Here is a 72089-nt window from a genome sequence, read left to right as displayed (position 1 = left end):
GATGGTCATCCAGGACAGACAGCAGAGGAGTCCGAGAGAAGATGAGCCAGGCCTGAAGTGTCAAATCTATTAAAAAACAGATTCAATTCATTTGCCTTGTCACTGCTGCCTTCAACTCCTGTGCTTAACTTACAGATTCAAATGTAAAACGGCAGTTTTCTTCAAGACCTGGACACCCTTCTTTTAATACGCTGGTAAAAGACTCGCAAGTATTGTTTTAAAGGGAATGGTCGACCGCAGCACTAACAATTGACAAAATGACATCTTTGGGCCGTGAGGCTAGATTTCTACTACTTGGTTATCAATTGTTATTTATTTATTACTCATATTTTGTCTTGTGAAATTTTGAAAGATTTCAAATCTTTCAATCTATGAAAATTTGTATCCTTTTTCCATTTATTTCTCTTGAAAAGGTTAGTTATTACATCACTGTCAATTGTAATGGACTGAGCGCTCCTGTGTGCACATATCTACTCAGGTGCTATGACACCTCCCACAATACATCTATATAATTGTATGCAATCATTCCCAGGAAGGTTGTGGGCTATGCATACCAGGGATTTCTATAAGATGTGTGATTTCTGTGGTCACTGTTTGTTTGTTTGCTTGTTTGTAATGTGTTCATTTTGTATGTTTATGGAAAAACCATAATAAAAATATTACTCAAAAATAAAATAAAATAAAATTGAGTTTAGCTTATTAGCCTCCACAACAGTCCCAATTTCTCATGTGGCCCCTCAAGAAAATGAATTGCCCACCACTGCTCTATTGAAGGTGCAGAGGCTGAGATATTTTGTGTCCAATATGGGTCAAGCTCAAAGAATGCTATAGCCTACATCTCCCATTCTGCCTACTTCAAACCAGTGAGCAGAGCACAGGCAAAACAAAACATACTTTAACCTTTCATGCAAAATAACCAAATTCTACTATCTTGTGTTGATATTGCGCTCATGTTGGACCCATAGGTGGCACGGTGGAACAGTGGTAACTCTGTCGCTTCACAGTGAGAAGGTCCCAGGTTAGATTCCCGCATGCGGAGCTGTGGGCGCTGGGGGGCGTGTCCTCCACCATGCCCTCGGTGCCTGCTGCCCTTTAGGAAAAGGGGCCTTTCTGTGTGGAGTTTGCATGTTGTCCCCGTGTTCACCTGGGGTATCCTCCACAAAAAAAACACTAAAAACATGCAAGAAGATGACCACCTGACCAATGGTGACAAGAAGGAACTGGGTCCCCAGGCGCCGCTGTCGGCTGGAAGCCCACCGTTCCTGGTCTGCTGCAGAGGAAGGACTTACCAGGATGGGTCAAATGTGGAGGAACAATTTTACCAAAAAGCATGACGTGCATGTTGTGTGTTGCTGTGTGTTCACTGAAGCATGTGCATGTTGTGTGGTGATAAATAAAACACATCTTCTTCTTCTCTTCTTCTTCTTCATTGCTTGGAGTGAGCTCCAGCTTTCATGACAACAACTTCCACATTCCCCTAGCGGGAGCCATGTTGATAGCAAGGAAGGAGGGGCACTAGGGTCTCTGCTGTCGGCTGGCAGTTGCCAGGGTGTGCCGCTGAGCTCCAGAGCTCACAGCTGGTGATTTATGCAGGCACAGATCACCACTGGACACCACTGAGCAGCCGCCTTGGTCAAGGACTGAAACCACAATTTCAGTTGTCCACCAGCAGAGAGAGAGAGAGAGAGAGACATGGGCGTCATCCGGAGCATCTGAGCTCCTTTGTGTCCTCTGAAGGTGTGTTTGCCTGAGGGCACAAATCACCAGCCGTGAGCTCTGGAGCTCAGCGGCACTCCCTGGCAACTGCCAGCTAAAAGCAGAGACCCTGGCGCCCCTCCTTCCTCACCATCAACAGGGCTCCTGCCTCCTCTAGGGAAGTGTGGAAGACACTGTGGCGGGGGTGGCCAGAGGATGGGCAAGCCTGTATTGGGGGTCCATCTACTATAGGCCTAAAAAAGGAAAATACAGTGATATTATAACCTATTGCCCAAGTAACATGCCTACTTGATAATTTTCATGAGGCCAGCCTTAAAATTATTTTTGTTTGCCATAACTCGACCTTTTTGTCCTTGCCTACATACAACTATCTACGCAGGCTCTCAAGTCAAATGCATTGAGCGTGAGAGACACACAATCAATTGACAGATTCCCCCTGCTCACACCTGCATGCATTTCATCACACTTTTTTTTTCTCCTCACTTTCTCCAATGTAGAATATGCTGTGATTGTTAATGAGAGTTTGGCATATAACGCTGGTGTCCATAACTTACGTAGACTATAGATGATCCAAAGATTATATTTGTACTTCAGTCTTTGTACGGTGTGACAAAGTGGATTAACGATTCCATTTGCCACTTAAGTACATGTTTATTTTGTTAACTACTTCTTTGTTCACAGTGTTTGTTTGGGTTCATTACTTTATGTTAACTGGAAAGTCCATGTGACTCTCTTTCTCTTGAGAAAGCAGTTGCCAATCAGCTGTGCGACTTTCTAAACAATAATAGTTTATTCGAGGATTTCCAGTCAGGATTTAGAGTGCATCATAGCACAAAGATAGCACTGGTTAAAGTTACAAATGACCTTCTAATTGCATCTGATAAAGGATTTGTCTCTGTACTAGTCTTATTGGATCTTAGTGCTGCATTTGACACCATTGACCATGGCATCCTATTGCAGACACTGGAACATTTCATTGGCATTAAGGGAACTGCGCTAAGCTGGTTTACATCCTACTTGTCAGATCGCTCTCAGTTTGTACGTGTTAATGATGACTCCTCTGTGCTCACTAAAGTCAGCTATGGAGTTCCGCAGGGTTCTGTGCTTGGACCAATTCTATTCACCTTATATATGCTTCCTTTAGGTAAGATTATCAGGAAGCACTCAATAAATTTTCATTACTATGCAGATGATACCCAGCTATATTTATCAATGAAGCTGGAAGAAACCAGTCAGTTAACTAGACTACAAGCATGTCTTCATGACATAAAGACCTGGATGACCTGCAATTTTCTGATGCTAAACTCGGACAAAACTGAAGTTATAGTAGTAGGCCCTAAACATCTTAGAAAGTCACTTTCTGATGACATAGCAGCTATGGATGGCATTGCGCTGGCCTCCAGCACCACTGTAAAGAATCTGGGAGTCATCTTTGACCAAGACATGTCCTTTCACTCCCATGTAAAACAAATTTCAAGGACTGCCTTTTTTCACCTACGTAATATCGCAAAAATCAGGCATATTTTGTCTCAAAATGATGCAGAAAAACTAGTCCATGCATTCGTAACTTCCAGGCTGGATTATTGCAATTCCTTACTATCAGGCTGCCCAAATTCGTTGCTGAATATTCTCCAGTTGCTCCAGAACGCTGCAGCACGTGTTCTGACAAAAACCAGGAAGCGAGATCATATTTCTCCAATACTCGCCACTTTGCACTTGCTCCCTGTAAAGTTTAGAATAGAGTTTAAAATTCTCCTCCTTACTTACAAAGCCATAAATGGCCAGGCACCTTCTTATCTTAAAGAGCTCATAGTACCTTATTGCCCTACTCGAACACTGTGTTCCCAGAATGCAGGTCTACTTATGGTTCCTAAAGTCTCAAAAAGCAGAACAGGAGTCAGAGCATTTAGCTATCAAGCTCCTCTCCTGTGGAACCATCTTCCAGTCTTTGTCCGGGAGGCAGACACTGTCTCTACATTTAAGAGTAGGCTTAAAACTTTCCTTTTTGATAAAGCTTATAGTTAGGGCTGGCTCAGGCTTGTCCTGGACCAGCCCCTAGTTATGCTGCTATAGGATTAGACTGTCGGGGGACCTCCAAAGATACACCGAGCTCCTCTGTCCTTCTGTCCTTATGTCCTACCACGGTGTGTTACTAACTTAGCTCCTTCCCCGGAGTCTCTGTGCTTTGTCGTCTTGCAGGTTCCCATGGACAGTGGCTGAATCTGGATTGTGGATTGCAGCTGCATCTCCTGCCTTGGCCCTGCCTGACATCCTCTGCAACTGCTACTGCTATTATTACATCCACTGTCACTGTTACTGTGATTGCATGTCTGTCTCTCTGTCTCTCTCTCTCTCTCTCTCTGACTGCATTTCTGTCTGTCTGTCTGTCTGTCTGTCTGTCTGTCTCACTCTCCCTCTCTTGCTCTTCCTCTCTCACCCAACCAGTCGAGGCAGATGGCCGCCCACCCAGAGTCTGGTTCTGCTCAAGGTTTCTGCCTGTTAAAAGGAAGTTTTTCCTCGCCACTGTCGCAAAGTGCTTGCTCATGGGGGAATTGTTGGTTTCTTTGTAAATAAAAGAGCTTGGTCTGTACCAGCTCTATATGGAAAGTGTCCTGAGACAACTTCTGTTGTGATTTGGCGCTATACAAATAAAATTGAAATTGAATTGAATAACGCTAGTACACAGTACTATCCCGGGTCTGTTTTGTGTTTAGCGTTATTTTTCCATCATCTTTACAACTGAGTTAGCATAGTAAGGACAGACACAAGTTATGGGTATTTCATTTACTTTTATTATTTTCTGTAAATAGCATTTGTTAGACTATTCAGTTAAGCACATGTCTTTTGTTTAAGCCTTACCAGGTGCAGCAAGCCAGGGGGAAAAAGGGAGCCACCCAGCAATTCCCGGCCTTTTATAGAGTTGGTGACATCATCAGTGAGGCCAGGATGCTACCATGTCAGAGGGGGGGAAGCTGCTGATATTATTGAGCTCATTAAAGATTTTAGCTGGGTATAGCTGAGAATGGTGCCTTGGGTCACGTATTTGAGTCTCATGGGAAATGAGAGTTTCAGGGAGAAATTGTCCAATGTGTCTGTTATGTACTGCGTTTAGGATGGTTTGTTTGCCCACCCTGAAGAGAGGATGGTAGGGGTCTGTTACCTGTAATGGAGGGAAAAGGGAAGGATAAAGGGAGTTGTCTGGAGAGGCCAGGTTGAGAAGGGTATGCACAGCAGCTACCAGGGCTTGTGCTGTTAATTTGTGAGTAAATGAGTTAATTTCTTCTCAGTTCCTTATGTTTATAGTTTTTGCTTGGTGTTGTTTTTTTTGTTGCACTATTCTGGAAGTACATGAAAATAAAATGTCCAGCCATGGGGACTTTCAGCTGAGCCTTCTGTGTCTGCCTCCTACTTCAGAGTAGACCCTCTGGTCGCATTATCCCACATACAGGATTTGGTTTCCTTTATGTAACTTTCACATACAAATACAGTATGTATAGAGAACAAATGGGCTATTCATTTATGCCTCAACAGTTACCTCCATCCGAGTGTGGCCGTGTTTTTTGGCCCCTGTAAACAGGTGGTCGTTTTGACCACGGAATTTAATAAACTCCTCCGTCTGCTCTTTGCTCACAAAATGACATGTAAAGCATATTTTCTGTTATGTCAACAGACAAAATTATTGTTCGATATAATAACGACACTAACAATAATAATGGTGCTGCTGGTGCTGTTGGTCGCTATTATTAAAAAAAAAAAAAAATCGGTGCACAACGCATCTTGGGATATGGCAGGCCGCAAAGGATAGTAGCGATCCACCTGAGGTGGCCAATCAGGTTCCAGAGGTAGCCAGTGCTACCCTGGCCACCCCTCTAGCTCGGCCCCTGTTTGTTGCTAGTTGTGGGTGTGATAGTCAGTCTTCAAGCAGGAGTCAAGGTGAGATGCAGGTGATGCAGATACAGATACATTGACAGATTTTGTTATTTTGTCATTGGCTACTGCCAGTAACCTGCTGCTCACTAATAATTTGCAAGTGAAACCAAAAGTGTCTCAGAGTCTTTCTACACAGGGACTGCACAGCATCTAAATACATTGCAAGAGACAGGATAATATGTGGCATAACTAATGATCAAGTGAGAGGCAGACTTTTAAGAGAAGCAGATGTGACCCTGAAAAAAGCGACTGATATCTGCCGTGCAAGTGCGATCACAACCAGTCAAGTCAAAGCACTGGCTTAGGAAGTAGAAGTGAACAGAAGTAGTCAGGCCAAAAGACAATAAAGTTAAAGCCAACACAGGAAATCGTGAACAAAATGAGTGAAGTTGCAGTAGATGTTGCTTTCAGCAGTGAACAAAAAGATGTTCTGCCATCAGCCAAACATGTAAAACATGCCACAAGAAAAATCATTTTGCCAAGATGTGTAAGTCACAGGGTCAACAGCACCAACATGGGAAGAAGGTGCACCTAATTAAGCAAAGTGAGACTGAAAATGACAAGTTCATTGGCACAGTCATGCAGCAGGGAAAATACATCAGAGTGATGGAGTTTGCAGAGACAGAATCTGAAGAAGAACAATACTAACAGATCAATAATAATAATATCTCAAGGCTGTGCACCTTTAACACTCCTTTTGGAAGATACAGATTCCTACGTTTGCCGTTTGGGTTTTTATTGGTGTCAGAGGTGTTTCAGAGGGGTATAGCACAGATGATTGAAGGTTTAGATGGTGTTGTGAACATCACTGATGACTTGTTTGTTTGGGGTGACTCCATGGAAGAGCATGACCACCGGTTGAACAAGTTGTTGGAGAGATCACAGGAGTATAAGATTAAGATTAAGATATACTTTATTTATCACTCAACGCAACACAACATGCATATGTTGTACTTCAGTGAACACTACAACACTACATTCACATGCCATGCTTTTGGTGAAATTGTTTCTTCCGCATTTAACCCATCCTGGAAGTCTTTCCTCCACGGCAGACCAGGAGCGGTGGGCTGCCAGTCGACAGCAGCCCTCTTGTCACCATTGGTCAGGTGGTGATCTTCTTGCATGTTTTTAGTGGGGTTTTTTTTATGGAGGATACCCCAGGTGAGCACGGGGAGAACATGCAAACTCCACACAGAGTGTGGCACCAAGGGCATGGTGGAGGACGCGCCACCGGTGCCCACAGCACCCCAGGCGGGAATGGAACCCAGGACCTTCTAGCTGTGGGGTGACAGCGTTACCACTGTTCCACTGTTCTACCAAACCTGAAATATAACCTGAAATTTAACAGACACAAGTGCTTTTGTAGGACAACTGAAATCAAATACATCGGACACACACTCCATTGGACTGAAAAAAAGTGAGAGCAGTGATACAGCTACCCCCGCCACAGAACAAACAGGAATTGCTGAGGTTCATGGGGATGATCCAATAGCTCGCCAAATTCATACCTAATTTGTCAGACATCAGTGTTCAATTGAGGAAGCTGCTTGAAAGTTACACCGGGTTGCACTGGGAAGAATCGCAAAAGAGGAGTTTTGAACATCTGAAACAGCTGGTCACTAACGCTCCAACCCTGGCGTATTATGACGTCAACAAACCAGTCACACTGTCAGTAGATGCCAGCTCATAAGGCATAGGAGCAGTCATACTGCAGGATGGACAACCTGTAGTTTATGGGTCAAGGGCACTCATTGACTCACTGAGCAAAGAGCTACTTGCTATTGTTTACGGATGTGAAAAACTCCATCCATCCACTCCATGTTTATGGACAAGACATTCAGAGTGACCACAAACCGTTGGAAAGCATCTTTAAGAAGCCCTTACATCAAGCTCCTATGAGGCTGCAGTGGATCCTGCTTAGACTGCAAAGATACAGCCTTAAAGTCACTTATCGGCCAGGCAAGGAACTATATATAGCAGATGCTGCAGCAGATGAGAAGCAGATGAGTTGATCATTCCTCAAAGAGAAGAAAGAAGATCTGTTGAAGAAAGACTTGGACGTGAACATGATTACATCTCAGCTACCCATTTCAGAGGATAAGCTGCACAAGTTCAGGAAAGCAGCAGAAGAGGACCCTGAAATGCAGCTACTGAAAGACATCACATTAAGGGGATGGCCGAAAGAAAGAGGTGCAGTACCAAAAGAAACTCAGCCCTACTGGACATTTGGGGATGAAATCACGCACACATCTGGGCTGATGTTCAAAGCAGCAAAGCTCATTGTTCCACATCAGCTAAGACAATAGATGCTTAACAAGATCCATGAGTCACACTTCGGAATTGTTAAGTGCAAAGAGAGAGCCAGAGACATTCTGTATTGGCCACACTTGTCTTTACACATTGAGGAGATGGTATCTCAGTGTGCCTTTCGTAATGAGAACAGGAACAGTAATCCAAGGGAGCCATTACTCTCACACCCAATACCAGACAGACTGGGAGAAAGTTGGGACTGATCTCTTTCATTACAGAGGATCGGATTTTCTGTTATGTGTGGACTATTTCTCAAAGTTTCCTGAAATCAGTAAGTTAAGAGACACCACCAGTAGTGGTGTCATAGTAGCAATGAAATCAATGTTTACAAGGCATGGCATTCCTGAGGTTCTAGTGTCAGATAATGGTCCCAGTATGCCACTGCTGAGTTCAAGGACTTTGTAGAAAGCTCGGAATTCAGGCATACTACATCAAGTGCTGATCATGCCCAGTTGAATGGTGAAGCAGAAAGAGCAGTACACACCATTAAAAATCTGCTGAAACAATCAGAGTGTAATAATGGCGACCCCTACATTCCATTGTTAGAATATTGCAACACACCTCTGGAAAGAGTAGGATTATCAGTACAGCTTCTGATGGGACGTCGGCTGAAAGGAATGGGTCAACCCCAGCCTCACTCCAGATGGAACTGTCCAGGTATGCAAGCAGGTGACTGAAAACAACTGTCTGACCTTCAATCAGGAGAAAAGGTCAGGGTGCAAAGAGGAGAGACGTAGCAGCCAGCCGTAGTCCTGCACAAGCATGAGCAGCCGCAATCTATTCTGTTTCGCACATAAGATGGGAGATTGTACTGGAGAAACAGAAATTATCTGCAGAAAACAGATGAGAAAACCTTTCAAGCTACAAAAGAACATGACATTTGCCGCAACAGTGACACAGGGATAAAAGACTGTGACACAAGGGGCGAAAATGCAGAAAACACACACAGAGCCGGTCCAAGGCATAAGCAAACTAAGCGCCTGCTTAGGGCCCCGCTGCGACTAGGGGGCCACAAGAGCAATTAACAAAAGATACATTTTTTTTATTTTCTGCATGTATGAGTGATGATTTCTATATGATCAAAGATATATTATTGTACAAACACACAATTTTATGTCAACAGAGTGCTGCTGCTGATGTAGGCCTAGTGATTCTTGCTGCCTCTCTTTAAATGTCAAAGCTCTGCTGCTGTGGTAATGTGTGCCTCCTGCCGTGAGCACTCATCCAAAGCGCAGGTAGCTGAAGGCAAAACAATGTTGCAAAAAAGGACATATCCTTCAGGGGCAGTGTAAAGAAAGAGGAAGAGGAGAAAAAAACGCCAAGATAAAGGTATGTTTGCATGTCTTTGTAACGGAATGTTTATCAAAGAGATTTGTGGAGCCGTTAATTGCAAATTAGCTAGCTAGTTGAAAACGAGGGAAATTTATCTTTTAACTGGCCGGTTAAATAGCTTAATATTCATGCTAACATGTTTGTATTGGGGTTGGCCTTATATATTTCGGCCTTTTTTGGGGGGGGGGGGCTTCAAAACAAAGTTTGCTAGCAAGTGCGGTGCTAGCAGTATGTTTCTGCATCAGGCTACAAGTTATAATTTGAGATACGTTGTTTGCACAAATTGTTTGCTGCAGAGCATGGTAATTTATGTGAGTAAAATAAACGTTATTTTTACATGAACTCATAAGTTATGTGAAACTTCCCCAGGAGCACTGTTAAAGTATTTTGGAGGCACAGAGTCAGCCCAGTGCCCGTCCACATCCTCGGGCTCACTGCAGGGTGCTGTGCTGTTTGTGGCTATGTGGTTCTTTAGCTGCTAAGGAGAGGTGATCCTCGGGCTCAACTGTGGGTAATGCATCAGATGAGGGAAAGACTGTCATCATACAGTATACATTTAATTTCAAGTATAAGAATTACATCTAAAGGGAAATTAATTCAGTCAAAATATCTCATTAATATGTATGTATGTATGTATGTATGTATGTATTTCATCTTAGGTCCATCTCCATTCTCGACAGAGTTCTGTCTCACACCCCATCCTTTGTGCCCACTTGATGCACAGACAAGGGAGGACCAATGTAAACTTCTGAGACAACCTCACCTTTGGAGAACAGTCTGATATTGATGGCAGTGCACTGGCTACAGAGATGGAGAACCTTCCAGAACTCCCTAAATCACAGATGACCCCATTTGAACTGCTCGCTTTTGCACACACATACCGTTTCATAGTTTTATGATCATTATTGAAGTATTTGATTGATATTTGATTTAATTATGTCTGTTTTTGTCCAATTGAATTTGTTATTTTTATATATCTAAGTGATTTTATTTGTTGTTCTTGCACTACAAATTATTTTTGCACATTGCTGTTGCAGTTTTTTGAAACCAAAAATAACAAACCAGATGACACTTTTACAGTTAATACAATGCTTTATCACTTGGAATGTTGTGTAAATCAACCCAAGGCAGCTCTTGCAGCTGAATGTGCTACATTTTGAGATTAAAAACCATATGTGGCTCCTAGACATCATTCATCATTTGTTCATTGGTATTATTTGTATTATTATAGCACTGGTATTATTTATGTTATTAAAGATGGATAAAGAACAAATAAAACAGATCCAGTATTCAAGATACAATTAAAACTTGGTAACAGGCATACATTTGTGTGTGAAAGAGTATTTTGCAAATTTGAACAATTGAAACTTGATGGTAAGAATCTCATAAAGCATTTGTGGCAAGGAAAGCTATTAACCATCTTGTAAATCTAAAAATTACTTCCTAGACTGTGCACACACACATGCACAGAAATGACAGCTAATCATTTTTAAGTTACAACTAACAAAGGAAACCCCAGACAAACTGTTGAAGTGGCAGAGGTACTGTAGATGCACAGGAGTGAGTATTTCTTTCATATTTTATTTATTTGTTTTATTTCATATTATTTATTTTGTTTAACATGTATTATTCTTATTATTATTATTATTCTTATTATTATTATTATTATTATTATTATTATCCATCCATTTTCTATTCCGCCTATCCCTTTTGGGGTTGCGGGGGGGGCTGGAGCCTATCCCAGCTGTCAATGGGCGAGAGGCGGGGGACACCCTGAACCGGTCGCCAGTAGATCACAGGGCGCATGCAAACTTTGCACAGAAAGGCCCCGCCCGGGGTTCGAACCAGCAACCTTCCTGCTGGTAGGTACGTGTACTACCTGCTGTGCCACCGTGCTGCCCTATCATTATTATTATTATTATTATTATTATTATTTCTTTGATATTTCATATTATTTATTAATTTGATGTATTTTATTTCTTTCATATTTCTCATATGAGTGAGAAATTACTCATGAGAAGCCATAGTTGTGGTATGATCATTTCTAGTTTTCTGTGATTTCTTTGTTGGTGGGTGTCATACAATTTATGAGTTTATCATACTGTAGAAAAGCAACATTACCCACTTCAGATCTACCTTCACTGACTGTTATACTTTTGATAGAAAGACAGGGAAATCTTCAACTGATGAAAACAATAGTCTTTAATGAATTTTGCTTTACTAAGAATTTCCAGTCTATCTTTGCACCAAAGAAACATGATATGTCTAGATCTAATAGTAGACAGTAAAAAATCTTGCTCTCTACAAACACTCTGCAACACAGTTTTCCAGGGTTCAATTCGTAGCTTCAGCCAGTTAAGTTTTTCATCTTAACTTTTTAAAAGTTTAAAAGTTGGCTTTTTTAATATTAATGAATATGTTTCTAATGCTTTATAGATCACTTAGAAGATATTAAATTTTGGTCAGTACTGTCATCCCAGCTCTGCTGAGACGACCCTCTCTCTAGACGACGCAGTCAATTTGGCACTCCACTTCATCCTCCAGCACCTGGACTTCGCAGGAACCTACGGCAGGTTCCTGTTTGTGGATTTCAGCTCTGCCTTTAATACCATCATCCCAACCCTGCTTCAGGAGAAGCTCTCCCAGCTGAGAGTGCCTACGGCAGCTGAAGAAATTCAATCTGCCAAAGACAATGATGGTGCACTTCTACACAGCCATCGAGTCCATCCTCAGCTCCTCCATCACCATCTGGTACACTGCTGCCACTGATGTAAACTTATGTGTGTGCAAAAGCGAGCAGTTCAAATGGGGTCATCTGTGCTTTAGGGAGTTCTGGAAGGTTCTCCATCTCTGTAGCCAGTGCACTCCCATCAATATCAGACTGTTCTCCAAAGGTGAGGTTGTCTCTGGGAAGTTTACACTGTTCCTCCCTTGTCTGTGCATCAAGTGGGCACAGAGGATGGGGGTGCGAGATAGAACTCTGTAGAGAATGGAGATGGACCTAAGATGAAATACATACATACATACACACACATAATGAGATATTTTGACTAAATTAATTTCCCTTTAGCTGTAATTCTTATACTTTGAAATTAAATGTTTACTGTACGGTGACAGTCTTTCCCTCACCTGATGCATTACCCACAGTTGAGCCCGAGGATCACCTCTCCTTAGCAGCTAAAGAACCACATAGCCACAAACAGCACAGCACCCTGCAGTGACAAGGTAACAGGGTAATAAGCCACATAAATTAATTTAATGGCAAGAAGTAGTAGTGCGCGTGCCTCACAGCAAGAAGGTTGCCGGTTCGATCCCCGGGTCGGGCAGGGCCTTTCTGTGTGAAGTTTGCATATTCCTCCCGTTGACAGCACAACCCTAAAAGGGATAGGCGGTATAGAAAATGGATGGATGGAAATGGTATGGCCTATGCCTGCTGCCTAATACATTAGTCAAATAATATCTGCAAATAAATAAATAATAAACAAATAAACAAAAAAAGTATCTTTGAAATTACATATAAACTACATCTTTAAACATCCCTGTCAGTATTTCCCTTTTGAACTAAGGGAATCAAAGGCTACAGGCTCTCCTGATTAACTATATTACAAAATAATATCATCAGTTCTAGATTTCTTTTAGACCTAAGCAGAAACAATAATATAGTCAAAATAAAATGACAGTTGTATTAAGTAAAAAGTAACTAAGTCTCTTTGTTGATGATCCTCTACAGTTAAATAACTGTGACATTAATATTTGTATGGGGGCTAGACCTATATAAATGAAAAAATGAATGAAATATACATATTTATCTGTGATAGACCAATAAGTTAAAATTTCTCCTCACCTGTTGTGAAGACCACAACCAGGGGCGGACTGGGACATAAATCGGCCCTGGCATTTTGGACCAGACTGGCCCACCACATTTGATAACGCGCACCTTTTCAGTCTTTTTGGTCTCTTGAATGTGTATACCAACTGTGCAACTCTTTAAAGCCACGTACCTTAAGCCATACGAGTTAACAGAAATCAGTGAGAGTGGACACATTAAATATTTCCAAAAAGTGTAATTTATTAACACTACAAAAAAGCACACTCCACCACTCCATTACAGTAATGGATCTTTACGCAGAATTCATCCTATTGGGTGTACTCATGTGTTTCAGGGAGGAAGAAAAAAAGAAAGAATAAAGATGAGAAATGATGGATCACATGCTAACTCTTCCAAGAGTAGTACTCAATAAACTGTGAAGTGACCCAGTCCAAAAGGATGAATGTAGCTGAACTCCTGAATGAACTTTGAGCTTTGTGTATGTATATGTATGAGGGAGAAAGAGAGAGATTTAATTATTGGTCAATCTTCAAGATAAAAATATCAGTTTAGAAACTGAAAACTTAAGAGGGATGATGACACATGAATGAGGGAGAGGGCTACATACACAATGTCTTAAAAAAAATACCTGCGTATACAGGTATTACAAACTAACCTGGCCATAGAACATTAGCCAAAAATATGTTATTGACGTTTTATTATTGTCAGATTACCAAGGGTTTGGGTTGCTTTACTCATTACAAGTGTTCTGAAAGCAGTCCAGCTTACCACAGGTGTTACTACATGTCCCTGTTCAATGTCACCACCACCGCCACCACTGTCATCAGCCACGGGAGCTGATGAAGGCCCTGCCATGGCAAACATAGCAGAATTTTTTGCACATTTGCAGCGTTGGCTTGAAGAGCCAACTTCCTGTCTCGCAGTTTCTCTGCACCTCCTTTTTGTTTTCTCTCTATTCTCGCAGATCCTAACACATTACGTTACTGACGAAAAAGAGGGGAAGTGTTTCATGATATGATTGGGCGAGATGAGCCCCGTCACGTGTCAGTGAAGAAAATAACACATCATCAGCAAAACTCTGCTGACATAAAATTGCCCTAAGCAGGCGCTTAGTTCGTTTATGCCTTGGGCCGGCTCTGTGCAAAATAAACATTTAACAACACAATTGGCAAGTTCAAAAAATAAAATACAGAAAGCTTAATAATTAAACATTTAGACTTTCATTTTGTGTTTGATTATGGCCCTTAATACACTGAGTGGGACATTTTACAGTTGAATTAATAACATTTCAGGGGACACTCTAAAATGAAGAGTCTCAGTCAATCAATTCTATGCTGCAGTTTGTTATCAGCCACATATATACCAGTATATCTGATGATTATACAGTACCAGTGATCAACCGATATCAGCAGAGCTGATATACCAAATATGCTAGTATAATGTACTGTGCATACATTTATGTACATGTGTCGCTGTGAATATCATACGAAAATACAATATATGGAATATTAGGATAAATGAGAGTACAGTATAAGTGATGCTTCAATGTGTAGATAACTGACAGTTAAGATGTTGACATCAGAGGAGACAACCATGTCAATATTGGTGAGGTTTTTTATTGCATTTAACAACAGGACACAAAACATTACAGACAGCAGAATGTGTGTGTGTGTGTGTGTGTGTGTGTGTGTGTGTGTGTGTGTGTGTGTGTGTGTGTGTGTGTGTGTGTGTGTGTGTGTGTGTGTGTGAGTGTATAATTCATAATGAATACAGAGAAAATTCAACAAAACCATTGCCCTGAGAGCACAACATCAACAATTTAAGTCCTGATTGGCTGTGGCATATTTCGATGTCAGATCCTCTGTAGTGGGTCTGAAAAGACTCAATTATTATTTCACTTCATGTCAGTAGAGTCCAGTTCATTGAGAAATCTGTGACACTTGGCCATGAGTATTTTGATGGCCTCCGTGACCAGGACATCTGGAGGCAGGATGCCAGTTGACTCCACAGTAACTGTATGAGAAAAGAGATCCATCAACTGTTAGTACAGCATAATTTGAGTAATAAAAACTGCTGTATAGACATGCATTTATGATATTCCTTTTCACTACAACAGATTTCTAACAGAACAATCAAGAATCATGTGAAAACGCTTATTTCTTCTCATCTTGCTAACTGAGCATGTGTAGAAGTAGAAAGCAAGTCATTATGATTTTATGAGCACCAGCTGTTATTTCTCAGAGCTATTACATCAGTAACAACTTCCAAGCAAATATTCTTGGAATCGCTGGTTGCCTGGCAACATCATGACTTCCATAATTGTTTTCATTTACTGGGTTTACTGTGATGATTTAAAGCTGCTGAGTCTGAACACTGTACTGTAAAAGCAGTTTCAAGATACATGAACATACAGATGAAATGCTCTCGCAGCCTTCCGAGCTTTACCACATTCTTCAGGTCATCATGACGGAGGACCTCCCTGCTACATGTATCCAGGCGACTGTTGACTACTCTGGCAAACTTTTTCCCTGAGTTGGACAACACAAGAAGACATACATATGATTCCATTTACTGATTTGAGGGACTCACTGAAGACTGACAAAGAGTTTAACTCCTCTACCATGCTAACATCTTTCCATTCTCGTTTGGGTTTTTGGACTGTGTGAAACAGACAGCTGAAAACTATGTCACAGAAATGATAAAATGTTGAGAATTTAGGATTGTAAATGAAAGGTTATACTGTTTAATCTGTATGTCCCAAGACACTGAACCCTACTTTAATATATTGAATAGCTGGGCATCTGTTATATTAAGTCTCTCCCTTGATGAAGGAAAATCAACCAGCTGCTTAAGTGGATTTGCGCTGCTCTCAGTCCATCTACTTACTTTTTTTTTTTTAAATTATGCCCTTTGTGGAGTTGGTTTTCATTTCCTGGTTTCTCTTTGATTTCAGATTAGAATTGTTGCAAAAGTCTGAGGCACTCAAGAGGGCAGTGAGTTAAAAAGCCTTCAATATGTCATGGCTACTGAATCATAATAACAGTAAAAACATGCCATTATGGTCTTCACCTGGGCAAGTACAAAATGCTCACCCAGTAGTCACATGATTGGTATCCAGTTTAAGTGACTTGACAGATCTGTTATGTGCCAAATTTCCCCCTGCGCATATGCAAGGCAGTCGATAGTCATGAGCGAAGAGGAATGGAAGCTGTTTTGTTGTTGTCGTGCAGACATTGAAGTAAACTCTAAAAAATGAACAGTTGTCTTCATAGTTATTGAACTAACAATGTTTGCAGAGGATGGCTGCTGGAAATTATAAAGTTCCGCCAGTGTTTGATGAGAAGAAATCTTACGAAAGTTGGAAAAATGAGGTCAAAATCTGGAGACTGGTTACCAACTTGGATAAAAAGAAGCAGGCCTTCGTGGTCGCCTTATCGCTAACGGGGAGAGCGAGGGACAGCCAATTGTTGTCATAGTTATCGAACTAACAGACCATTTTAAGCTTAGGAAATCACAAGCAGCAAATATATACACCTTAAAACACCTCAAGTATAGTTAAGTCTGCAGTACACAGGCAAAATAGCAAATGGTAGCTGAATAAAAGACAGTTAGAGAAAAGGAGAGTTTTCAACCCTGGGTGTAGGGTCCACCTCTTATCTTTGCCTCATATCTTTAGTGTATCCTAACTGCCATGGTCAATCCCTTTGTGCAGCCATGGGGTAATGTAGGTGCCCAGTTGTTATAGCATGTTTATGTCTGGCCAGTTTACGTAATTTCCCCACTGTGGGATTAATGGTGGCACGGTGGAACAGGGGTAACACCGTTGCCTCACAGCTAGAAGGTCCCGGGTTTGATTCCCACCTGGGGCGCTGGGGGCCTGCTGTTCAAGAAAAGGGGCCTTTCTGTGTAGAGTTTGCATGTTCTCCCTGTGTTCACCTAATAAGGGATGCCGCCTTCTTCTTAATAAAGGATTATTTTATTACCTGTCCATACTGATCATGTGACTATTTCCCAACCCTGTATATGAAATAGCCTAGAGGCAAACATTTTGTTCTTTCCATTACCATAATAATTGAAATTTGTAGGCTTTTTTTTTTACTGTTTATATGTATATTAAAGGCTTTTTAATTCACTACCCTCTTGCATGTCTCAGGTGGTGAAGGTGGGAGACCATTTTTCACACCTGAGGAGCTGCTATTTGATTTCAAATTAGTTGGATTAGGTCCTTCTTACCATTAACATCTTGCAGGTCCATAACTCCTCTTGAGAAGCAACGCTTTAAGCGTTCTGCCTTCTCTCCCTCCACCGGCTCCAGCAGGGTGATCTCTGGAAGGAGGCGGTAGCTGGCTGTGGCTACTGGAGAAAACTTAGCATGGTCCTTACCTGAACAGAGAAATATAAAGGTCATAATATGTTAGCTTCTACACGACTGACTATAGTATGGGTGACTGGGGTTCGAATCCCGGCCAGGGCAGGGGGAATCCAGTGAGGGCCCTTTGGCTGAAGTAGGCGAGGACCTTTCCTTACCTACCTCAATATGAATCCACAACTACAAGAGTCATACCCTAACCCTAACAAGTGACAAAAAATGTAAGCAGGAATAAAAATAAAAATATAACTAGGTAAAACTAAATATATCATTACATAATATGTATTATAATGTATAATACATATTATATAATATTCTACTATAATAAAAATACAATATAACTAAATATGTAGACAGTATTTACAAGCAAAAAACATAGCAAAATATAGCAAAATATTTGTGCAGTTTTCGATGATAAATAAATGTAAACCATGGACTGTATGTGCAATATTGCAGTAGTGCAGATAATATTTAAAATGTAGAGAAGATGTGGGGAGTAAATTACCAGTGGTAAGCGGAGCACTGGGGGCAGTGATCGACAAACTGAGAAAGCAGCTTCAGCTGATTCCAGGAACAGCCAACGTCATACTGCATACTGTACATATCACTTAAAATTTTATATACACTATATATATATATATACCAGAATAATGTTCACCACAGCATCTCCGGCAACTACAATTACAATTAGTCATTTGGCAGACTGAATTCACTGATGGCACAGCATCAGGGGCAGTTTTTCAGTATCTTGCCCAAGGATACTTCCACATGTAAAGGAATCGAACCACAAACCTCCTGATTGGTGGACAACCACTCTACCTCCTGAGCTACAGTCGCCCTTTGACGCCTGTCAAATGTGCTCAGTGTGAATCTGCTCTTATCTGTGAAGAGAACGGGGTGCCAGTAGTGGACCTGCCAATTCTGGTGTTCTCTGGCAAATGCCAATTTAGCTGCAGAATGCTGGGCTGCGATCACAGGTCCCACTAGACGATGTCGGGCCGTCGTGACACCCTCATGGAGTCTGTTTCTGACCGTTTGGTCAGAAACATGCACACCAGTAGCCTGCCGGATGTCATTTTGTAGGGCTCTGGCAGTGCTCCTCCCGTTCTTCCTTACACAAAGGAGCAGTTACCTGCTGCTGGATTGATACCTTTCTACAGCCCTGGCCAGCTCTCCATGTGTAACGGCTGGTCTCCTGGTATATCCTCCATGCTCTTGACACAGCAAACCTTCCCGCTACCGCGCGTATGGGTGTATTGCATTTACCTCTCCATTACACCTGTTGTCATTTTCATTTGCACCAAAGCAAGTGTAACTGAGTCACAATCACTTGTGCTTCCTAAATGGACAGATTGATATCCCTGAAGTTTAACTGACTTGCCGTTATACCGTGATGACAAAGTGTTCCCTTAATTTTTTTGCACAGTGTATGCATGTGTCTCAAAACGTCTTACCAATTCCTTTGACACAGTGCATGATAATGTCCAGCTCCTGTCCTGGTCGTAGTTGAGCTATTAAGATGTCATCATGTACTGGTCCGATGCTGGAGTCTGCAAACACGTCTGCCTGGTTCCCAATGGGGACCCACTTTATGTCCCTGGAATAAACTGAGAGACAGCACAGGACAAGGGAAAAAAAAACATCACATTCAAGTTCCATCTTATCCAGGAATATTCATTCTTACATTGTATAGATATCAGTGCCTTGGAAAATGCCCTGGTCACAGCTACTGTTTTTAAGTCTGTATGCGCAAACGTTAATTGTTTGTTCATTTAGTACCATATGAAACCTACCCATGTGGTTCATATACAGCTCTCGTGGGTCAGAGGAATCTTTGCTGGCTCTGGGGTTCCTGCTGCATTTAATCTTCAGTTGTAGTTGAATTGTGTCAATTTCTGAACCTCCTTCCTCTACAGCCTCATCACCTGGAAGAACCAGCATAATTGAACACGTTACATGAGAGTTAAGTATGCCACTACAGTTCTATGAATTCTGGATGACCACCAGAGACAGTGAACACTTCACGTGTTCACGTGTGGGTAATTGATTCATAGTATTTAACAAACTGACGTTGACCTGGGATAATGTAGTGCAGTCCTGCCTATACGCACCCTTGTCAAAATTAAAGAGGTCCTCCACAGAATGTTCTCACCAAGATTCTAAGCAACAGAGATCAGTGGTCATGCAGAATTCATAGAATCGTAGTTTGATCTAACTCTTGTTCTATTTCATTCTTCCTGAATGCCAGAAGCAGTGCTAAGCATTGGATGATTATGACCAACATAGCCAATGGAATCCTGCACCCAACTTACTTGAGGCTTCCTGAAAGACAGCTGCTGCTACTTAGTGGGAAACAGTGACACTGACCCTGTAAAAACAGGCAAAGGTGGCTGTTGCACAAATCTCACTTCAAGGCACGTTCCATCACATTGCCCAGGAAGTTGAGCCAGTGCATGGCTTCTGGATAATTAAAGAGGCAAAGGTAGTCCTCTTGACCAGCATACATCCTCAATTATCTCAATTGTTCACCTTGAATGTCTGTTTGAATTGGGTGTGTCCTTTTCCAATGCCACTCATAGCATTCAGGGAGGCCATCAGAGTGACAAAAGCTAGTAGTTGCCTGTACATAACGCCTCAAGGCCCTCACCAGGCCAAGTTGTTATGCTGAACTCCAAGCCTGTTCCCAAAAAGGTGGCACACTGTTTATAATGTAAATACGAACAGAATGTGACGATTTGCCACACACTGAAACCCAATATTTAATTGAAAATAGGACAAAGACAACATCTCAAATGTTGAAACTTGGAAATTTTATTTTTTTGAAAATTATATCCTTATTTAGATATTTGATGCCAGGCAACACATTTCAAAAAAAGTTGGGACTGCGGCAACAAAATGCTGTAAAAGTTGTGAAATGCTCGAAGAAAACACCTGGTGGAACATCTCACAATCTCACACCCCAAACTGTTGAGCAGCTGAAATTGTACATCAAGCAAGAACGGGAAAACATTCCACTTAAAAATTATAACTTTTTTGAAGTACGTTGCTGGCATCAGATTCGAGAAATTCAGAGCACCAAGAATATTGCATGGAGCTCAACACACTGCAGCAGAGTAAAATACGATGGTCTACTGAAATATGTGTGAGTAACTGTTGTCTTACCAGTGTTCCTGTACTCAAACAGCCGAGGGTCAGCTTTGATAGGAATGAGGCCTAATCTGTGGGACAGGACTTCATCCTGGACGATGGATGTGTTGTTGTAGATAAACACCTTCTCGATAGCCATAGTGGGTACCTAAAAGGCAAAATAATGCAAAGTTCTCACGATATATTTGTATGAAACTAAAAACTTCGTTGATCTTAGGTCAACATTATGTAGGTGCATGGATGAGACACTAATGCTGTGTTCCCCCTATACGCGTTAGAAAGAGATTCCATTTCCATTTCCCACAGTCCTCTCCTCTCTCATCCTTCTACTCAGCTCCCTATGCACATTCTTCAGCTCCTCTTCATTTCCTGACCTTAACACTCCTTTTTCTTACTTTCCTTTATGTCAATAATCAAGGGTTTGCTGTCTACACATACATTTTGCAATTTTGCACATCTACACACACACACACACACACACACACACACACACACACACACACACACACACACACACACACACACACACACACACACATTTTTTTTTCTAATTTCATTCTAATTCTATTCATGTAAGGAGCACCTGCAAAAAAAAAAAAAAAATCCCCTCAGGGATCAATAAAGGCATTCTGATTCTGACATTGATATAGTCCATAATACAATGTAAAACACAATATCTTCCCATGACAATCACAAAGCGCTTCCCACACAGTTGTATGAAAAAACCTTCAAAGCCTCCTCAGCTTCCTTAGACCATCTTTTCCCAGGTGTTGTGTTTGCAGCCTACTTGTAACTGGATGACATCACAGGCTGCATGAATGTTGGCAGAGGGGGGGAAATATACTATTGCAATAACTGCAATAAATTCCCTTGGTAGGTAAAATGGCCTGACGCTAAGGCTAACAGCTCTGTGGTTCTCCTGCAGAGTTTTTTTTTTGATGTGTCCAGAGTTACACCATCTATCATGAACAAATATTGCGAACCCTCCTCCCTTCGTCTTTTGTCTCCCTTGTTCTGTCCGCCAGCACCAACTCGAAACCATCCAATGCAGCGTTCGTGTCTGGAAATAACAAGATCAGCCTTGTCTCTGTTAACAGCATAATGCTGGATTCCCAGTATTCCTTCTGGTTCTGAGTCAGCACTGCCAAACTCATCTGTCGTAACAGGAAGAGGCCTGACAATCCCCATGAGGACTGAGGGGAGATTTTTTGTAGCATCATCTGATTGCATAATAATTCAACATTCAAAATGTACAAATACATGTAAAGCCCTTCTTGTGTAAGTGGATGCCTCAAATATCTTCCAACAGTGCAAAATAAAACTCACGCACTTCAGCAAAGCTGCTGGAAAAAATACTGTGGGAAATACTGCTATTGTCACATTTGACAAAACCTGACTAAATGGGAATCCCACCTCTGCTAGTAAGATCCTTCTGAAGGCATTGGCGATGGCTGCATCTATCCCCACCATATCAAACTCCATATTGCTCTCATCCAGATGCACAACATCAATTCTGAAGTTCTGCAAACAGAGACAAGATCTTCATTTAATAGAATGATAATCATACATCGGTTCGAGTGCTCATTGGTTAAAAACACTTCACTACAAACAGTACAAAGTCTATATATTTCATGGTTACATCAACTTAATTTATTTTTGTAAATATATTCTCATTCTAGATTTTACGCCAGCAACATGGTTCAAATGAGTTGGCAAGAAACGTTTAGGAGAGTTGTGCAATTCTCAGAAAAAAAAACAAGAAAACAAAAAACAACAGTTTGGAACATTCTACAGATAAACAGATTTATTGGTAACAGACAATAGTATCATGTTTGGGTATGAAAGGGGCATCATTGCATTCTGTTTTTAATTTATGTTTCACATAGCTCCCCAACTTTTTTGGAATTTGGTTGTATAAAAAGATTTCATAGATATTTTACAATACACAATTTTTTACAGCTTTCCTGAAAGGTTACTATAGTGCTTTCTACCAAACAACTTCTGTTAGCGCTTGGATCTGAAATGTTCAGCTTTGATTCAGCATAGTGCTGAGAAAGATAACATACTAAAATTACATCATACTGTGTAGCTCATCTGGCTTGGAAACGCCTTGGGATCACCCAGGAAGAGCTGGAAAGGGTTGCTGGGGAGAGGGACATCTGACTACCTTGCTTAGCCTGCTGCCACCATGACCAGGCCACTTGATTTACAGACAGATCCATCACACTTCACCTATCATTGACAGCCACTTTCAGGTCTAAAATGACAGAAATTTACCTTATGAAATGTATGCATATCCCAAGTGTCATCATAGCCGGGGTAGTTTCCAGGGAAATCTGATGTATAAACCTAAAAGCAACAAATAATTGATCAAAATAAGGTACTTGGCTACACACATAAACTTACTTGAGTGTTAAATGCATTTATGCTTTTTTACCATAAATTTAATTTCACAGTTTCATACATCGTTATAACAGTCACTACTGTATTTTGTAAGACAAGATTTAATATCATGCAGTAGGCTATTGATCTGCCGTTTTCATAGACCCCTCTACTGTGGTTGCCCCTTGACCACCTCTGCCACCTGATCTTTGTTTTGCTTTGCTCTTTTGGTAGACTTGGTAATACAGTTTTTTCAATGCATTTTTAAAACGCTAAGAGAAAAGATGTTTTAAAAATTCTTATATATTATCATTCATTTGGTGCAACAAAGGTTAGTCCTTTTGAGAGGATGCGAAACACATTTGTCATGGTTCTGTGTCCCATTCTGTTCATGGATACTGTGATACAGTATAAAAAGCCTAAACTATTGCAAAATGTAAAAAAAAAAAAAAAAGAAAGAAAAAAAGAAAAAAAGAAAGAAAAAAAGCAAGTGGCTAGACATATATATGTATTTAGTTAGTTGTGTGGAGTTAAATAAAAAAATGTATTGTTGACCCAGCTATCACGAGCAAAAACAGAGCTTGATGAGTAAAAAGAATTTCTTGGTTTGCTAGAGTGATGGTAAAAGAGAAACTACTCCAGTGTGGTGGATTTATGGCTGCAAACTAGATCTGAATGTAGTCAATAGCAGTCAAATTGGTGACCATGTGAGTGGTATTTCTTGACAGTGCATAAAATCTTGATCTGTAGCAGGCATTGTCCTTCGCAATGAAGTGATGACAATGTTGTTGCTGATTGGCATATGACCGGGTCAATTACTGCCTTACATGGCCTCATGTGTCTCAGTGGTCAACTAATAGTAAAGGCCAGTACCTTGAAAACTGCGTGTGGTTATCCTGGTGTGGGTGTTTAATAAATATCTGGGCTACAACAGCACCTGTGACTGGCAGGAAATCTCCTCCCTGAGAGACTCTCAACAGACTCTACATAAACTGACAGTCACTGTAATATTATACTGATATCATGAGAGAGAAATTTCATGAACTTGAGTAGCTACAAGAGAATGCATGCTATGATATAATAATGCTTAAAAAAGCTAATCAGCATCTGTACTGTCTGAGGAAACTGTTCTATCTTCACATCATTCAAACTTAATTGACTCTTTTATCATGATTTTATTGAATCTGTTTTATCTTTTTGCCTGGTGTGCTGGTTTAGCAATCTGTCTCTTAAAAACAAGAAGTCCTTCAGCCAAATAGTTAGGTGGTCCAGTAGGCCGATAGGAGAGTCACAGCTTAACCCTGAAACCCTCTATCCCAGGCAGTTACAGAGGATAGCTAGTTCCATTCTGCAAGGTGGCTCCCACCCACTACATGAGGAATTCCACCTCCTCCCTTCTGGCTGCAGAGTCAAACTGCATGCCTGTAAAACAAGGCAGTATAAAGAAAGCCTTGTCCCCTCTGCCATTAGGGAGATAAACAAAATGAAATAACGACAGCAGCTCCCACCTCTTCTAATCCCTGTCATTCAATAGGATGCATTACTTGCACTTTCCCTTTCAGTGCTGCTGTGATTTTATTTTATTATGTGTACTATTATGCTTATGTGCACTGTGTCTCATATCTGTCTTATATGTTTTGTCTGTCATGTGTGGAGAAAGCCGTCTCACTTATCTGTACACCAAATCCAGCTCTGGATAAGTCATTTAATCTAATCTAATACTAATAATGTCGTGTATGCCATAAGGTGTCAATATGAGCAAAATCATAAATTTAGATATGAATATTTGAAGTGATATTTGAAATTACGTAACAGAATATTGTACTTCAAGTAGCACAGTATCATACAATAAATGTACCACATATGTTCTAAGTGCAGACAGTGATACATTGGAACTATTGCTATCTATTATTTATTAGATTACATCCCTGTTTTCAAAAAGTTGAGACACTATAAAATGTTAATAGAAACAGAATGGGAGGATTTGCAAGACACTGAAAACTCATATTTAGTTGAAAATATCACAAAGACAAATGCAGAAACTGAGAAATTTCACTTTTTTTGAAAATTCTATCCTCATTTACAACTTAATGCCAGCAACACTTTTCAAAAAAATTGGGACAAGATCATGTTTACCACTCTGTTACATCACTTCTTCTACATCTCATAATGTGCTGAACATTTTCAATGGGTGACAAGTCGGGACTGCAGGCGGGACTGAAAAAAGATGGCCACTGGACAGCATGTTGCTTTAAAACCTGTATATATTTCAATCAGCATCAATGTTGCCTTCACAAATACCCATGCCATGTGCACAAATGCACCCCCATACCATCACTGATGCTGGCTTTTGAACTGTGCACTGATAACAAGCTGGATGGTCCCTCTCCTCTTCAGCCCAGGGGATGCTGTGTCCATTATTCCAAAAAGAATTTTAAATTTTGACTTGTCAGACCACAAGACAGGTTTCCAGGTTTCAACTTGGATTTGTGGATGCAGCAATGAACTGTGTTCACAGACAAAGGTTTTTGGAAGTGAGTGAGTCCATGCAGTGATGTCCACTACAGAATCCTGTCTGTTTTCAACGCAGTGCCATCTGAGGGCCTGAAGATCACAGCCATCAATAAATACTTGTTTTCAGCCTTGTCCCTCGTATAGAAATTTCTTCAGATTCTCTGAATATTTTAATGATGTTATATATTGTAGAGAGTGAAGTCAGTTCTTTGCAATTGTTGCACTATTTGCCAGTGCAGTCTGTCACAGAGTGGTGAACCCCTCTCCACCTTAACTTCAGAAAGACTGTGATGCTCTTTTTACAGCCTATCATTTTACTAACCTGTTGTTTTCCAGTCTTTGATTGCCAGTGTTCCAACCTTATTTTGAATATGTTGTTGGCATCAAATTCTAACTGAACATATCATTTTCAAAAAAACAATGGCATTCTCAGTTTCAACACTTAAGTTGCCTTTGTGCTAATTTCAATTAAATATGGGATTTCAGTGTTGTGAAAATCATCACATTTAGTTTCTATTTACGTTTTACAGAGTCCCAACTTTTGAGGAAACAAGGTTTATTTTACGGGGCTTAAGATGCTCAACTGTGAGCTAGTATTCTATTTTTATTTTATTATTTATTTATTTTTTTTTAAACACGGCGCCCCTCTTCCCTCAGTTGGCCTCTCCGCCCCTGCCTCAAGTGTAAAAGAATGACGCTAAAACTGTTGATATTCTCGTATTTAAGGTATGAAGTCCTGTTAACACTCGTTCATTTCAAACAGAAGCACAGCGCGCAGCAGTAATTAACTGTTTAGCTCCTTACACACGCGGTAAGTTACGTTAAGGTCAGTCCAGCAGCTCAGATGAATCCTGACGGTTGCAGCTAACGGATGATATTGTTGTCATAAAACCATTATGAAAACGGACTTACGTTCTTTACACCAAATTCCCCCAGTATTACTCGATTCCGAATTTCTTCCATGTTCTTCATGCTCTCCGCCATTTTGCCATGCAGTCGGCTCTGGTCCGCCTACTTCCGCTCCAATTTTAGACCACATCACGGTTCATTGCCTTTTCATACAGCAGCAGCACAGTGAATTTAAGTTACTGTGTTTATACTGTTCGTACTGCAGTATCACATTTGGATTTATATGTGGTCACACAGCATGATCGCAAGACTGTGTTCATACGGAATAATGCATTATCCACAGCAATTTACAGTGTCCATACTGCAAAGCCAGCCCAAGCCTCCATGGGGCCCTAAGCAAAATTGGATTTTCGGACCCTCTATTTCTGCCAGTAATATTGACTGTTGATCATTCACACACCAACTATAAACGATTGTTTACATTATCCTTTTGTCAGCCTGACATGTCTTTACACATTTAAGGAGATGGATAACATAAATAAAACCAATGATATAATAATACAAAAAATATCAATGAACGAATGATGAATGATGTTCAGGTGCCACATATGGTTTTTAATCTCAAAATGTAGAAATGGCGCTCTACCAATTTGGAAGAATTTCGGTCCGCCTGGCAAGACAGTCTTAAAATATACAGGAAAGCCCTCCGCAGTGCCAGAGCAGCCTATTACTCTGCACTAATAGAGGAAAATAAGAACAATCCCAGGTTTCTCTTCAGCACTGTAGCCAGGCTGACAGAGAGCCATAATTCTATTGAACCATGTATTCCTTTAGCTCTGAACAGTAATGACTTCATGAGCTTCTTTAATGATAAAATTCTAACTATTAGAGACAGAATTCATCAGCTCCTGCCATCAACAGGTACTGTTTTGTCTTCAACCACAGAAACCGTAGAAACTGTTACTCAGTCTGTCGCAGTTTTACTCACTGTTTTACTCCTGTTGACCTTCACCAACTAATTTCAATAATGTCATCATCAAAATCATCTACCTGTATTTTAGATCCAATCCCGACTAAGCTGTTTACAGAAGTATTACCTCTAATTGACTCTTCAGTATTAGACATGATCAATCTGTCTTTATCAACAGGCTACATACCACAGTCCTTTAAAGTAGCTGTGATAAAACCGCTACTGAAAAAGCCTACTCTTGATCCAGGGGTTTTAGCCAACTATAGACCGATATCCAACCTTCCCTTTCTCTCAAAAACTCTTGAGAAAGCAGTTGCCAATCAGCTGTGCGACTTTCTAAACAATAATAGTTTAATCGAGGATTTCCAGTCAGGATTTAGAGTGCATCATAGCACAGAGACAGCACTGGTTAAAGTTACAAATGACCTTCTAATTGCATCTGATAAAGGATTTGTCTCTGTACTAGTCTTATTGGATCTTAGTGCTGCATTTGACACCATTGACCATGGCATCCTATTGCAGACACTGGAACACCTCATTGGCATTAAGGGAACTGCGCTAAGCTGGTTTAAATCCTACTTGTCAGATCGCTCTCAGTTTGTACGCGTTAATGACGACTCCTCTGTGCTCACTAAAGTCAGCTATGGAGTTCCGCAGGGTTCTGTGCTTGGACCAATTCTATTCACCTTATATATGCTTCCTTTAGGTAAGATTATCAGGAAGCACTCAATAAATTTTCATTGCTATGCAGATGATACCCAGCTATATTTATCAATGAAGGCGGAAGAAACCAGTCAGTTAACTGGACTACAAGCATGTCTTCATGACATAAAGACCTGGATGACCTGCAATTTTCTGATGCTAAACTCGGACAAAACTGAAGTTATAGTAGTAGGCCCTAAACATCTTAGAAAGTCACTTTCTGATGACATAGCAGCTATGGATGGCATTGCGCTGGCCTCCAGCACCACTGTAAAGAATCTGGTAGTCATCTTTGACCAAGACATGTCCTTTCACTCCCATGTAAAACAAATTTCAAGGACTGCCTTTTTTCACCTACGTAATATCGCAAAAATCAGGCATATTTTGTCTCAAAATGATGCAGAAAAACTAGTCCATGCATTCATAACTTCCAGGCTGGATTATTGCAATTCCTTACTATCAGGCTGCCCAAATTCGTTGCTGAATATTCTCCAGTTGCTCCAGAACGCTGCAGCACGTGTTCTGACAAAAACCAGGAAGCAAGATTATATTTCTCCAATACTCGCCCCTCTGCACTGGCTCCCTGTAAAGTATAGAATAGAGTTTAAAATTCTCCTCCTTACTTACAAAGCCATAAATGGCCAGGCACCTTCTTATCTTAAAGAGCTCATAGTACCTTATTGCCCCACTCGAACACTGCGTTCCCAGAATGCAGGTCTACTTATGGTTCCTAAAGTCTCAAAAAGCAGAACAGGAGTCAGAGCTTTTAGCTATCAAGCTCCTCTCCTGTGGAACCATCTTCCAGTCTTTGTCCGGGAGGCAGACACTGTCTCTACATTTAAGAGTAGGCTTAAAACTTTCCTTTTTGATAAAGCTTATAGTTAGGGCTGGCTCAGGCTTGTCCTGGACCAGCCCCTAGTTATGCTGCTATAGGATTAGACTGTCGGGGGACATCCAAAGATACACCAAGCTCCTCTGTCCTTCTGTCCCTCTCCATCCGCACACTTTCATGTCCTACCACGGTGTGTTACTAACTTAGCTCCTTCCCTGGAGTCTCTGTGCTTTGTCGTCTTGCAGGTTCCCATGGACAGTGGCTGAATCTGGATTGTGGATTGCAGCTGCGTCTCCCGCCTTGGCCCTGCCTGACATCCTCTGCAACTGCTACTGCTATTATTACATCCACTGTCACTGTTACTGTGATTGCATGTCTGTCTCTCTCTCTCTGTCTGTCTGTCTCTCTCTCTCTCTCTCTCTGACTGCATTTCTGTCTGTCTGTCTGTCTGTCTGTCTGTCTGTCTGTCTGTCTGTCTGTCTGTCTGTCTGTCTGTCTGTCTGTCTCACTCTCCCTCTCTTGCTCTTCCTCTCTCACCCAACCGGTCGAGGCAGATGGCCGCCCACCCAGAGTCTGGTTCTGCTCGAGGTTTCTGCCTGTTAAAAGGAAGTTTTTCCTCGCCACTGTCGCCAAGTGCTTGCTCATGGGGGAATTGTTGGTTTCTTTGTAGATAAAAGAGCTTGGTCTGTACCAGCTCTATATGGAAAGTGTCCTGAGACAACTTCTGTTGTGATTTGGCGCTATACAAATAAAATTGAATTGAATTGAATTGAATTGAATTGAATGTAGCACATTCAGCTACAAGAGCTGCCTTGGGTTGATTTACACAACATTCCAAGTGATAAAGCATTGTATTAACTGCGAAAGTGTCATCTGGTTTGTTATTTTTGGTTTCAAAAAACTGCAACAGCAATGTGCAAAAATAATTTGTAGCGCAAGAACAACAATAAAGTGCAACAACAAATAAAATCACTTAGATATATAAAAATAATAACAAATTCAGTTGTACGAAAACAGACATAATTAAATCAAATATCAATCAAATACTTATAAAGTTGAATAATTAGGTCATAAAACTATGTCAATGTATGTAACTATGTGCAAAAGCGAGCAGTTCAAATGGGGTCATCTGTGCTTTAGGGAGTTCTGGAAGGTTCTCCATCTCTGTAGCCAGTGCACTGCCATCAATATCAGACTGTTCTCCAAAGGTGAGGTTGTCTCTGGGAAGTTTACGCTGGTCATCCCTTGTCTGCGGGCACAGAGGATGGGGTGCGAGACAGAACTCTGTCGAGAATGGAGATGGACCTAAGATGAAATACATACATACATACATACATACATACATACATACATACATACATACATATTAATGAAATATTTTGACTAAATTAATTTCCCTTTAGATGTAATTCTTATACTTTGAAATTAAATGTATACTGTATGGTAACAGTCTTTCCCTCATCTGATGCATTACCCACAGTTGAGCCCGAGGATGTGGACGGGCACTGGGCTGATTCTGTGCCTCCAAAATACTTAAACAGTGCTCCTGGGGAAGTTTCACATAACTTATGACTTCATGTAAAAATAACATGTTTATTTTACTCACATATACATTACTGCAGCAGCAGAGCTTTGACATTTAAAAAGAGGCAGTAAGAATCACTAGGCCTACATCAGAAGCAGCACTCTGTTGACATAAAATTGTGTTTTTGTACAATAATATATCTTTGATGATATATAAATCATCACTCATACATGCAATATATATATATATATATATAGTTAATTGCTCTTGGGGCTGTGGGGCCTTAAGCAGGCGCTTAGTTCGCTTATGCCTTGGGCCGGCTCTGGACAGTGGAGATGGTTGTGGGCTTCAGGAAGAGCCCAGCCCCACCTGATCCATCAGCCTGTGGTTTGCCTCTGCCACTGCCAAGGACAAGGGCAGACTGTAGTGGACCATTCACTCTGCTCTGAAGGTGACTGGCTGCAATGTGCCATCCCTCCAGGACCTGTACTCCTCCGGGACCTTGGAATGATTCCCTTCCGAGTGGGAGGCACAAGATCATCAACAAGCCAGAGAGCCCTGCTGACACTGATCATCATCAGTCATCAAACTGCCTTTGGTTGAATCATGGACTTCTTTTAACAACTCACCAATCAGCAACAATCTCAACACAAGATCTATTTCCCGCTGATATAACAGTGTCTTTGTTGATACAGCAGTCAATGCACCCATCCTTTCTTTTGATAAATTATTTGAGCTTAGTGGCATGGCAAGTCAGATTTGGCCAGAAGCTTACTAGATTCCCAGAAAATTCAAACAAGAACAGCAAACACTGTCTCAAAGTAAATAATTGCTTTTGCAGTTCTTGCTTCAGTTTGACTTGGAAATATTAGTGATTCAGTTGTGTTTCAAAAGATATTTAAGAGATAAACTCAATTAATATTCTCAGGAACATACAGCAGGAAATTAATTGTCAAAATACCCAACATCTGTAGGAGAAACAGTACATGTGTACTTATTGGTAGTAAGTGTTCAACAACAAAAAATTGTCAAATCTGTTCCCCTCGTCATGTTCATACAAGTTTGTATAATAAATTATATCATATATTTTTGCTCCCATCTGTTCATTTTGATTTTGTGCTTGTACGTAATCTCCTGAGCTGTTTCCCTTTCTGCAAACACTTTTATATCAGATGGCACGCTAGTGTATGTTTGAAACGTCACTTCCGCCTCCTCCTTAGCAGAGCAAGATGGCGGCCGTTGTAGAGAGAGTTGATGGATGTGTTGGGTCGTTGGACTCAGACGCGGTGTCACTGAGACAGTCAACCCCTCCACCGGACCAGAACAACCCACTGTTAGGACTGCCCATTGTGGCCATTGAGACTATTCTCAATTTTCTGTCTTATGATGAAATCAGTCTGCTGCGTTCGGTAAGGAGAACAAATACAAGCCAACTAGAAAGGGAACCAAACTAATGCTAACCAAATGCACTGCTTATCTGGATGGATACTAGCTTTGTTAAATCTTCGTAGAAATAGTTATGGGTAGAATTTAAAGCCGGTGTTAAATATCTGTGCAGGCGTGTAATCGCAGCCATGACCCGCAGTGCTTATTGTGCTGTTATCAAATTAGCAGGACAGCCTAGGTACGCGGTGACTGAGTAACGTTACACGGGACCACAAACACAAAAAGAAGAATGTGGAGGGTAGGAAGGATGAACTAAACTGTCTTATATTTCACTCTGGGTGTGTTTTACTCCTGTATAGATATTCCTGCCCTTTAGATATTGCCTGTCTCTTGTGGATGTGTAATTTGGTGAAATTAACTGGAAATCATTCATTGGTCAATTTCCACAGTGTGTTTTGCCGTGCAGCTCATCCAGCAGTCCTTTAACTTAATTCTGCCAGTGGCACATGCATAGTTTAGAGACAAGACAACATGTAAGGTCACGTGGACTTTGTTGTAGCAGTTGTGTTCCTTATAGTATGGTGTAATGCAAACTTGTCAGCCCCACTCTGTGACTTCCATGCAGTCCCTTTTTTACAAGAGCAAATGTGCCTCTTGTGCCAAAGACATGTAACAGGTCCCCCTCCTAACTGCCTTTAAAGTCACTTCAGACAGAGATGTTTGCTTTCGGCCCTCCTGACCTGTTTGGCCCCCAGGTCTGTAACCAGTCACCACCAACGTCACACCGTAGCGTCTAATAGACTCGCCGGCCTGTGAAAAGAAAACCTTCTCATTCCACGGTCAAGTAAACAACAATAGATATTAAGACTCTCGAAATAATCCTTGCTAAGAAACATTCAGGACATGGTTGCAGTTTGGTTTAGTTTAAAAAAAAAAAAGATGCTGTAGATTAAAATAACGGCGGATGTTATGCAGACACATATACAAGATACATATACAAGTTAGTTCCTGATGCAATTTCACTTACATACTTGCCTACGTTGTACATTACATATGTTAAGTACAATTGGTTTACTTACATATGTAAGGTAAAATAATTTTGTTTCACACAGGACTCAAACAGTGGTCTCCTCCTACCTACACAGACTTTGTCACTTGGTGTACTACATTTGTTCTTTACTCCACCATTATCTTACCCTGCTGGTACAGCATCTTGAGACACTGACATTGAGACTTTTCATGCTTAGATGAAGGAAAATGTGACACTGACACACTATCTTCTAGTCAAGTGGGTCTGTTACACATTTTGGTATGCTACTGGGCTTAACCAGTAGGCCTGTGGTTTTCAAGTGACACTTTTGCATTGATTTTTGAATTACAGAAATAATTAACGAGAATAAGAAAAATTTAAAAACCTTACAGTGTTTTTTAAAGACGTATGCATAATCCTCAGAATGCCTCCTCTTTTATCCCCCCTAAAATATTTCCCCTGGTGTACTCTAAATTAGACTTAAGTAAGTACTTCTCAACTTCTATCTGTTTGATTCAAACAAGCATGGTAAGTGAATAGGTGAAGGAATGCACATGCACCTTGTGAAATGGTCACTGTACAATGTAGTGAGTAATTTTGTTGTTGGAAGTTAGAAAAGTATAATGACCATGTCCTCAAGACCATTGAAATGTTTGTCACAACAGTCACCTCCAAGTGTATTCATAAATGCCACTGCTGTAAAGACGAGGATACTAGAGACTAGAGGTGCTGTCCAAACTACTCGAGTAAGAGCCCTATGTAGGCTAATGTCTTCCAGCTGTAGTGGCCTTGAAAAATATGATAAACTTAACGAGCTGCACAGGAGGTTATCTGTTATTGGAAGCAGAAATATGACCCTGTTTTGCTTATGGACATATATACATACTAATATATTAACTGTTTTTCACCTGTTTTCTTCCTTTTCAGGTGTGTAAGCGCATGGACATGATCTGTCAGCGTGTCCTGAATCAGGGCTTCCTGAAGGTGGAGCGTTACCACAGTCTGTGCCAGAGACAAGTCAAAGCCCAGCTGCCCAGGTCAGTATCACACCAACATAACAGCTCTGCGGGGAAAAAACTACATTTGCTGCTGTTGAGGTTTAGGAACACATTGTTGAATATGGACATAGATATTGCACCTTCATTTCTGAACGGGCATTCTGAAGATTGGACTCAAGTTGGTGTTTCATCAGCTTTGGGTCTTTGGGCCCCCCATGGCCAGTGACGGTATTGCAAGGGACCATTGGAAGATTAAAAAAAAAAAAGTCATATCATTGAATCATTAAGGAGAATCACAGTGTATTAAGTTATTTTTCTTGCCCAACTAAATCTCATATAAAACATGGTTTTTGACCCTCTTCTTATTGGTTGAGCATGGAAATGTCCTACTACACTGTGTTAAAGCCCCAGAAGAAGATTCAGTTTTTCAAAACCAAAGCTATCAGTGAAGTTGTTATGCACAGCTATAAATGATGGCAAACTTAATTTTTAATAAAACTTCTCAGTTAAAAGCAAAAGGGACCTGTCTTCACTGGTGTGTTTTTCATGAATTGTCTCTAGGCGGGAGTCAGAGAGAAGAAACCATTCACTGGCCCGTCACGCTGATATCCTGGCTGCGGTGGAGACACGCCTCTCTCTGCTTAACATGACCTTCATGAAATATGTTGACTCCAACCTCTGCTGCTTCATCCCTGGAAAGGTTCGCTCAGGGACCTCTGGTCCACAAAACATCAGCATCAAATCTTACAGACGGAATATTTGAAATGCCTCTTTAGAAGGCTTCTTTTCAGTACAACAGGAAATTCACATGAATTACAGTTTTATTTTATGCCATAATGTGATGTCTTAGTTACACTTATAGATTGTACCCTAAGTTTTGGCCCTGTGTAGAGGACATAATAATTCTCTCCGCGTCCTGTAAAGAAGAGAGAAGAGTCTATGAAGAGAAGTTATAACAAAGAAGATTAGATTTAACCAACAAATCCTTTCACTGATATTTTGCTGAAACAGCAAAAATCATGTTTCCATACGTACGGCAAAAGCACTCAATTCTACAGATCTGACTGTAAGGAATTCTGTTTTTAAAGGAAGAGGGTGATAGCTGTCAGGACTACTAGTGTACTATATCATTTTTTTAAGTGCATCGTCCCTGTCTTGAGAAATGGTGTAAACTTAACAACTTATTACAAATGTCACTGTGACATTGAAGTTGAGGTTTTCTTATTGCCGCAACGCTTGCACCTGAATGTTAGAGTTTCTCCTCAGCTCTCTATAGTAATCCTATTTGTTATTTTCGAAACCCATGTCCATCTTTGATTTAAACAGTTTGTGTTGTTCTGCATAAGGGTTTGTGTATCAAACTGACATGAGGGCCATTGTTTCACAAATGGTATGAAAGACCTCTAGATACAGTAAGACAGGCTCAACTGGAGATGTATCTTGTGGTGAGGAAAGAATAACTCTACAATCTTAAGTCAGCATTGAGCCACTTTGATATCAGCACTGCTGATATACATCTTGTGTGCTAACTGAGCTAAGCATGTCCCTAACATTTTGTCCAGTTAACATTTTAAATTTTGCTTAAGTTGACTTTAAAGTAGACAAGAACACAGTGTTTTTAGCACAAAGACCCCATCTTTTAAGCCGCTCATGCATTTCTTACAGAAAGCTAAACTTGCTGGCTGCAGTTCTCATACCTGGCCAACAGATGGCCAATTGAGATTACCAGGGGTTAAAAAAAAAACATTAATTTTTCAGTCTTGTTAATTCATATCTGTTGTATATTTTCTGGTTGCCTGTCTTATTCGTGATGCCCTGATCATGTGCTGTTGTGTGTTGTCAGGTGATAGATGAGATTTACCGTGTACTGCGCTACGTAAACTCTACTCGAGCCCCTCAGCGAGCTCATGAGGTACTGCAGGAGTTGAGGGATATCTCCTCCATGGCTATGGAGTACTTTGATGAGAAAATTGTCCCCATCCTTAAGAAGAAGCTACCAGGGGCTGACCTGTCTGGCCGCCTCATTGGCTCTGCACCAGGTAATGAACAGTTGTTTGTCTTGGCTCATGAAGTTGGATTTCAAAAGAAAAAGTCACCCAGAGCTCTCAGTACTTCTGCTCTCACTGAGACGATAAAAATATGTTGAAAAAAAATGTTAGAAATTTTTTTGGTTTCATGGTTTAAATAGACAAAAATTATTGGAGGAGAATGTTGTTAAACAAGGATAGTTGAGTGCTTCTCTATAAGATGTCAGAGGGGTGTTAGATATTAACTCTTCAGCACTCAGTGCTTATATTGACATTTCGCAAAAGAAATTGGTATTTATGGCAATGAATGAGAATCTTCACGGACATTTATGGCAAAAAAATTTGTGCTGTCAGTTGATTAAAATATTTAATCATGATCAATTCTCATGAATGTCATAGTTAATTCGCGAATAATCGCAAATTAATTGCACATTTTTATCTATTCTAAATGTCCCATTAATTATCATTTTAATACTCTTATCAACATGCAAAAGTAGATAGGATTGCTTTGTGCAAATGTTTTTTATTGAAAACAACAACGTGTAGTGTTATATTTCACACTACAGTAGCATTCTCACTTTGAGCAGTCGTTCACATTTGAAGCAAAATCTCACACAATGTAACACTGTCAATAAACAGATGACAAAAAATAAAAACTTGGTTACAAAAAAGCCCATTCAACAACCCTTTCTAAGGGATCAAAACAGGGTGATACAGGATAAAGTTACAAAGTGGCCACGGCTTAAACTTTCCTTTCTAAAGTTTCCTTTGAACATACTAGCAGTCAGACTATAATGCTCTTCTGTTTATTCACCAGAGGCTTATCAACCCAGCCTCTTATTTCTCTCCAGAAAGAATGAACATTACTTGGCTATGGCTGCAGTAAGCTTGTTCTATGCCTCTGTCGAAAGCCATCCATTGTCGCCTGGTTTTGGAGGAGGCGGCGGAGAATTTGCATTCGCTGTGTGTTTGGCCATCAAGTGGTATTTTGGACTGGATGTACTACAGCGATAACTCAGTTCACACCAACAATACACACAGATAACTTTGGTCTTGTCAGTCGACCTATCTGGCAACTGTTTGAAACTAAACTTTTCATTCAGAATCTTGTTTGCATCCATTTCGGTGTTTCGCGCTTGACATCCACACAAACCATTAACCTACACTTTTACAGCGAGCAGGCAAGACCAAACACGTGTGTGGGGCGTGCCTATTGTTTTGCTTCCGGTTTACAATCGGATCCTGTAGTTTTTCTAACGTTACTACCCGTGGCCACAGCTTATAAAAAACTACAAGTGCACTAGGTCACAAAGAGCGTTAATCTCGCGATAAAAAAATTACGCTGTTAAAATAGATTTACGTTAACACGTTAATAATGCAAGATTTTTGACAGCACTAATATATATGTATACACACACACACACACAGTACTGTTAGTACTGTGCAGAGGTAAAATGCAAGGTAAGCGAAGAAGAAAAATGTAAATCAAATCAATATTTGGTGTTACTACCCATTGCCTTCAGTCCAGCATCAATTCTTATGGGTACACTTGCACAAAGTCAGAGCTATAGTCAGGTGTATGATCACCCAGTTATACCAATCAGGTGCTAATGATTATCAATTTTACATTAAGGTTGAAACACAGTCATTAACTGAAACAGAAACAGCTGTCTAGGAGGCTTAAAATTGGGCTAGGAACAGCCAATCTCTGCTATAATAATAATAATAAATTTTTTTCGTAGAGCACTTTTAACAATGCTCAAAGGCGCTTTAAAGGAGAAGGGTCAGATAAAAACAATAAGACCATACAGGATTATTAAAACACAGTCAATAAAAGTAAAGCAGAGAAGAGGACAAGACAAAAACAAAAAGAACTACAAAAAAGAAAACATTCAAGCAATGCAAACATTAAAAGCTGATCTAAAGAGGTGGGTCTTGAGGAGTGATTTGAATGTGATGAAGTCAGTGCAGTCACAGAGGAATTTGGGGAGTGAGTTCCAGAGTGTGGGGCAAGCAACTGAGAGGGGTAGAAAGTAGGTTGGCATCTGCTGAGCAGAGGTTACAGGGGGGATTGTATGGGTGGAGCAGGTCAGTGAGGTAGGAAGGGGCGAGGTTGTGAAAGGATTTGAAGGTGAGGAGGAGCAGTTTATATTGAATGCGGTGACGGATGGGGAGCCAGTCGAGGTTCTGGACGACGGGGGTGATATGGTCGTGTGAACAGGTTTGAGTGAGGAGTCGGGCAGCAGAATTTTGAATGTACTGTTTTATTGATAGCTGTGGAGGTGGAACCGAAGAGAATGCTATCAGTGCTATCAAGGTAAGGTTTTGGAAGACAGCTTCATGTCACAGGTCATGCACCATGGCAAGACTGAGCAAGACACAAGGTAGTTATACTGCATCAGCAAGGTCTCTCCCAGACAAACATTTCAAAGCAGACTAGGGTTTCAAGATGTGCTATTTAAGCTCTTTTGAAGAAGCATAAAGCAACGGGCAGTGTCGGCCAAGGAAACTTGCATTAGATGAAAAACACATCAAGCTTATTTCCCTTCGAATTCGGTCCAGCAATGTCCAGCAGCACCATCAGCGCAGAACTGGCAGAAACCAGTGGGACCCAGGTACACCCATCGCCTTACTGGAGAAGTCTGGCCAGAAGTGGTCTTCATGAAAGAGTTGCAGCCAAAAAGCCATACCTCCAACATGGAAACAAGACCAAGCGACTCAACTATGCACAAAAACAGGAACTGGGATGCAGAAAATGACCTCAGGTACTCTGGACTGAGTCAAAATTTGAAATATTTGGCTGTAGCAGAAGACGGTTTGTTCGCTGAAGGGCTGGAAAGCGGTACAATAATGAGTGTCTGCAGGCAACAGTGAAGCATAGTGGAGGTTCCTTGCAAGTTTGGGCTGCATTTCGTCAAATGGAGTTTGAGATTTGGTCAGAATTAATGGTGTCCTCAGTGCTAAGAAATAAGGCAGATACTTATCCATCATGCAATACCATCAGGGAGGCGTATGATTGGCCCCAAACTTATTCTGCAGCAGGACAACAACCCCAAACAAACAGCCAGAGTCATTAAGAATTATCTTCAGCGTAAAGAAGAACAGAGCCCTTATCACAACATCATCGAGTCTGTCTGGGATCACATGAAGAGACCGAAGGATTTGAGGAAGCTTACATCTGCAGAAGTTCTGTGGTTAGTTCTCCAAGATGTTTGGAACAACCTACCAGCCGAGTTCCTCCAAAAAATGTGTGCAAGTGTACATAGAAGAATTGATGCTGTTTTGAAGGCAAAGGGTGGTCATGCCAAATATTGATTTGATTTAGATTTCTCTTTTGTACATTCATTGCATTTTGTTCATTGATGATTTTGAAAGCATTCTTAGTAGCATTTTTTCACGCTTGCCTAAAACTTTGTGCAGTACTGTTTATGAATTTTTATTGCACTTTACGTTAGGGCTGTCAATGAATACTTGAATTTATAATAAATTAATTTATTTAATTAAATTAATAATGGCAATACATTCCATTGTGAAAATTAATTTTTGATTGTGGGGGCAAAAAAGCAACAGCAAAAGCACTGCAGAAGTCATGAAACCAATGTCTGTTGTCATGCTATTATTGTTTTTTTTTTTGTTGTTTGTTTGTTTTTCCTTATAATATAATCCATGCCCTATTTTCCCCTGCTGCTTGTCTTATGTCCGCCCTCTCTTTCGGCCCTCTCGTGATTCGATGAATTGAGAGTTTATTTCAGCCAATCCATAGTTAGTGATGATTGTTGGAGCAATGAAAAGATGAACCAAGAACGTTTTTGTGAGTTTTAATTTTGTTGCATTTGAATGAAGTGTGTTTTATGATAGAATCACTGTTTCTGTGAATGGAGTCTGGTGGCTTTGGCAAGAGTAATGTAACAGCTGTTAGAGCAGAGAAGGATCTTGTTTGTATATGCTTTCCTCTTTGCATGGTAGAGTTTCAGCTTGCATTTGTGGATACAGCGACGAACTTTGTTCACAGACATTGGTTTTTGGAAGTGTTCCTGAGCCCATGCAGCGATGTCTACTACAGAAATGTGTAGGGCCTAAAGCTCACGGCCACATTGCCTCTTTGCAGTTTTTTATGATGAGAACTGTTCCTAAATTGTTGTGCTACTTGCCAGTGCAGTGTGTCACAGAGTGATGTACCCCTCCCCATCTTTACTTCAGAAAGATTCAGCTTCTGTGGGATGCTCTTTTTATATCCAGTCATTTTAGTAAACCTGTTGCCAGTTAACCTAATTAATAGTGATGTTCCGTAAGGTCTTTTCTTTTAGCATTTCACAACCTCTCCTGTCTTTTGTTGCAACTGTACCCTTTTTTGAAACATGTTGCTTTCATTAAATTCAGAATTTTCAAAAAATGAAAAACACTTTTGATACATTTGATTTTCAATTAAATGTGGGCTTTCAATAATTTGCAATTCACCACATCCTATTTCGATTTACCGTTTACATTGCATCCCAATTTTTTGGAACCGTTGTCGTTATTGTGTATGACTTAACTTGCATCTTGGCTATCCATACAAATGTTCAGAAACAGTCCTGCATGCCCTTCCAACCAAGTGAAGGAAGTCTTGCAGACCTGAACCCTGGTAACTTCACCAACAACAAAGTCAAGGTGTCTCTCCCATAGTTCAGTATAGAAAGAGTAGTCCAAGACCTAAATGAACAGTCACAGGTTCATCACTATATTATGTAATTTATGAAAGACTGCATGAAACAAACACCAAAGACCCTCAGGACATAAGAAGAATTGAAATCATTCCTGAGGTGCAGGGGTGGTTGAACAGTGGGGTGGAGCAGGCACAAGCAGCCCAAATCTGATTTTGCTCTCATGTATCTTAGATCAGTTTTTCTTGACAATGTAAACAAGCTTTTGTATTAGATGCAAGAGGCAACACGGGTTTATTTTCACTGGACAACTGACCCCTTCCAAAAATTTTCGCCTGTGGACAAATGCAATAGACGACCGACGTGTCATACCTCGTGTTACAAATAGACTACAATGCTTTGAAATAAATGTGAAATGAACGTGAAATAAGTTTTCTGTTAATCCATAAATTGTTAGTGATGTTGAATATACAGTGTAGCTGGAGATCAATCACAGTTATCCCGTCCCCAGATTAATGTGGTTTTAATGTGGCTGATTTCCCTGTCGTTGCTGTCATGGTGACATTAACTGTTTTAGAAAGTGTTGTGTCTTGTTGCTGCTGAGTTCACAGGCTATCAATTTCTCCAACTAGTGTAAATGTAACTGTAAGAATATGTCTGAATCAGAAATAACTTTCTCAGCCTTGTCTGCCTCAGTTTTGTGCTGGCATCAGTTTTGATGCTAATTAAATGATTCAATATTATTTTGTTATCACTAATTGTTACAGACCCCTGAGTTTGAATAAAAATCAGTAGCAGACTTTTGAGTAATAAGTTTGAGAACCCATTTTAACCCAACCCAATTGCAGCAGCAGCAGCAGCAGCAGCATATACATTTGGGCTAGACAGTAATATATAATAAGGTATCCCTGGGTATTTGAAAATGGCATTGGTTTCATTGCTGTCATGCAAAAATTCTGCGACACAATATGCACGTACATATAATAAACATCTTAAGAGTATTTGTCCAGCACCACTGTCTTTGTGGTTGAAGATGCTATGAAAGTGATGAATGAACTTTTGTAAACAATGTAATCTGTCAAAAAGTCACTTGTTAAAAAGACAACTATTCAGGAGCAATCATGATTGTGAGTCATGTGACAGCTTCTCCTTAGCAGGGAGAATCAGGAAAAAAAGATAGCAAATCCAAGCAAGCTGGTACCCAAAACTGCTGCAGTTTGACAGCATTTTGGATGGAGACAAACATCCAATGCCACCTGCTTTCCATAGATGTCTAAGGTGGCCCAGAAGAAGTTGTGAGTGCGTGCACAAGTTCACCATCAGAATGTTGTTGTTGATGTTCAGCAATGCAGGCAAAGTTGTAAATTCGTTACATAGATGTTGGTAATGTTGCTATTCCATTTCTAGTGTTGTTCTGAGAATAAAACTGGAATGTGTTTCACATTTCTGTTTTATATGTGATGTGTAATATAACAATAATAGTAATAGTTTTTCCTTGCAACTGTTGCAAAGTGCTTGCTCATGAGGGAATTGTTGGGTCTCTGTAGATAAATAGCATGGTCTGTACCAGCTCTAAATGGAAAGTGTCCTGAGACAGTGATTTAGACAGTGATTTTTTTTTTTCATTATTATTACCTTTATTTAACCAGGAAGTCCCATTGAGATTCAAAATCTCTTTTACAAGAGAGACCTGGCCAAGGTAGCAGCCAGTCAGAACATATTAAAATGTAGTAAATACAACACATTAAACAAACAAACAAAAAAAACCATACAATATTCCACAATAAAACAACAAGAACAACTATTAAAACATAGTGGAGTGGAGTGGACCTCTCAAGAAAAACAACAACTTGTCTCCATCACCACATTCTTTATGATGCCCTTAAATGTATTAATTGATATGAGTGTTTCTAATCCAAGGTCCTTCTGCAGATTATTCCAAGCCCGTGGGGCATAGTAGGAAAAGGCAGTTTTCCCCAAATCAGCTGAAACCCGGCGTACATTGAAAAGTAACCACTTGGAGGAGCGTAGCTGGTAATTACCAGTGCTGACACAGAGAAGGTTACAGAAGTAGGCTGGAAGTTTCCCCAATATTGCTTTATAAATGAAAATGTACCATTGCTGTTGCCTGCGAATAGTCAGTGATGTCCAACCTACAAGATCATAAAGAATGCAGTGATGAGTGAGGGACCTTGCAATTGTAATGAATCGTAAAGATGCATGATACACTGAATCAAGACTACGTAAGATGGAGGAAGCTGCATGCATACAATATGTCACTGTAATCAGTCACAGACAAAAAGTAGCTTCCACAAGTTTTCTCTTAGCACTGAAGGTAAAACAAGACTTGTTTCTAAAATAAAAGCCGATTTTCACTTTAAGCTTCCTGACAAAGGTTGTAATATGTACATTAAATGAAAGCTTGTCATCTATCCATATACCCAAGTACTTGTACGAGGGAACCCTTTCAATGGATTTACCTTCAGAAGTGAAGATGCCAAAATCACCAGGCAAATGTGACCGAGCTTTTGTGAAGACGATAAACTTCGTTTTCTGAGTGTTTAAAACCAATTTTAAGCTAAGAAATGAAGTTTGTAATGACTGAAATGCAGCCTGAAGCTCTTGCACTGCCCCTACTATGGAGGGAGCATGGGTGTAAATAACTGTATCATCAGCTTATAAATGTATTTTTGCTTGAATGTTTTTACCCAGATAATTTATAAAGAGAACAAAATAGGCCCCAAAATGGATCCTTGGGGGACACCTTTAGTTATCATCAGGAATTCAGATTTGTGGCCCTCTGCATAGACACACTGAGTACGATCTGTAAAATAATTTTGGAACCACTTTACAGCCTTGGGACTGAAACTAATAGATCTTAATTTGTTTAGTAGCAGTGCATGGTCAACTGAATCAAATGCCATAGAGAGGTCAACATATAAAGCAGCGCAGTGCTTTTTTTCTGTCCAAGGCATTCATGATATCATTGGTCACAATTGTAGCCGCAGTGATAGTGCTGTGGCCAGTTCTAAAACCTGACTGAAAATTGTTTAAAATATTTTCAGCAGCTAAGAACTGTTTTAATTGTAAATTTATAAAGGATTCATGGATCTTAGCCAGGACTGACAGTTTGGAGATTGGACGGTAATTATTCAACTCTGCAGGGTTTCCACCTTTTAATAGAGGGAGAACATAGGCAGCTTTCCAAATTTTTGGGATGGAATTTGAGAGAAGATATGAGTGACAGGCTCAGCAATAATATCAGCTGCCACCTTTAAGAGATATGGATCCAAATTGTCTGGACCCTCAGACTTGTGATCAATGTCTCTCAGAGCCTGTAAAACTTGTAAAACTGAAATACAGATGGAGCGGCCTCGAAATTCCCCTCCAGGCCAGAGGCCATCCAGCTCCCAGCCGGCTCCCAGCCGGCTGCCAGCCAGCTACCAGTCCCCCCCTCCTCATGGGGGTGTGCCCAGAATCCACTATAAACACGCCTCCATTCAATTGCAGGGTGTCACCAAGAGATGGCGTGTCCCTCACAGGAACACATCTCAAGGGCAAAGATTTTTACTCCACTACATTCATCTGCTTTAGTAGGCTTATTTGTACTTAGGCAGTCACAGTTGCTCAACTATTTTACGTTGATTATTTAGATCAACTTAGAAAAATATTTCTCGCACAAAGTCTTAAAAAAGTCTTAAATGTGTGTTTCCATCAGCCTGTTTTAATTCATATTTTCGATTTGCAAACAGAAAATTCCTAAGTTTTTCTCTTACAATATACTGTATGAATGTTTTTGTGATTGTTGCGATCAAAAAAAAAACAAACTCATGTAAAAAAGTTGTATATAATCACTTCCTATATGACAATAACCATACTTCACATTACAGAAACAGTCGAAAAGATTCAGTTCACATCTTAAAAAAAAAACAGTTTTAACTTGAGAATGAGAAGCATCAGCTCAAAATTACGAAATCATTTGGCGTAGTTGGTAGAGCCTCCGCCCTGTGTATGAAGCTCTCTGCAGCAGCTATGGGTTCGATTCCGTCATTCAGCTTTTTGCTGCATGTTATCTTCTTCGAAAAAAAAAAAGAGTTACAAAATCATTCCTGAGTCATAAAAGTGATGTAGCTTTACAAAACAGCCTGTGACTCCAAGAATAAACAGGCTCCATCTGTTTACATAGAGTTTGCTTTTGATAATTATCAACAAAAATGATGACCTAATTTTACTTTACATGCGCTGGAACAGAGACAGAGCTGCAGGAGCAGAGCGCGTCATCTGGAGATTCCAGGGCTCGCCTATGATTTCCGCAACAGGCGCGCAGCTCTCGGCAAAAATAGACCAGGAAGCGGCCAGTAGACAGTCATATTAGTATTGGTTGAATATGCGCTAATTTTTGCGATCGCAAGATTTCCTGGTCGGAGTGATAATATACATTTTGATGCATGAGGGAGGTGGGAAAATTGGCTTATCCATAAATGTAATTAAGTGTAATGGAAACATTTAGTGAAGTCTATAAAGTAGCCAGCGACACAATATTAATATCTGTGGCACAAATTGATTTTTAATTACTGGAGGTACGCGCTCCCCTCAGCCCTCCACCTATTTTACTGGCCATAGGTAGTCTGTGGGACAGTGGGGGCTGGGAGCCTGTTTGGCTGGCGACCATCCATTGAGTTAGAACAAAGGATACACTGTAATGCAAATAATGACTTTTCAGCCAACAACGCGGCCGGCTCGACACTACACATGCCTGACAGAGTGACAGACAGGAGAACATCATGATGCCCGTGGTGATGATGCGCGATGTGTCAGTGAAACTACAGGTTTACTCAGCTCTGAAATGTGCCGGGAGTTAATCGCTTCAAATGCACAAATGCAGTGAAGTTCACAAACCACCAACAGTTTATAGAATAGAATGGACTGTCTATCAGTGGCCATTAGAGCAGCTCTCTAATAATTAATATAGATGTCACACTGTGCGGAAGAGCTTAATAAGTTAACAAGAGATTTGGCCACGACAGCTGAAACAATTGGATTTATACTTTATCCAAAATCGGGGTGAAATATTGCATGCCACGGATTAGATAGATACAGAAATCATCATCTGAGAAATACTCATGATACTGATTTCACTGTTTATTGGCCGTTTTCATGTGTGTGTGTTAACTGATTGGCCAATAAAAACAAGTAGATTGGCCCATCTACATCGGCCCATTGGCCCTTTATGCCCCACAGCATTGTTTTTTTTCATGGGTCTGATTGGCCCATTAGGATTATTCATGATTGATTGTAGGTGTTATGCGGGGGATGAGGCTCGCTGGCTGCGGAGGGAGAGTTGATGTTGTAGTAAGAACCCGTCTGCCTGGTCTAACATGATGAAGTCATGTTGAACATTTCCGTTTCCCAAAAAAACATTTATTTGAGGTGCAGCGGCACAATATTAATATCAAACACGCGTGCACAACGCCGGATGTAAAAAATGCATTCTTGGTGCGCTTCTGAGCACTATGTTTACCCGCGACTATAACTTTTTTTAATAGTTACTGTTTATATTCATCGCATGAACAGTCTGAAAAAAGAGACAGAGACACAGAGAGGAGGACACAGACAGTCACACAGAGTGATGAAAAAGATCAGTGATAATTAACTACAGTATATTAAGCCTATGATGTTGAACATCGCAGTGCGCAGTGCAAGCCGTCTGCGGCGCTCCTCAGCCGCCTGTGAAGGCGAACGAAATCTGGAACCTTTCAGCTCAATGACATGACTTTGAAAGCACCAAGTGACTTGTCTTAACGAATTTCGTTAGATTAAAATATGTAGAACTGTAAAATATCACTTCCATGAGGCTGTTCAGTCAGACATTAACAGATCACAGGCTGAAATTGGCATTTCATCCTCCCGTCCCTCCCTCTTCAGCGCACTGTAAATGATTTCTGTCCAGTAATATACAGTACACACACATACAGAAACTGCGTATTGCTGGTCACCGCATCAAATAGCGACCCGCAAATCTAAAATGCTCTACAAACAGGAAACCCACCAACTGAAAAGCAGAGTGGCTCCGCGAATCAGGCAGAGTATTAAACATTTAACTGTTTAGCAGTTCAGAATGCTAGAAGAACGCGACGCACAACTTCTGTTATTCACGATTAATTTTCTGGGCACAAATCACTCGGCACGCGGAGATGCGCTGGGAGCCTCTCCAAAGGTGGAGAGAGATGTGGAGGAAAAGGCAGGATGGGCAGATGAGCAGATCCAAGAAGTTAGTGAACGAGCACTACAATAATGTGGATGATTAAGCATAATTATATTTAAAAAACTGCACAGGGTGCTCTACTAGACAAGCAGTTTTTCTTACAGCAGTGGAGGCTATGTGCAGATCTAATGAACGACTCAGCAAAGCTGACACGGTAATAATGACTGCTCCTCCTGGTGGACTGATCGAGCAAGTGCAGGTAGTTTCCGCAAATGGAGCTTAGGGGCGTTACGAGTTGGATCTCATTACAGTCACGAACCCGCCTACTGCAGAGCAGGGACCGGTCACGGACCCGCCAGGGCCCCAGCATGAAATTGGGGGAATTTCGAGGCCGCTCCATCTGTAGGTTTAAATTCACACCAATCCAAATTTCCATCAGCTGCTGAAGTGGCAGAACATGGGACAGATGTGTTGACATTTTGATTATCAAGTATGGACCCAGCCTGAATGAAGTGTTCGTTAAACTGATTTACTATGGCAGCTTTGTCTTTTATTTCATCTGAGCCAACAAGAATTTGTTCTGGGAGGATTGAGGCCATATGTGTACTTGACAAAGATTGAATTGATTTCCAAAACTTTGTGGGGTTATTTAAGTTCTCTGTAATCGACTTCAGATAAAACTCAGATTTGTACTTTCTAATCATTAAAGTACACTTGTTCCTTAGGGTTCTATGCTGTCCAATCAGCAGCAGAGTTTGAAAATCTAGCTTGTGCCCACAATTTATTTCTTAAACAAATTATTTGTGATAGACAGGAAAATTGATTGAAAATATTCCCATGCCAGTTCAACATCTGAAATCAGAGAAACTCTGTTAAGATCACTGTGATACAGGTCATGCAGGAAGGCCTGCTTTTCAAAACTTTTAAAATGTCTTGAGACAGGGTTTTACCTTGGGGATTTTTGTGACACAAGCAATTACACAATGATCACTAACATCATTGCAAAATATGCCAGTTAAGGCATATTTATACACTGTATTTGTTATAATTAAATCAAGCACTGTAGATTTATTTTGGGCTTTGGGATTTAGTCTTGTTGGTTCATTTATGTTGCACCAAATTTAAGGCATCACACAGTTCTTTCAAACAATCTGAGGTTCCTGAAAGCCAGTCCCAATTTAGGTCACCCGTAAGGATGAATTTAGAGTAATTTATTTCATGTAAAATATCTGAAATAGATTGGAAAGCATCCTTTGAGGCAGACGGGGGCCTATAGCAACCAACTACAGTGATATAAGTATCCTTTGAAATGCCCACTTTAATTGCCAAAATTTCTGTGTAGCTTTAGTAACGGATAGGGTTATAGAGCTTTTGAACTTAGATTTTTCATATATGGCAACCCCACCTCCTTTACCAACCCGATCAGTTCTGTAGACTTTGTAACCCTCAAAAGAAATTGATTCATCAGGTACCGATTTCTTAAGCCAAGTTTCAGACAGGACCATTATATCAGTGTCGGTCTTATTTGCCCAGATCTTGGTCATATCAGTTTTAGGTACAAGACATAACATTTAAATGTATAAAACCGAGGCCGGCTCTACCTTTGAAATCTGAGGGGGGGTAGGTAAACATTGTAAAGTGATATTAGGCCCAGGTTTGGGCTGGACGTTACCAGACAACATCAATAAGAGCATAATCATACAATGCAATTTTAGTTTGACAGAAAATAAGTTATCATTACCACTGTCTCCAATGAATTGTGAAAAGGAGTCCTCTGAGATAATAAAATGTTCTTTTAGCAGCAGTAAATTCTGAAGACATGAGATCTTGTTGACTTGCACTTGCAGGAGGTAGATTTTATGTTGGTGACACAGACTGATTGACTGATGACATGACTCATACAGTCTTGTTGGAGAAGATAATAATTGACTTGGCACTATGTACATAAAATTGAATTGAATACAAGAATGTAATGTACAAAATGTAGCTCAAAATGCTTGGCATCAAAATAGACAAAAAGTGAACATAAAAACATGGTAATGTAACATAAGATGGAAAATCACAGTTGCAATGCCTTCTAGTCACCTTGTGGCAGGAATTGGTATAGTGTTCTAAACGTTCTCCAATTTGATTTCTAATCATCTGGTAATACTGTATACCACAGGAATACTTGGGGGGAAATAGGATACCGCCCAACCCCAATGCACGTGTGCATAAAAACTAGTGTAATAATTAAAAAAATAAATAGAATAAAAATCAATTAAGAATCCTGATCATATAGAGCTCTCACAGTGCAAAGTTGAATGTGCAAAGTCATCAGAAACATACAGCTGAACGTGCACAGTCCCTCAGAAGATAAGGCTTCTCTCCTCGCTCAGTGGAGTCATTGTACAGCACGTGTTATGTTTTATGTGGCCCACGAGAGCTTAAAAGGCATATGATTGTCTTTGCAACATTTACAGTGACCATAAACTACTTCTCCCACAATGCATGTTGATTTTGTGACCCGCGAAATTACGACATGCTGTAGCTAGAGTGCAGTGTTCCCATATCAGAGTTTAACTAAAGTAGTTTTCTAACAAGCAATGTTACAGCAACTGGTCTGTAATCATTGAGGGCAGGTGGAAAAGACTTCTTGGGGAACGGATCAGTGTAGGATGTCTTCCACAGCATGGGAACCTTCTCCTGGCTGGGACTGATAAAATCTGGACCTGCAGTATTGTTCTGGTACAGTCTGTCCAGCTTGAAACAGACAGACAGGCAGGTGGGGGAGGTAGAGGGGAGCTCAATGTTTCCTGATGTGGGGGGAGGTGTTGATTGGACTACGTTGATGTCCATGGTGTGGGTCAAGGAGTGTGGGGAAGAAGAGTGTGAGTTGTTGATCCTTATCACTGAGGAGGTGTGAGATGGGAACAGCTATCGGAGCAGGAACTGTGTTGAATCTAATTGTGTCTGGGGGAGGGGTAGGAAAAGGAGGAAGCTGAGGGTCCTTCACTGAACCTTTTAAAATTCAGCATTCAACTTGCTGCCTCTGTTTAGGTTTCCCTCAGCCTGATTCCCCTCCACCTTGAATGCTGTGATCAATTTCATTCTGACCACACATATCTCTCACATTGTTGTGTCAGAGCTTATTCTACGGCTTTCTGCTGTATGTTGAAGCATGAATACAACACTGCTAAATACTCTTTGATTTTTTTATTGATTTATTTTGCATATGAGGGCAACTAATAGAAGCATCACAGAGACTGTCCCACTAGCATTGGCACGTTCATTAATCTGCTGCCTGTAGCACTCATGGATTACCATGGGCAATGCTTGCTGGCCCATGGCCTCATGGAATAATTATTCTTCCTAGTTTTCACTCTGTGTGTGTTTGGTTACTACCGGGAGCCCCTACACGGCCACCCTCAGTAACTGGCTTTGTCCCTGACTTGAAGCAACGTATGAGTACTGAGGTGTATGGAAGTGGGGAGGGGAGAGGGGTCGAGCAGTGCTCTCTTATGTGATTCTAACCACTAGAGCTGTCCTATCTAGTCTGATGCGCATGAACTGATGAAGCCTGCTCGGACGAGAGGCGAAACGTCTTCCAAGACAAACTGACAAAGTCCAGTTGCGAACGATTGAATGCCCTGAAGCTTACAACGACCAGGATGAATGAGAATATTCACAGACATGCCTTATCCTTGACATGTAATAAACAATCTGTGTGTGTGTGTGTGTGTGTGTGTGTGTGTGTGTGTGTGTGTGTGTGTGTGTGTGTTGTCTTTAGGCGTGGATCTAATGCAACAGACGCCACATACAGAAAAGAGAGAAGACATAAGTGTCATCTGCCTCTTGTTATCAGAACTGGCTCTCACCAGTGATGCTATCTTACAACGCTGGACGGTACAAGGACATTCGTGGGTTACAAAAGATCGCAGGATTCAATATGATGAGAACACATAAAATCACTTGAAAGAACCAAATCGTTACACAAGTTCTCTATCCTACTGTATTAGATGTGTGTGACCTAAGTAAAATCAGCTGTGTTGACTGGTTGTGGATGCTGGAGCTTACCTCTTGGGGACCTCACGGTGTTCCTTTTAAGAAGCTCTCCTATACAGTTGTTGGGTCTCACTCACTCAATAAAGGATCACAGGTCAGGGCTTTTAAGCTTTTAAGTAATTTTTATTAGTCCAATCACAAAGATATTTTGTTATATATCACAAAGATCTCTTGTTTTACAATACCAAGTTGAGTAACTGTTTAAAATAAAAGGCTAAGCAGGCAGGATTGAGATTTATCTTGAACGAGTGTTCCTTTTGGAGTAAGGCCCCAAATCTCCTGCAGCCTATAATGCAAATAGTGTCTCAAGAGGACCATAAAAAGAGGTCAAAAGAGAAAAATGTTACTTTGGCTTGGTTTAGTAGGTTAAATTTGGCTGACATTGGTTGCTCTCAGGGTGGAACGGTAGCACAGCAGGTAGGTCGCCGGTTCGATCCCTGGGTCAGCCGACCATGGTCTGTGCGAAGGTTGCATGTTCTTCCCGTGCTTGAGTGGGTTCTCTCCGGGCATTCCGGCTTCCTCCCACAGGCAAAGGCTCATTAGGTTAATTGGTGACTCTAAAATTGCCTGTAGGTATGAGTGTGAGCGTGAATGGTTGTTTCTATATGTTGCCCTGCGATTGACTGGCGCCTGGTCCGGGGTGTACCCCGCCGCTCGCTCATTGACAGATGGGATAGGCTCCATCCCCCCCGCAACCCTCGAGTATAGAAAATGGATGGATGGATGGTTGCTCTCAAAATCAACACCTCTGTTGCTGAGGTAATCCGTAACCAACTTTCACCAGTTTTGGGATTTGTTCTCACTGGATTTCACACGCTGTGGTCTGCATTACCTCAAAGAAGAACCGAGACCTCAGGCAGCTAGAAGCAGCTGCTTATATACAGTTCTCCACTCAAATATTAGGAAGCATATATAACCTCTTATTGAAGGAGAACACTTTGCTTTGTTTTAGGGTTGTCCCGATCCGATCACGTGATCGGAAATCAGGTCTGATCGCGTGACTGCAGTCTTGATCGGATCGGACGTTATGTCCCAATAAGGTGTTGGATAAATAATATATATACATATGTATATTTATTGTTATTTTTAATTACATTTACAATATATGGGACAGTGATTAAAAATAAATGAGAATAAAATAGTATATTTATTAACTACCAACGTCTACAGGCTGGGTCTGTGTCTGTGACAGACACCACTGAACAGCGCATGCGCGGAACACGGCAGCAAGCAGCAGTTTGTTTTGAAGCTCGGGATCTCGAGAGGTGGGAAGGACAAAGCTGCTTTTTTTTTTTTGAACTTTTTATTTTTAATTTTATTCGCAGTGACAACATTATACATCTCAATCCGTATTGTGTCAAAATTAATTAAAGCTTGAGAAAACCATACAATAACAACATGATAATGACACAAAATATCAGCAAGGGAAGCAAAAAGAAAATAAAAACCAGACAAAATGTTTCTGTACACTTCAGAAAAGAAGAAGAGAAAAAGAGAAAAAAAATGGGGGGATGATAATTCCTTTTTTGGTCAATAAGAAGGGTGTGTGTCTACATCACTAACAATCTAGTGAGTTGGGGAATTCGCTGCATTAATAAATTCATTACAGGACTCCATCTTTTATCAAATGTATTCTTTTGTGACCTTAGGAGGTAAGTTATATGTTCCATCTCATAGATATCCCTGATTCTCCGAATCCACTGATTTTAAGTTGGTGGTTCGGGTTTCAGCCAGTTAATTGTTATACATTTCAGTGCAGCAGTTAGTAGGATCTGTAATAGATAACTTGCAGCTCTTCTCTGGATATTTTGGGGGTTTTAGCCCTAATTGGACAAATCGTGGGTCTTGGGTAATATTTACATGAAACACCTTTGTAAGTGCCTGAAATATCTCATCCCAGAATACTTTTAATACGGGGCATGACCAGAATATGTGTAGGTGATTCCCTATGTGGGCTCCACAATTTCTCCAACACTTATTAGTGTGTGTTGAGCCCATCTTTGCTATTATTTGAGGAGTTCGAAAGTATCTGGCTATAACTTTCCTTTTAAATTCCCTCCACATATTTGAACTAGTTACCAAATGTGCTTTGGAGCATATGTCGCTCCAATCCTCTTTCGATATTCTCTGTTGCATCTCCTTCTCCCATTTTTCTCTAATGTGGTTTTCGGTCATTGGGTTCATAGCTTGGAATTTCTGATATAATTGAGACATTATCTTCACTACATCATTTCCAGATTGTGTTTTTATGGAAAAGTTTTCTACCCCTGTGGGGTTTAAAATCATGTTCCAATCTTTTTGTTTTGTTAGGAAATCCCTCAATTGTAGGTATCTGAAGACATCTGTATTAGGGAGAAGGAAATCCTTCTTTGATTGTTCAAATGATTTTAGAATACCTTCATCACACAATTGGTGTATGTATTTCAGTCCATATACTGACCATCTTCTGAAACCCGTATCAAATTGAGAGGGTGTAAAATTTCTAATTGAACATAGTGAACATAGTCCATTCTCCTATTTTGATATTTTTTGGAGAGTATTCTTGGAAGGGTAATTCGGAGAGAGGTTCCTGGCATCGACTTTTTTCAATATTAAGCCGACAAAGCTGCTTTTAACACCACAAACTTGATACGACACCTCAATACACTGCACTGCAGTTTACAATACACTGCACTGAGAATACGAGTTAGGAGTGCAGTTCCAAAAAGCACAATACTGGCCTTAGGCTATCCGTTAAAAAGTGTTGTGGACACCTGTAAAAAGTTCCGGTCAAATAGCCTGATGGTTCTAAATAAGCAATCATCTCACTTCCCTCCACTGATTAGGTCTAATAAAACAGCTGCAGCCAACCGAGCTGCAGGTTCTGTGGCCAGAGCCAGTTACCTTGGCAACGCATCACAACGAGAGATATTAAATAGTCCACTCAGCTGCTTCTTCTGAAAAACGTACGATTTTAACGGTAAAAAACAACATTAACGTATTAATAATTGATTTAATATTTATTTCTTTCGTAAGTGACCATGGTATAAGCGGGATAATGCCCTTGGAGGTGTCCATTATCAGAAATGAAAGCGTCGTCCATTCATTTCTGATAATGGACACCTCGTCAGGCATTATCCCTCACGTTATGTTGCACTATTCCTAATGTGAAGAAAATTTTGTTTTATTTCTGTGTTCTATTCTGACTTGAGACTGTAATTCAAGCTACCTCATAGAAGCTTACAATACACTGCACTGCATGCATGCACAATTGTGCACAAGTGTTACATGTTAATATAAGAGCCATTGGTAACAAAAAAAAAGGGACATCCTGGATCTTACTCTTTGCTCTTAGTTCGTTTCATAATGTTTTATAGAAGTATTGAATTGGGACTCAGTATCAGCAGATACTCAAAATCAAATGACTCCGACTCAGGCTCAGGGGCAAAAAAACGTGATCGAGACATCCCGATTTCGTTTCTGGAAAAGCTCTGCCACCCCTTATGGGGGTGGTTGATTTTTTTTTTTTGTTAGGGACTTTCCAGAGCAGACAAGTTGTTGTTGTTTTTATGTGAGCCAACCATCCATAACCAACAAAAAACTTATCATGTACTTTTAAATTAACACTATCAAGAAAAGGAAAATTATCAAATTAATGAGTAAATGATTAAATTATGCAATGAGTAAAATATAGATCAGTGTAAGGACCATAAAGGGGATAATGACCATAGCTGAATAACAAGATTCAAAATGATGTACAATGCTGTGAAAAAGTATTTGCAATTTCACTGACCACACCCAGGCCTGATTACTGCCAGACCTGTTCAATTAAGAAATCACTTATATAGAACCTGTCTGAGAAAGTGAAGTAGGATGTGAGATCTCGAACAGAAACACATCATGCCATGATCTAAAGAAATTCAAGAACAAATGAGAAACAAAGAAATTGAAATCTATCAGTCTGGAAAGGGTTACAAAGCCATTTCTAAGGCTTTAGGACAGCGAACCACAGTCAGAGCCATTATCCACAAATGGAGAAAACTGGGAACAGTGGTGAACCTTCCCAGGAGTGGTTGGCCTACCAAATTACTCCAAGAGCGCAACTATGGCTCATCTAGGAGGTCACAAAAGAACCCCGAACAACATCTAAAAACTGCACACCTCACTTGCCTCTGTTAAGGTCAGTGTTCATGATTCAACAATAAGAAAGAGACTGGGCAAAAATGGCATCCATGGGAGAGTTCGAAGGTGAAAACCACAACTGACCAAAAAGAACACAAAGGCTCATCTCACATTTGCCAAGAAACATCTTGATGATCCCCAAGACTTTTGGAAAAATATTCTGTGGACTGACGTGACAAAAGTTGAACTTTTTGGTTCTGGTGTAAAAAGAACACAGCATTTGATAAAAAGAACATCATACCAGCAGTCAAACATGGTGGCGCTAGTGTGATGGTCTGGGGCTGCTTTGCTGCTTCAGGACCTGGACGAGTTGCTGTGATTGATGGAACCATGAATTCTGCTGTCTACCAGAAAATCTTGAAGGAGAAAGTTCGGCCATCAGTTAGTGACCTCAAGCTGAAGCGCACTTGGGTTATGCAACAGGACAACAACCTGAAACACACCAGCAAGTCCACCTCTGAATGGCTTAAAAAAAAAAAAGAAGGTTTTGGAGTGGCTGAGTCAAAGTCCGGACTTAAATCCAATTGAAATGCTGTGCTGTGACCTTAAACGGGCAGTTCATGCCCGAAAATCCTCCAGTGTGGCCGAGTTAAAACAATTCTGTGAAGAAGAGTGGGCCAAAATTCCTCCACGGCAATGTGAAAGACTCATTGCCAATTACCGCAAACGCTTGATTGCAGTTATTGCTGCTATGGGTGGCACAACCACTTATTAGGTTCAGGGGGCAATTACTTTTTCACATAGGGTCATGTAGGTTTGGATAGCTTTTTTTTCCTTAATAAATAAAATCATCATTTAAAAACTGCATTTTGTATTTACTCGGGTTATGTTTGTCTAATATTAAAATTTGTGTGATGATCTGACACATTTAAGTGTGACAAATATGCAAAAAAATAAGAAATCTAGACGGGGGCAAATACTTTTTCACAGCACTGTATCTTTCACTTTGTTCGATACTCATAACATTGAGTAACTACTAAAACCTTTCAAAGCGCAACCAATACGATAACAGCTCCAGGCAGCGTTTACGAACTTTTGGGTTTAAGATCAAAAGATGAATATGAGACAGCAGTTCAGAATTTCAGCTTTTATTTGCTGGTATTTACATGTAGATGTATTAAACAACTTAGCATACATCACTGTTTGTATTAGACCACAACATTTTTAGGTGAGCAAAAGTAAAGCCACAAAAAATCTTAAGGTAAATTAACATTAATGTTTGGTAGCCAAACCCTTGCTTGCAATAACTGCCTCAAGCCTGTGACCGATCGACATCACCAAACGGTTGCATTCTTCACTTGTGATGCTATTCCAGGCTTTTACCACAGCTTCTTTCAATTCTTGTTTGTTTCAGGGAGTTTCTCCCATCAGTCTCCTCTTTAGGAGGTGGAATGCATGTTCAATTGGTTAAGGTCAGGTGACTGACTTGGCCAGTTTAAAACTTTCCACTTTTTACCCCTGATGAAATCCTTTGTTTTGGTTGCAGTGTGCTTTGGGTCATTGTCCTGCTGCATGATAAACCTCCTCCCGATTAGGTTGGATGTATTTCTCCGTAAATTGGCAGACACAATGTTTCTGTACACTTCAGAATCCAAGCCATGCATTACCTCCTACATGCTTCACAGATGAGCTTGTATGCTTCGGGTCAAGAGCAGTTCCTTTCTTTGTCCACACTTTGGCTTTCCCCATCATTTTGGTAGAGATTAAACTTGGTCTCATCAGTCCATAAGATTGTGTTCCAGAAGTTTTTCGGCTCATCTCTGTACTTTGCAAATTCCAATCTGGCTTTCCAATCCTTACTGCTGATGAGTGGTTTGCATCTTGTGGTGTGGCCTCTATATTTATTGTCATGGAGTCCTCTAACAGTGGATTGGGATACCTTCACCCCTGCACTCTGGAGGTTGTTGGTGATGTCACTTACTAATGTTTTTGGTGTCTTCTTCATAGCTCCCACAATTTTTCTGTCATCAACTACTATTGTTTTCCCTGGCCGACCTGTTCGATGTCTGTTGCTCAGTACACCAGTGGTTTCTTTCTTTTTCAGGACATTCCAAATTGTTGTGGTTGCTATGCCTCATGCTTGTCCAATGGCTCTTATCGATTTTCTTTTCTTACCTTCAAAATGGCTTCCTTTTCTCCCATAGACAACCCTCTGGTCTTCATGTTGGTTTACCCTCTTTAACAAGAAATGTACTCTTTATAGGCTAGTCTAAAAGCTGACTAGTCATGCAGAGCTATTTAATGTTTGATGAATCAACCTAAAAGGCAACACCTGGGCAACAAGAAACACCTGTCAGTCACATGTTCCAATAGTTTTGCTCACTTGAAAAATAAGTGGGTTCAAAAGGTGGTATGCCCTGAGTTGTTTAACACATCTAGATGTAACTTCCAGAAAACAAAAACTGAAATTCCGAACTCTTGTCTCATACTCATCTTTTGATCTTAAACCCAAAAGTTCGTAAACGCTGCCTGGAGCTGTTATCGTATTGGTTGCGCTTTGAAAGGTCAGCGGCAAACAAGGTCAAAGTTCAAGTAATTTGAACTTTGAGTGCAGCGGTAAGCGGTAGATCCAAGCGGTGCGCCACGCCGAGGGTAGCGGCGCCACTTAGTCGGGCGCCAGCGCTCTCTCCATAGGGAAACAATGGGACAGCCGGCGCAAAGCGTTTTTACCGCTGATCATGTGTAGGGGCCTTTAGAATCCAGAGGATTAAACAACAATTGCATAAACATCCATTCTCTCAACAATGTTTCCTTGCTATCCCTCAGTTTCACTTTCAGCTCCTTCTGCACACTCCTCTGTCCCATCCCTGAAGGCTCTCTTCTTCCCATTCAGCAGCTCATTCAGGTCACTGGTGATCCAGGGCTTGTTTCAGGGTACCATCTGGCTCTCGTGGTGGGTATGATGTTATCAACACAGAAGTTGATGTATTCTGTTATGCATGACTCCAGCTAATGCAGCCGTCCATAGCTGTGGCCGTAAAGTCGGCGGTGCCTGTCGTGGCGGCAACCCCCGAACCCGGTGGTGGACACCGGAAGTAAGGGATGCCGTCAAGCTGAAGAAGGAGTCCTATCGGGCCTGGTTGGCTCATAGGACTCCTGAGGCAGCTGATGGGTACCGGCAGACCAAGCGTGCGGCAGCTCAGGCGGTTGTAGAAGCAAAAACTCGGGTCTGGGAGGAGTTCGGGGAGGCCATGGAGGAGGACTACCGGTTGGCCTCGAGGAAATTCTGGCAAACCGTTCGGCGCCTCAGGAGGGGGAAGCAGCTTTCTGTCAACACTGTTTACAGTGGAGGTGGGGAGCTGTTGACCTCGACTGGGGATATTGTCGGGCGGTGGAAGGAATACTTCGAGGATCTCCTCAATCCCTCTGTCATGTCTTCCGTAGAGGAAGCAGAGACTGGGGACTTGGAGGTCGATTCATTCATCACCAGGGCTGAAGTCACTGAGGCAGTTCGCAAGCTCCTCGGTGGCAAAGCACCGGGGGTGGATGAGATCCGCCCTGAGTACCTCAAGTCTCTGGATGTTGTAGGACTGTCTTGGTTGACACGCCTCTGCAGCATCGCGTGGCAGACGGGGACAGTGCCTCTGGACTGGCAGACTGGGGTGGTGGTCCCTCTTTTTAAAAAGGGGGACCGGAGGGTGTGTTCCAACTATCGGGGGATCACACTCCTCAGCCTCCCTGGTAAAGTCTATTCCAGGGTACTGGAGAGGAGAATCCGGCCGATAGTCGAACCCCGGATTCAAGAGGAACAATGCGGTTTTCGTCCTGGCCGTGGAACACTGGACCAGCTCTATACCCTCCGCAGGGTGCTTGAGGGTTCATGGGAGTTTGCCCAAACAGTCCACATGTGCTTCGTGGACTTGGAGAAGGCATTCGACCGTGTCCCTCGCGTCATTCTGTGGGAGGTGCTCCGGGAGTATGGGGTTGGAGGCCCTCTGTTGAGGGCTGTACAGTCCCTGTACAACCGGAGCAGGAGCTTGGTCCGCATTGCCGGCAGTAAGTCGGACCTGTTCCCAGTGCATGTTGGACTCCGGCAGGGCTGCCCTATGTCACTGGTTCTGTTCATCATTTTTATGGACAGGATTTCTAGGCGCAGCCAGGGGCCGGAGGGGGTTCAGTTCGGGGGCCGGCAGATTTCGTCTCTGCTTTTCGCGGATGATGTTGTCTTGTTGGCTTCCTCGAGCCGGGACCTTCAGCATGCGCTGGGGCGGTTCGCAGCCGAGTGTGAAGCAGCTGGGATGAGAGTTAGCACCTCCAAGTCCGAGGCCATGGTTCTCGACCGGAAAAAGGTGGCTTGCTCCCTTCAGGTTGGAGGAGAGTTCCTGCCTCAAGTGGAGGAGTTTAAGTATCTTGGGATCCTGTTCACGAGTGAGGGAAGGATGGAACGTGAGATTGACAGGCGGATCGGTGCAGCGGCTGCAGTAATGCGGTCGCTGTATCGGTCTGTCGTGGTAAAGAAGGAGCTGAGCCGAAAGGCGAAGCTCTCGATTTACCGGTCAATCTACGTTCCTACCCTCACCTATGGTCATGAACTTTGGGTCATGACCGAAAGAACGAGGTCCCGGATACAAGCGGCTGAAATGAGTTTCCTCCGCAGGGTGGCGGAGCGCTCCCTTAGAGATAGGGTGAGGAGCTCTGTCACCCGGGAGGAGCTCAGAGTAGAGTCGCTGCTCCTCCGCATCGAGAGGAGTCAGCTGAGGTGGCTCGGGCATCTCTATCGGATGCCCCCTGGACGCCTCCCTAGGGAGGTGTTCCAGGCATGTCCCACCGGGAGGAGGCCCCGGGGAAGACCCAGGACACGCTGGGGTGACTACGTCACTCGGCTGGCCTGGGAACGCCTCGGGATCCCCCCGGAAGAGTTGGAGGAAGTGTCCGGGGAGAGGGAAGTCTGGGCGTCCCTGCTCAGACTGCTCCCCCCGCAACCCGGCCCCGGATAAGCGGAAGATAATGGATGGATTGATGGATGACTCCAGCTAATCATGAAGTTGATGTCATATCTATGGAGATGACATCAACCACCAGCCACTTCTGTACAATGGGTGTGTATGTGGGGGTGACAAGTACCAGGTTATGATGTGGTGGAGCAGTTTACATAATTGCTGAAAAATTGGAATGGTAGATGGAAGTGTGGTAAAAAAAAATCTCCCGAAATCTTCATGAAAGCGTTAATAGTCAGGCAGTAACTGAGTTGATGACATCCCATGCTGTATCAGCTGACAGCAGGATGTAAACAGCAGCAACAATGGCACATTTGAACTGTCTTGGCTGATGATATTGGATGCAGACTCACTGCTAACAGCCTGGGCTACTGAAATGCCCAGGTCCAGAATTGCACCATCTGTTGTTGGGAAAACACTGAAAACCCCCTTCTTTTTTCTTACCACTTTTTCTGCAATCTGTGTCAGCCCATACTGTGTAAAAGCCAGAGGCGTTCTTATTCACCAGGGACCTCGCATTCCCCATAACAAACGATGGAAGAAATGCCTACTCCTCGCTGTTCATATGGCAGCAGCTCTGTATCCTTGCCATCTCTTCTGTAACTCGTCAAGGATTTGGGGTTTCACACACAGAAAAATGCGACCACAATACTAGAGATAACAAAAAAACTCAAGATGCTAACTAGAGCTACTAATAATAAGGGAGAGTGCTAGTGTTCATTTGTAAAGTTATCAGTTATGCATCGTGGTTACAGAGCTGAAATTTCACTTGATTTTTTTTCTATTTCTGTCTTTTCATTTCCATGATTGTAGTAGATTACATCTTCATATATCGCTCCGATATAACAAATCCAAGGACATCCAAAATTTGGATGTACAGCAGCCTATATTATTATTTTATTTTATTTTATTTTATTTTATTTTATACAAATTAAATAAGGTTGGATTAGATTAGATTCAACTTTATATGAAAAACATGAATAACGCAAGCAAAGACTACACAAGTAATGTCAAAGTAACATTGCAACTGTATTATTCCACTGATTCAAGGTAAACCCAATCAAAATATTACAGTGTAAAGTACATGTACCATACTGTATCACCAAGTCAAATTCCTGTGTACATTGAAATTCAGTGATTAAAGTGATAAGCCTTAGTTTTGAAACACAGTTCCTTTCACTCACTGGAGCAACTCAGTCTGTGCATGCTGTGGTACAGTAGCCTTTTGTGTCAGAGTGCAACACAGAGACAATGAAATGCAATTAAGCATCTAACCAGAAGTGCAAATAGTCATAATATCCCCAAGAAATATAAATACATGTAAGTCGTGCAAGTGCCATGAAGTCAGTATGAGGTAGGTGCAGGTAGTGCAATTTCTATGAAACCATAAAAAAACATCTGCAACACAGTATGTAAACAGGTGACATGTGCAACAGGTAGTAAGTGGCAGTGCAGTAAAAGAATTAAGTATAAGTGAAAGTATGTGTAATTATGTCAACAAAACTGAGAACAAAGTAAACTTAATTTAATTTAAGAAAGGCAGACTCATTTAATCTGATGAATAACTTTATTCAAATTCAATTCAGTTTTATTTATATAGTGCCAAATCGCAACAGAAGTTGTCTCAGGACACTTTCCATATAGCGCTGGTACAGACCAAACCCTTTTTATCTGCAGAGACTCAAAAATTCCCTCATGAGCAAGCACTTGGCAACTGTGGTGAGGAAAAACTTCTTTTTAACAGGCAAAAGCCTCAGGCAGAACCAAGCTTTGGGTGGGTGGCCATCTGCTTTATTGGGTGACAGACAGACAGACAGACAGACAGACAGACAGACAGACAGACAGACAGACAGACAGACAGACAGACAGACAGACAGACATGCAGTCAGAGAGAGAGAGACAGACATGCAGTCACGGTAACAGTGACAGTGGATGTAATAACAGTAGTAGCAGTTGCAGTGGATGTCAGGCAGGGCCAAGGCAGGAGACGCAGCTGCAATCCACAATCCAGATTCAGCCACTGTGTAACCCGCAAGACGACAAAGCACAGAGACTCTGGGGAAGGAGCTAAGTTAGTAACACGCCGTGGTAGGACATGAAAGCGTGCAGATGGAAAGGGACAGAAGGACAGAGGAGCTCGGTGCATCTTTGAAGGTCCCCCGACAGTGTAATCCTATAGCAGCATAACTAGGGGCTGGTCCAGGACAAGCCTGAGCCAGCCCTAACTATAAGCTTTATTAAAAAGGAAAGTTTTAAGCCTACTCTTAAATGTAGAGACAGTGTCTGCCTCCCGGACAAAGACTGGAAGATGGTTCCACAGGAGAGGAGCTTGATAGCTAAAAGCTCTGACTCCTGTTCTGCTTTTTGAGACTTACCATAAATAGACTTGCATTCTGGGAACGCAGTGTTCGAGTGGGGCAATAAGGTACTATGAGCTCTTTAAGAAGAAGGTGCCTGGCCATTTATGGCTTTGTGAGTAAGGAGGAGAATTTTAAACTCTATTCTAAACTTAACAGGGAGCCAGTGCAGAGTGGCGAGTATTGGAAAAATATAATCTCTCTTCCTGGTTTTTGTCAGAACACGTGCTGCAGCATTCTGGAGCAACTGGAGAATATTCAGCAACGAATTTGGGCAGCCTGATAGTAAAGAATTGCAATAATCCAGCCTGGAAGTTACGAATGCATGGACTAGTTTTTCTGCATCATTTTGAGACAAAATATGCCTGATTTTTGCGATATTACGTAGGTGAAAAAAGGCAGTCCTTGAAATTTGTTTTACATGGGAGTGAAAGGACATGTCTTGGTCAAAGATAACTCCCAAATTCTTGACAGTGGTGCTGGAGGCCAGCGCAATGCCATCCATAGCTGCTATGTCATCAGAAAGTGACTTTCTAAGATATTTAGGGCCTACTACTATAACTTCAGTTTTGTCTGAGTTTAGCATCAGAAAATTGCAGGTCATCCAGGTCTTTATGTCATGAAGACATGCTTGTAGTCTAGTTAACTGACTGGTTTCTTCCGGCTTCATTGATAAATATAGCTGGGTATCATCTGCATAGCAATGAAAATTTATTGAGTGCTTCCTGATAATCTTACCTAAAGGAAGCATATATAAGGTGAATAGAATTGGTCCAAGCACAGAACCCTGCGGAACTCCATAGCTGACTTTAGTGAGCACAGAGGAGTCGTCATTAACGCGTACAAACTGAGAGCGATCTGACAAGTAGGATCTAAACCAGCTTAGCGCAGTTCCCTTAATGCCAATGAAGTGTTCCAGTGTCTGCAATAGGATGCCATGGTCAGTGGTGTCAAATGCAGCACTAAGATCCATTAAGACTAGTACAGAGACAAATCCTTTATCAGATGCAATTAGAAGGTCATTTGTAACTTTAACCAGTGCTGTCTCTGTGCAGTGATGTACTCTAAATCCTGACTGGAAATCCTCTAATAAACTGTTATTGTTTAGAAAGTCACACAGCTGATTGGCAACTGCTTTCTCAAGAGTTTTTGAGAGAAAGGGAAGGTTGGATATCGGTCTATAGTTGGCTAAAACCACTGGATCAAGAGTAGGCTTTTTCAGTAGCGGTTTTATCACAGCTACTTTAACACAGGACTGTGGTACATAAGCCTGTTGATAAAGACAGATTGATCATGTCTAATACTGAAGAGTCAATTAGAGGTAATACTTCTGTAAACAGCTTAGTCGGATTGGATCTAAAATACAGGTTGATAATTTTGATGATGACATTATTGAAATTAGTTGGTGAAGGTCAACAGGAGTAAAACAGTCTAAAACTGCAACAGGCTGAGTAACAGTTTCTACGGTTTCTGTGTTTGAAGACAAAACAGTACCTGTTGACGGCAGGAGCCGATGAATTCTGTCTCTAATAGAATTTTATCATTAAAGAAGCTCATGAAGTCATTACTGTTCAGAGCTAAAGGAATACATGGTTCAACAGAATTATGGCTCTCTGTCAGCCTGGCTACAGTGCTGAAGAGAAACCTGGGATTGTTCTTATTTTCCTCTATTAGTGCAGAGTAATAGGCTGCCCTGGCACTGCGGAGGGCTTTCCTGTATATTTTAAGACTGTCTTGCCAGCGGACCGAAATTCTTCCAAATTGGTAGAACGCCATTTATTGATCCCACACTGGGGAAATTAAGTTGTTATAGCCAACATGTTACAAAAAGCAGGCACAGTGACATAAGAGGTCAAAAAGTGAAAATATAAAAGTTTACAAGATACAGAATAGAAAAAGAAACCAACTATGTTTATGTATGTTTTTACAGATTATAAAAATAGTAAATGCTAAATAATTGTACTGCTGTAGAGAAGTACTGTTGATAGTAGTCTTATGAGAAAAACTAACTACTGACATGACATGTATTGCACTTGAGAAATACTGTGTTTATGTATATGCACAATATATGCAGTTTATAAAAATACAGTTGAGCAGATATTAGCATGAGAGCATATATTAGCTTTAAAACAGTAGTGCAAACAAAAAGTGGGTATGATGTGGAATTGAGAAAGACAGCATCCCTACCTAGTGCTACATTACATGATGCTGGAGTTAAACAGTCTGACAGCTGTCGGAATGAAAGACCTGCAGTAGCGTTCTTTCTTACAGACTGGATGCAGCATCCTGTTACTGAAGGAGCTGCTTAAGCCCCCCACCATCTCATGCAGGGGGTTGAATGGGTTCTCCATGATCTATGTTGGCTTGGCTAACATCCTCCTTTCACCCACCTCCTCAGTGGTGTGCAGAGGGCAATCCAGGACAGAGCCGGCTCTCCTGACCAGTTTAAGTCTTTTTCTGTCCCTCTCAGAGCTCCCACAGCCCCAACTGACGACTGCATAGAAAACTGCAGATGCCACCACAGAGTTTTTAACAGTGTCCTACATACTCCAAAGGACCTCAGTCTTCTTAGCTGGTGCAAATGACTTTGGCCCCTCCTGTACAGGGCATCTGTGTTATTTGTCCAGTCCAGTTTGTTCTTGAGGTGAACACCAAGGTATTTGTAATTCCCCACAATCTCAATGTCCAAGCCTTGGATGTTCACTCGTGTAGTCTGTGGTACATTCCTTTGGAAATCAATCACAGTCTCCTTCGTCTTGCTGGCGTTTATGTGCAGGTGGTTCAGTCCATACCAGTCGACAAAGATGGTTACAACCTCCCTGTAACCCAATTTGTTCTCCTGTGATACACGTCCAACAATGGCTGTATCATCAGAGAACTTTTGGATGTGGCAGCTGTCAGTGTTGAGTCTGAAGTCTGATGTTTAAAGGGTGAAGAGGAAGGGGTAGAGCACTGTCCCCTGTGGAGCCCCCGTGCTGAAAACTACAACATCGGACACGCAGTCCCATGCAGCCAGGTGGCAGTCTACGCCGGATGCTGATGGTCATGTTGCCGGATGTGATTTTTCCAGCCTCACCTACTGCTTCCAGGAAGTCTGTTATTCATTGACAGATGGAGGCTGGCACAGTGAGCAGGGTTTTGAGAGACCTATAGTTGGTAATGACTTGCAGTTTTCTCCACACTGATGAATTGGTGTTAGCTGAAAAGCTGTCCTCCAGCAGCACATCTTTGCTATTTTAATCTCCTGTGTCAGTGTGTTTCTGGCTTAGTTATACAGGATTCTGTCCAGGCTTCTTTAGACCTCCTGCTTGGCCTGGCTAAGCTACCTGAGTTTACTGGAGAGGCATGGTTTATTGTTGTTATGTGCAGAAGTCACGGTCATCACAGTGCTAAATAGTGAGTTTAGCCAGATCTGTTTCAGCAGCCTCAAAAACATTCCAATCAGTGAAATCAAAGTAGGCCTGTATTTCCAGCTTTGTATCAGTGGTCTGTCTTTTCACAGTCTTACCTACAGGCTTAGCAGATTTCATTTTCTGTCTGTGTGATGGAAGAAGATGGATCAAACAGTGATTGGAAAACCCCAAGGCTGCATGGAGGAAAGAGTTATGTGTGTCCTTAAATATCGTGGAGCGGTGGTCTGGTGTATTACTGTCCCTTGTGGGACACTTAATGTGCTGTCTGTACTTTGGCAGTTAATGGATGAGATTTGCTCTGCTGAAGTCTGGATGTTTCTGCCCCACGTTAGTCACCTTGTCAGCAAGATGCTGTAAAGCCTTACTAATGCAAGCCTGAGGTTGAATGTTAACACCGACCAGAATAAACAAGAACTCCCACAGTGAATTAAAGAGTTTACAGTTTATGGATAGGATCTCTTGATGGGGGGCTGTATGATTACTCCAACAATGTGACATTTGTACACCAACCTTCATTAATGTAGAAGTAGATTCTGCCTTTCCTGGTTTTCCCCGAAAGCTCCGTTATGTGTTGAAAGCTGAACAGATGTAACACAGTGTGCTCTCTGAGCCAGGTTTCAATAAAGCACGGAGCGGCAGACCTACAAAAGTCCATGTTTCGGTTTCCATACAGAGCTGCTGCTCCTCCAACAAGAAGTTCAGAAAAGCTCTCTTATATTACGCATAGTCACCATTAACTAGCTGCTTATTAGCATGCATAGTAGTAGCATATTGGCTCTTTCTTAATCATTATAAAGCACTTAATACATTACTCTGCATGACCATATTCTACAGTTACTTGGCCATTAACAAAGTCATCCCTCATGAATTCTGAACTCAATAACCTCACCCCAAACCTTATAACCTTTGCACCGTAACCCCTAAAATATGGCAGTTGATCAAAAGAAATCAAATTTTTTTGGTCATGTATCAGCTAGAAAATCCAAACATTGTGTTTTTTCATTCTCCAGTATGAGACCTTCAATCTGCTTTTCTTTGTTTTTGTATCTCTCTAATATCTTTTGGGTTTTCAATGGTTGGACAAAACAAGAACAACAAAAAATTTGAACGTTTCACCCTTGGTTCTTCACTTTTTGCCATGATTTGTGTCCCCTTATTCCCTTAGAGCAGCTGTCTTCCAAACAAAGCTCACTTGTCATGCGCAATATATGCCAAAGAGAGATCTTGTCCTGCTGCTTTTTTCACTTTTGCTTGTTCTTTTGTTGTATTTTTGTGCAAAAGTAAAATCCTGAAGACCTCTGACCCTCTGCCTTGTTCCCTCAGTGGCAGGTCCATCTACCTCTCTAACCACCATGTCCCTGCTGGCTAAGAATACACCGTCACGCTCTGAGATGACCAAGGTGCAGCAGCAGGTGAAGGTGAATGGAGCGTCTATGACAGTGCTACGGAGGGAGATGCAGGAAATTCGTGTCAAGCAGCTGGAGCAGCAGAAGCAGCTCCAGGACCAAGAGCAGAAGCTGCTTGAACAGACCCAGGTGATTGCTGAGCAGAACGCCCGCCTTGCTGAGCTGGAACACAAGCTCCGCGAACTGATGGACAGTAGTGCCGCTGCTATGGGGGAACCCAGGTCCAGCACAGCTGTCCCCTCCACATCCAGTGGTGCTGCTGTGTCATCCACTGTTGCCAGCACGTCTGGTACTGTGTTGGCAAGTGGCAGCATGGCCACAACATCTCTAGCCAGAGAGCCAGAGGGTGAGGGGGTGTCATCACTCAAACGTATCAGAAAGAGCTCAGACCTGCCACGACAGTCCAAACGGCTACGCAGCAAGAAATAAGAGACTCTGTGTGTCATTTAGTTGGAGTTTTGTTTTTGATTTCTGGTCTGACTGATCACACCTTATCCCCAATTCCCTGCATCACTTATCACCTGTACTATCTGAGATGAGTCAGGAGTATCCTTGTATGTTTTGCTGTACAAGTGTTCTCTCCCCGCTCTGTACATGGGACTTGTTAACAAGAAGAAATATATAGAATATCATTATCCCTACAAAGCCACTTGACTAAATCGGAATATATGCAGATGGTTGGAGGTGGTTTCTAGAAGACTGTTGAAGGTTACATTAAAATGACTGTACAGCTTTTTAATGTAGATGATTTTCTAAGAGCCTTAAATGTTTGAAAAAAATTTGGTTAACAAATCAGGATATCAGATGGTCGGTGAATTAAAGTAATTTATTTTGGAAATGCACAAGTCATGACAGACCATAAATTACAACAAAACAGAAGTTGCATGTTATTTGTAATCAGTGATCTTCTTTCCATTTTCACATGAGTAGGAAGTCATAATCCCGAAGCATTAATTTCATTCATGGTTTCTTGTAACTTCGGCTAAGTGCAATAAAATCATCTAACAAGTAACAAGTAATCTATATTCCTTGCCAGTGGCCGGGTTGGTCTATCCAAAATCGCTGCTCAGTTCAGTTCAATCTAATCAGTTCTTGAATGACCATAGAAACAAAGAATGGGATCTTAGAGAAGGAAAAGGGCAGTCTTCAAGCACCATTACTCAAGTGCTTGCTGCCTCCTCCTTCCCTGTATGGCAGAGGGTGCAACATGAAGGCAGATGATCTCTGATCCCTAGAAATGCAGCAGATAATTGTACCCACAGCTCTCCTGTGTGTGAAAACAATAAATTCTGCAAAAGGTTTTCAGCGAAAGCAGACTGGTGTGCTTGAAAGTACTTGTGGCCCACTGAACCAGCTATATGTTAAGTTGTCTCTTTCTTTATGGTGCAAACTCCACACTAAACAAGTTTGTTTGTTTGTCTAAAGCTGTGTCGACGTTTGGTTGCACCATGGAGGCATAAGGTTAATCTTAACTACTCTGGTGTTAAGTCCAAACTCCCCAAATTGTTGTCATAGACAGTTACGTTTTCACTTCATGTGGCCAATCAGTGAAAAGCACTATTCTTAATGCAGTGTTTATTATCATGCTTTCTCTTGTGCCCAGTTGTCTTTTTTCACTTTGCTATGCAATACTGAAGAGGCTAATGGCTAAAAACACCACTAATATTTATATTTTGCCAAACAACAAAAAGACATGTACACTAGGACAAAGCATTATGATTTGGTGATAACTATACAACCAACTATAAAGCAAATGCAAAATAACAACAGTGACATTGAGTAGTGAAACCCTCATCTAAATGAAATTGCAAACTGTTAGAAATTTGTGGTTGTAATTGTGAAGTTATCTAATTCTATACAATTGTTTGCCAAAAATAGGGGTAGATGTCAAATGTAGTCAAGTTACCAGCATTCTAACCCTATAATATAGTGTACAGCTATGTAGATATTGGTTTGAGGACTGTTACAGGAGTAGTTTGTGTACTATTACAGAGAATTTGTTGCTGATGCAATCAGCCAGTATAATATACTCCTCATCCTCCAAGTTATCCCACTTTTCAAAACAATGCACTATGCCAATTGGTATTTTATGGAAGACAACACCTATTAAGGGGTAGGTGTAAAATTTAAGTTCTAACATGCCTGCATTGGAACTGCTTTTACTAATGTAACCCCTTAATCTCCGTCCTTAGAAATTACATTCAAACAAGGCTATGTGTGAACTTGCACATAGCTGGTTCAACCTAGTGCTGATGTTCATGCTTCTCTTTTACGTGAGAGGTTACTGTATGTACTGTGTAGAAGACTTCAACAAAACTGTATAACTGCTCTCCTACGATAAGCAATGTTTGGCATCTTTCCTTTGAGGGTCATACCAGTGTTTTTACATATGGAATTTTATTTACTACCATAAGGTACAGTTCAGTACAGTAGAACATTACACTGGGTGCTAGTTTGTGAATCTGTTGTTTCTACGTTACGGACAGCCTTGATTTCTATTTCCATTTCACTGCAGCAACTTGCTAGTGACTTGCTTCTGCCAAAATCAGTTTATCAAAAGAGAAATTCAGAGAAATTCACAATCCTTCTTTTTACACCAATGAGTCCTAACCGAAACCAATTCAGTTTATTTGTATCATGCCAAATCAAAAGTGTCCCATGACACTCTCCATATGTATCAGGTCTAGACCAAATTCTTCATTGTACATAAATCCAACTGTTCCAATTTCCCTGTGAGAAAAACACTTGACGAGGGCAACAAGGAAAAAAAAACACGTCCTTTTAACAGGTAGAAACCTGAACAGAATCTGGCTCTGGGTGGGTGACCATCTGCCTAGACCAGTTGGGTTTAGAGAAGGATAGAGCGATTCGCACAGCAATGAGAATAATAATGATAGCAGGTATAATTATAGAAATATGACTAATAAGAAAATAGTATATGAAATGTGATTAGTATTCGTATGTATTAGTATATGTACAGAATAGCAGTAATAGGATAATAGCAGTCACTGGCAGTCTAGGCCTTTAGCAGCATAATGAGGGGCTGGTCCAAGGCAAGCCTGAGCCAGCCCTATTAGTTTTATCAAAGGGTAAAGTTTCAATCCTACTCTTAAACGTAGAGAGGGTCTCTTTCCCCCAGATAGTGACTGCAAGTTGGTTCCATGGGAGAAGAGCTTGATAGTTGAAGGCCCTAGCTTCAATTCTACTTTTGGAGATTTTAGGAACCATAAGTAAGCCTGCATTCTGGGAGCGTGGGGTTTGATGAAAGGGCACTCTGAGCTCTTTGATGGTGACTGACTATTTAGAGCCTTGTAGGTATGGAAAAGGATTTTAAATTTTATTCTAGAGCTTACAGGGAGCCAGTGCAGAAAGGACTAAGTGTTATTTTTGAGTGTGACAACATTAAACCAAACTTCTATTTCCAATAATGAAGACCTTGAGATGCGGTTGAAAGCTCACAAAATAACCCTAAATCAAGGTCCACTAACTAGCTGTTTTTCAGAGCATTCAGATGCATCTCTTAGCCTTCAGTGTATGGAGTTTGATCTATTTAAAAGGATGTAAAGTGTTTACATGATCAAGTCTCAGATTGCTCCAATACATATCTGCTGAACTCAGACACTCAATGTTACCCTGAGTAATAATTGGAACAAATGGGAAAAAATGGAGAAAAACACTTGTAAGGCTCTTAAATGAAAGTAGGAAAAATATTTAAAATCTTTTTAAAAGTATACTGTATGTATAATGATGAATTTTGCCTAACTGCATGGATAGATACGTCAGAGGGAAGTAAGAAAATATGGCGTCATTTTTTTTTTTTTTTTTTTGGTGACTGGTTTGCAGTGACAGTAGAAGGGTGCTGGAAATGTTACAAGTTTGTGCTCAACAAAATAGCTCAGAGTAAGATTACTTTCCACAGCTGTTATTTAAAAAGCGTCTTTACTCCACTGTGCAATGGTACTTTTCCCCTCTCCTGTACAAACTCATCTCTTGCCTTGTGAGGCTTGGCTAGCTGTGAGCCCATATTGTGGCAGCACTTCTTTGTTTAAAGCTTTTCTGCTGTTTGGTTGACCTGAACCCCTTGTGGCATGAACCTTCGGTAAAGAAACTTTGGAAATGCAGTTCACATCTTGCTGAACACTAGCGTGTATTGTAATGACACACAAGATGTAATCTAGTGGCTTAATTTGAGACTGCGTCTCAGTTTAGAAAAATTGACTGTAATCTTCATGTACTTTAAAGTGTAGATTGTGAATTATTTCATGTATGTATACCAAGAAAACTATCCTTTGATTTGGCCAAGTTGGGGCCAACTGTACGGTTTTGTTGCTCACTTTACTGTTGCAAATGTACAAATCAAACCTATTAAAGCTCAACCTAAGTTACCCACATATCTCTATGTTTACACCAATTACAAGCTTTATTTTTACAGGTAACATTTTGCATCTTCAATCACTTTGTGAGTTAATTTGTACTTTTTAGATATTAAGGGGCAGTCAGTGATTTAGTTTTTCATGTCCATCTTAGTGTGGTAGTGTGCTAACATTAGCAGCTGTCTACAACTGAGGTTTATGGGAATGTAATTCGTTTTACAGGTATTTGGCCATTAACCAAAGGATTGGAATGTTCAAATTCAAATTATTCGCATCACACATAATCATAGTCATAGATAGTTTATATAAAAATAATACAATTACTGCTGCTGCTGACATCAGCTATTGTGGGAGCTCCTTATTTATGAGATTCATCTTTATTTGTAAAGTATTTTGTTCATATGTTATTCTTTCCCATTCTGTCATTTTACATTTCTGTACAATACATACATTTTTATTTTTTATAAAGAGTTGCCAACTTGGGCAGAGTGCTGGCAGATCAAAAGAGGACTACTGCAGTGCTGATACAGCTGGGGGAGGGGCAGATGCTTCCTCAAACCTGCAGAAGTAGTTGTTCAGCTCATCTGCCCACTTTGGATCCCCAGCTGCCTGAGAGTTTGACTCCTGGTGGTCTGAAATGGTTTACAGGTCTCTTCATACTCCCCCTGTGTTGTTCTCCTGCAGCTGTTCCTCCATTCTCTT

General features: G+C 41.1%; 2 protein-coding genes across 3 annotated transcripts; one reads left to right on the top strand and one right to left on the bottom strand.

Moving 5' to 3' along the window:
- Positions 1–13335: 13335 nt before the first annotated feature.
- polr1c (RNA polymerase I and III subunit C) lies at positions 13336–26553 on the bottom strand. Of its 2 annotated transcripts, XM_070977497.1 has the most exons (9): positions 26442–26553; positions 22911–22982; positions 22047–22154; positions 20649–20781; positions 19280–19411; positions 18941–19093; positions 17351–17500; positions 15529–15645; positions 13336–15130 (listed from the first exon to the last, which is right to left on the bottom strand). In XM_070977497.1, exons 1-9 carry the CDS (start codon positions 26511–26513, stop codon positions 15012–15014), a joined length of 1056 nt encoding a protein of 351 aa, XP_070833598.1. In that variant the 5' UTR covers positions 26514–26553; the 3' UTR covers positions 13336–15011. The 2 variants fall into 2 exon arrangements, with proteins under 2 accessions (XP_070833598.1, XP_070833599.1); XM_070977498.1 differs by lacking the exon at positions 19280–19411 and having other exon boundaries at positions 13343–15130; positions 26442–26552.
- Positions 26554–31614: 5061 nt separating this feature from the next.
- Positions 31615–71399, top strand: fbxo28 (F-box protein 28). Its single transcript, XM_070978064.1, has 5 exons — positions 31615–31816; positions 33751–33860; positions 34383–34521; positions 35665–35860; positions 66932–71399. Exons 1-5 carry the CDS (start codon positions 31637–31639, stop codon positions 67441–67443), a joined length of 1137 nt encoding a protein of 378 aa, XP_070834165.1. The 5' UTR covers positions 31615–31636; the 3' UTR covers positions 67444–71399.
- The last annotated feature ends 690 nt before the right edge of the window (positions 71400–72089 follow it).

The sequence above is a fragment of the Chaetodon trifascialis genome, chromosome 13, assembly GCF_039877785.1.
Source record: "Chaetodon trifascialis isolate fChaTrf1 chromosome 13, fChaTrf1.hap1, whole genome shotgun sequence".
Taxonomy (NCBI): domain Eukaryota; kingdom Metazoa; phylum Chordata; class Actinopteri; order Chaetodontiformes; family Chaetodontidae; genus Chaetodon; species Chaetodon trifascialis.
Note: the sequence above shows the minus strand (reverse complement) of the source record. Positions and strands in the feature narration are given on the sequence as shown.

Coding starts and splice junctions, on each gene's coding strand:
- fbxo28 (XM_070978064.1), top strand. CDS start 31,637: ATGGCGGCCGTTGTAGAGAGAGTTGATGGATGTGTTGGGTCGTTGGAC. Junction 31,817..33,750: donor AAATCAGTCTGCTGCGTTCG/GTAAGGAGAACA, acceptor CTTCCTTTTCAG/GTGTGTAAGCGCATGGACAT. Junction 33,861..34,382: donor GTCAAAGCCCAGCTGCCCAG/GTCAGTATCACA, acceptor AATTGTCTCTAG/GCGGGAGTCAGAGAGAAGAA.
- polr1c (XM_070977497.1), bottom strand. CDS start 26,513: ATGGCGGAGAGCATGAAGAACATGGAAGAAATTCGGAATCGAGTAATA. Junction 20,782..22,046: donor GAAGGATCTTACTAGCAGAG/GTGGGATTCCCA, acceptor TTTGCCTTTTAG/GTACCCACTATGGCTATCGA. Junction 19,412..20,648: donor GTTTGAGTACAGGAACACTG/GTAAGACAACAG, acceptor TGGTTCTTCCAG/GTGATGAGGCTGTAGAGGAA.